Below are 72,089 nucleotides of genomic sequence, written 5' to 3' on the forward strand. Positions count from 1 at the left end.
TATACTTGGTTCTTGCATGAGCTCTGTAATGTGATGTTAACCTGACCCAGTGTTTAACATATATGCTTCTCTTCATTCTGGATTTAAAGGTAACTTATATTAAAAAATATTCTCTGAAACATCAGTCTGTGTTGGATTGTGCGTGTGTTTTTGTTGATGCAGGATCTGCCTATAAAGCCCATGCTGGCATTGAACTCTCCATCCTCCTCTGACTGCCTCCTTGGTCCTGGATTACAGCTGTGTCCTGTCCATCCAGGATTCATTGGTCTCTTTTGAATCATCAAAAATGAGGCACAAGTATAGAGACATATTTAAATGAGTATCTTAACCAGCACCAACTGTGCCCAAGTTCACTATTGCTCATCCATTTCCTACCACTGCTCTTGTGAGTTCAGAACCCCCTAGAAGGGACACGAAGGAGCCATAAGTTCACCCCAGCCTTTTTGTCATAAAGTTTCTGGTCATCATTCAAGGTCCTAAAACAAAGGCAAGGGGAATTCCATGTTCCCAGCCTTCCTCCATTCTCTATTCCTTGTATGTTACCCTGCCCAGGAAGGATGGAAGAAACTGGAGAAAATGGTGCCATACATTTCCCTTTTCCAATCCTTGAAGAAGTGATTGTGGAAGCCATGGAGCAGGGAGGCAGCATGTGGGAAATGCTGACTCTGGGGTGGAAACCCTGAGCCTAAGGCAAGCTCTGAGATGGACATTCCCATGTGCCAGCCCTGCTCCTAGGGGCACTGAGCCCTGGGAGAGGAGCCTGAGAGGCCTGGGACAGAGCAGGGCTCCTCCTTTAAAGTCTGCACAGGCTGGGATGGAACTCAGTGACAGAAGGTTCCCTGGCATTCACGAGGACCTGGATTGAACCCCATCTCCACTAAATAAATGCCTAAGTGCATAAATAAATAAAGTGAATAAATAAATACAAACTTTAAGACCCATACTGTGCAGAATGTTTTTAAACTCATCTCTTCCCTTCCTGTTCCTTAGCTCTTTCCTGTTGTGACAGTGTCTATCTCTATAGCCTTGCCTGGTCTCCAACAATTGATCCTCTTGCCTCAGCCTCCCCAAATGCTAGGATTACAGCTCAGCCACCATGCCCAATCCTAGCCTTGTTTTTAAACTTTAATTGCAAGTCAGGTGTAGAGCCCAGTGGCATCACCAGTGACTGCAATCAGAGCATTGCAGTGGCTAAGGAAGTAGATTGGAGATAGAGCTTCAGGTCAGTCTGGGCTGCATAGAGAAAACAAATTTCCCAAATTATAAAGGAATGAATGAGTGAACAAAAGAACAAACAAACAAACAAACAAATAATTTAGTGAGGAGTGCTGGGCACCAGTGGTTCATGCCTGTAATCCTAGTTACTCAGGAGGCAGAGATGAGGAGGATCACAGTTCGAAGCTAGCCCAGGCAAATAGTTTTTGAGACCCTATCTCAAAGAAAAGACCCTTTTTCACAGAGAAAAAGGGCTGGTTGAGTGGCTTAAGGTGTGGTCCCCGAGTTCAAGCCGCCGTACCGCATAATACACACAAATTTAACATGTCAAATCACTAGAGCACCTGGTCTTATACTATAATTTAAGGGACTAAGAGCTAATATTTAAATTGTCAAGTAATAAATGTGCAGTCAAGTTGATGGTGCTATTTTAGAAAGCAAGACATAATTTTATTGTTTGAGAAGTTTACAAATGAAAGCCAGGCATGGTGCAAGGACTGTAATACCAGCCCTAATGACACAGAAACAAGAGAGAACCATGATCTTAATGCCAGCTGGGGCTATACAGCTACACACAGTCTCAAAAAATAAAAAAAAAAAACCAACAAATTTTAAAAATGACCTGAATCAGAGCACACATAAGATATCTAGGATGAAGACAAAGCTGAGTCTGGTATCAAACCAAAATCTCAGGATGGAACCATGGCTAAAGGTAGAGCTCCTGCCAGCAAGTTAGAGGCCCTGAGTTCAAACTCCAGTAATGCCAAAAGAGAACAAAAGTCTTAAACCTGTTCATCTGAAGAGGCAGAAATTACAGGATTCTCAGTGGCACCCTGGTGCAAGGCCACAGCTGACCCTGGCTAGGGAGGGTCTGGGTGTCCTTATGGAGGTGAGTGATTTACCAGATGTGGACGAGGTGCCCAGGTCTCTCTGAATCCCTGCAGAGCCAGGCAGTGACTCCAGGCTCCAGGACTCTGCTTCTCTTCCTTTGGCTTCTCTGAAGCTTTCTTGACCTTTCTATAAGCACTTCCCCTTTCTCAACAACTTCCTGTCCAATCAGAAAGCAGCATCTGGTCAGATTCTTGTAGCACCACACAGTTAATTCTGACTAGTTGTTCAACTTTCTCCAGATTAATTGATTGAATCAGATGTCCCTCACTGAAAGGGAAAGACTCAGTAATGGTATGAAGGTCAAGGACCCACTCACTGATCCACTGCACTCCAGTGGTGATGGTTTTCTGCTGTCATAATCCTGAGTGTGAGACAGGAAAGCATTCAGTCTGTGCCTGATATTAGAAAAGGCAAAACCTGAAAATATCATAATTTAGGGACATTTTTCCATGTCAACTTTGGAATATGTTCCAGAGTTAAAACAGCTGGGCAAGGTTCACAAATTAGAAATTAAAACATGTTACAAGAGCTGGGCATAGTGACCCATGCCTGTAATCCCAGCACTCTGCAGACATAGGGAGGAAGAATGCAAAATCAGGATCAGCCTGACCTACACAGACAATTCCAGGCCAGCCTGGGCTGCAGAGTGAAATCCTGTCTCAAAAAGAAAGAAAATAAGGGCCTAGGGCTCAGTGATAGAGTGGTTCCCTAACATGGCAGAGACGCTGAGTTGAATTACGGCACCAGAAAAACAAAACAGCAGAAAAAAAATTGCAAACTCATTCAGGTACTGGGGCAAGGGTCTGATGGCTGAGCACTTGTCTAGCAATCGTGTAGCCCTGAGTTCAAACCCCAGTCCCTACAAAAAGAAAAACCATATTGAAAAGCAAGTCTTATGTGATGAGATATGTAATATGTAATATTCATACAGGATTTATTATGTATTTATTTATATTTGTTTGATTCTTCACTGTTTTTTATGGCAGTATAGGGAATTGTACCCAGGACCTCAGCCTTGCTAGGCAAGAATTCTACAACTAAGTTATACTCTTTCTCCTTTTACATTTTAGGTTTTTTAATATGAAGTTCCGTACATTTGTAGGGACATTTTTATGAATTTAATTCAATTTGAGAAAACATGAATAACAAAACATGGTAAAAACAGGTTAAAGAAGGCTTAACATATTCTGTTTTTTGAATGGAAGCAGCTGCTGATGCAAGGAAAGGCACACCCCTGTGGTGGGTCAAGGGCAGCCAGGCCCTTATCAGAGCAGGTCATGACCTAGGTCCACTTCTCTCAGGTGCAAATAGTTTCAAAGAGTTCCCTAGGCCCTGGATTGTGCTCTTCCTTGCACCAGGTCATCAGCCTTGGGGGACTCCAGCAGTCACAGCTGTCTGAGCAGGTCACTGTCCAAGCCAGAGGCCTCCTTGGGTCTGAGGGGGGCCAAGCACCCTGTAAAAGTGGCATTCCTGGAGGTGTGCAGGGTGGTAAGGTGGGGCAAGGACGTCCAGGAAGTAGGAAACTGTTCACCATGTCCATCTGTTGGAGCAGGGACAGGGGTCCCTGTCCTCCCTATACTGGCCTGCCAGGGCAGGACTTGTGGACACAGGACCTCCTTCTCCTGCCTGCAGCAGAAACTGGAAGCCCTGCTCCTGAACAGGGTCTCCTGCTGGCCCCTGCCTCCAGCTGTTCCATGCTGCTGATGTGCATGGTGCCATGGAGTACCCCGAGCTCCATGTACATGTCCGGGGGTCATGCAGCGGGACGAATGCACCAATCTGCAGCAGGAATACACACGGTCTGAAATCATCTGTGCCACACACAAACATGCAGGTGACCTGGGCAGTTGGAGCAGTAGTGCTGAGGTGTCTGGACATGCAGAGTGCTCTGGTGCCAATCTGGACAACCAGATTCTTCAGCTTAGTCAGTTTCTCCATGAAATCAGGCAGCTGCGGTGTCCATTGCTGTGGTCTCTGCTGCTGGGAAGGTGACACTCTTCTGGAGGGTGACATGCTGGGTAAGGGAGCAGGGCTGTCTGAGGCCAGGTTTGGCTGTGTCCCTGTGTGCCACAATCAGCTCTGTCCCATCTTCCATCCACTGAGGACCCCTCCTTTCCACAGATTCTGGTCCCCTGTAGCTGCCTTGACTGTCCCTAGCCTCAGAGAGGACCTCAGGCCCCACAAGTACCCACTCACTGGATAAGAACCTGGTCAACCTCTGTAGCCACACACAGGCAACTGCCCAGGAGGCTCGGCCATGGCCCATCCCTGTGTTCATTTGACTATTTATTCATTTACGATTTACTTCATGTTTCCTAAATGTTTGTGATTCAGGTAGGGCTGGCTATTGTCACTGACAAAGGTCTTAGGAGTCATTTCATAATGGGTCAGTTTGTATATTCTTACAGGAGTGGATCTAACCACTGTCAAGGTCAGGGCTAAAACTTTTAGGAGAGGCAACCTGTCAATTTTTCTTGTAGATAATTTTGATGTGGGGATAATTTTTGTCCACTAAACTTTTCAAACAATTGAATATGACAAGGTTAGGCACTTGGTTTATAAAATCTTTATTTAACTCCTTGATAACAATTTGCCCCGTGAGTCTCATGATGCTGGATCCTAACAGAAAGATGGAACCACATGTCTGAATCATTTTTATTACTGTTGGCCAAGCCTTTCTGGAAAGGCTCCTCCATCCTGGAAGAGACAAATGACCCAAGAGTGGATGAAGTCCTTCCAGGGAAAAAAATTAGTGAAATCAACTGCATATGGTGAAACTGTCCAGCAGGAGGCAGAAATGCACAGCTTGAAAGATTCTCTCTGGGCTCCTGAGACTGACAAACACTATTTGCTGTTTTAGAACCAGGGTCCCTGCAGAGTATGGGTGCCAGCTATACAGACTATCTGCAAATTTGCATTTTTGTAGCTATGAACTGATTACAAAGGTTTGCCATGAAGTAAACAAGCAGTGTCTGTCCTGTGCCAGGCTCTCTGTTCAGATGTGGGCTACAGAGTGATAGGCACACAGTCTGTGTCCTTTAAGGGAGAATCTCTTAACAGGAGAGATTACCAAGGAAGTAAACCACACGCTCATCACACCACTCAGAAAACCATCTCCCTAGAATTTCGTCAGATAGGTAAATCTATGACTCTATGTGTAACTGCAAAACTTGAAAAGGACCAAGCTTTCCTCCAGTGGCTGAATGCATAAGTAAACTGAAGTCCATCCAGACAATGGAATATTATCAGGCCTTGAAAAGATGTGGGTTTCCTTAAGTACATATGACTAAGAAACAAAGTTTGAAAATGCTGTATAAGGTGGGGCATTCTACAAACAGCAGAAGTATGGAAACAGTAAAAGTCCATTGATTGCCACAAATGGTGGAGGGCATGGTTGGCCAGAGCACAGGGGTTTTTAGAGCAGTGACAAGGCTCGTTAGGACCCTGTAAGAGTGGGGACAAGTCATTCTTCAGTTGTCAAACCCATAGAATACACAGCACCGAGAGTGAGGCCTGGTGTAGTGTGGAGTTTGGTGACAATGCTGTGTCAGTTTGGCTTGTTACCATAACATCTGTAGCACTCTGGTGCAATGCAGGTGCTGATCTTGGGGAAGGCTGGGCCTATGTGTGGCAGGGAGGTGGTGGGAACTCTGTGCATTCTTCCTGGTGTCACTGTGATCCTACGACAGCTCTGAAGATCCTGTCCATGTCAAGACTTGCAGCATTTGTTTTTACCTCTGTCATTACACTATTCTCAATAATTCTTACAAAGAAACAATTGTTCACTGATCTTTAAAATCTGTTTTAAAAGTCTTTTTTGTTTTTAAACAGCAATGCAGCTACATTATTTTCACTTTATATTACATCTTTGAGTACTAAGCTTCTTTTAGATATTAACAGTCTACTCACATAAATTATAACATAAAAACTCATATCCAAACAGCATTTACCTAATAGCAGATTTTTTTGGCGGTAGTAGGGTTGAACTCAGCACCTTATACTTCCTAGGTAGGTGCTTTACCACCTGAGCCACATCCCCGGCTCTAACAGCAGATATTAACAGCCACCCTATACAGTCCTACTGGTAACAGTAACCTATCTCATGTGGTCGTACCTATGGTGGGCAGAACCTGACTCTTGGAAATTTCTCTGAAGCTCCCTAGAGATGTGTCAGTGGTGTGCCCTCTCCTCCTCCCCCCATATGGCTGTCAAAGCCCTACCTTTTGGGTGAATTCTGATTCATTAGACTGCAGGTAAAAGGGACATCCCCTGGAGTGCCTGTGGCCCTGCTGTTCTCTCAGTTATCAGGAACAGAGGATGAATTGAAAGATGGGGAATGCGTGGATGTCTCTTAGGAAGATAAAGAAGGAAGAACCCGGCTGGTGGAGTGGCTCAGGTGGTAGAACCCCTGGCTAGCAAATGTGAGGCCTTGAGATAAAAGCACAATGCAGCAATGAAAAGGAAGAGTGAATTTTAAAAAGGGGAAAAGGTATTTATTGAGCTCTTACTGTATGCATCATCTCATAGCTCCTATTAGTGTTCCATGAGCTGAGTGTGCCTTTACCCTCATGGACAGGCAAGTTTGCTGCTTGCCTCAGGTCCCCTGCCAGACCATCAGCACCTAAACTAAATTCTGAGCAGGGGGTAGTCACCCAGCTATTCATTCTTAAGGACCAATCACCACAAGAACTTACTCATCTTGTGATGACATGTGGATTTCACCAGAATCCACTTTAGTCTCTCTTGATAGAAGAACAGGGCTGTATTATCAAGGTCTCTCATTGATGTGACCTAGCCCTTGAAAAGGACGCAGCATTTTAATACAGGATTCAAATATTTATAATGTATAACATGCCTATACGATGTAAATTTCACCAAAGGGAATGTGGTTGTCTTTTCTGACCACAACTACTTTAGTTCAACCCACCAGGATGGCAGGCAGTTGGAGAGGCCGAGAAATATGAATCATACACAATGTGGAGTCCCCTCCAGTACCAGGTGGGAGTGGGACAATCCTTTCCATGTGTAGTGAAGGCTTTTGGCCACATAGCCAAAGATCCAGAACTGAAGATCCTGGATCCACCTGTGAGGACTGGCCAGGGACTTGGCATCTAGTTCGTAGTGCTAGAAGGGGCTTTGCGCCAGTGGCTGGCATTCATTTTGTACCTCACACATTCCAGGCCTTTTGTGTGCACCTGGTGAAAGTTACCAACATGGAGTCACTTATGTCAATCCCTGTCAAAATGGAGAGAGGAAGATATGAAGGTGAGGTGACCCACATACACAAGGGATTCTTCAAAACCACGGGATTCCAGGTGAGCTGCTTGCACAAGGGTGTTTACCTAGCAACAGCTGTCTTCCCATGATTGATTCCAACTCCAGTCACAAGCTTTTGTGACATGTGGTCTTTCTTTCAAAATAGTGTATGAGGACTTCTTTTTGTTTTTTGGGTTTTTTTTTTTTGTCTTTTCTTTTTTGGTGCTGAGATCGAACCCAGGGCCTCATGCATGCTAGGCAAGCGCTGTACTACCGAGCTACATCCCAGCCCTTCTTTTTGTTTAATACATCCCACTTCCCCTTGGATGAACCTGTAATGTGACATAGCAAGCATATTCCAGAGTACTTTCCTGCAACTCCCAACTCAACTTGACCTTGGAAAGTCAGTCACTGATAGACATTCTTGGCGGGGCACTTGTGAAGGAGATCACAAGAAGGGAGGAAGGACAAACAGAGTGTGAGAGGGGTGATCAAATGGTCCCATTTCATTGGATGCTGGGCTGTCCTGGGGCCACACTTCATTGAGCAGACAGAGATTTCTGTGGTTTACACTGGACACCAGGCAAAGTGATCATGGAAGACACCAGCTTGGGAAACTAAGGTGAATTGGACAACCAGATGCTCCTGCTTCTCTGGGACACTGAGGCAGGCATGTGGATGTGGAGGGAAATAGATTGAGGAGATATTTCATCTGGCCCAGGTAAGGAGCAAAGGCAGCCAGTGTGGACAGCTGCCTGGAGCAGTGCACTTGCACTTTCTGCAAATCCAACACTTGAAATTTCTACCTCCTGTGGGTGAAACAGGAGCCTCAGACTTCAGGCAAGGATACAACTTTCTACCTGTTTTTTTTTTTTTCTTTTTCTTTTTTGATGCACGGTCACACACTCAGGTTCACTTCAAATGTACAATACTCATTCCTCATCCTCCAGAGTGCCATGGGATCCATGTGTTTCCCAGGACACCAGGCCTTTCCTGTGCCTCTTCATCTACAGCAACTGATTCCTTCTTCCTCTATCTCACTTTTCTCCATCCACGACTATTTCACATAACCTGATCCCCTCTTCTGGTTTCTATGGGAGGAGGCAGGTACAACCTCCTCAGCCATCTCTGCCTCCATCCTAAGCATTTTGTATACCACTGAAGTCCTGTCCCATATGGGCCCAGCAATGACCCAGTGCTTTCTATTCCTCCAGGCTGGTGCCATTGTCCCGTCCTGCAGGACACATCAGTGTGGGTAGCGGACCTAGAAGGGGAAGAATGAAGGGACAAGAGACACGAAGGAGACAGCAAGACAGGAGTTCTGATCAAGCTGCAAAATTTTATTGTTCACACAGGGGTATTTATGTGCTGAGGGAGTGAGGGGTACGACGAGGTGCAGGCTGGTTGGCTGGTTCTGCTATAGGACTTCTGATAGGGTGAACGTTCGCGCCGGTGGCAAGGTAAACTCCCGGAAGAGAAGCAGGGACGGCGCCATCTTGTGCTGGAGGTGGAGAAGTTGGGACAAACAACCGTGGGCAAGGTCAAGACAGAATGGCTCACAAAGGGAGCCTTGTCTCCGACATGCCATTAGAAGCCTCTGGTCTTCCCTCAGTGCTCAACTCTCCCTGTCCACAGCTGTATCCCCCTGGATTCCCAGGGCCCCTCCTTCTAGGCTGCCTGGGTTGCACTCACCTGGGGCAAACTCACTGGCCAAGCAGCCCATTCAGCTCATCCAGTGTGACCTGTGAGGTCTACAGGTCTCATGTCTTCATCAGGGTCCCCAGGGTGAGGCAGGGGAAGGGCCAGGCCTGCACCATGGTCTTCATGGCCTCAGTGTGTCTCCTGGTGAAGGCCTCCATGAACAGAGGAGGGATAGCTGTGTGGGCAGTGTCTCCAGAACAGAGATGGCCAGGGCCTTGTTCCTCAGCAGGCTCTGCCCTGCCAGCTGCAGGAGTGTGGGTGGGGCCTTGATGCTCATTCTGAAGGATCTTCAGGGAAAGGAGCCTGGGAAGTATCAGGAAGAGGCAGCCTGTCAACCCACCCCTATGGAACCCCCAGTGCTCATATCTAAGCCTCCCAGTAGCTGGGATTAAAAGGGTGGCCAAATGTTTCAGCTTCTCTGTTTTCCAAACCTGTGAATGAAGTCACACTGCACCTGTTCCCCATTATGTGTTGGAGGTGCTAATCTGTTTCTCCCACTTGGATTGAGGATTTGGAGCTAAGGACCTTGGTTTGTCTGTGAAAAGTAACAAGGCTTCTGCCCATTATTCTAGGACTGTCTTTCCTCACATGCCCCTCCATCTGTCTCACTGTTTTCAGGGTCTGTTTTACATCAGTGCCATCCCCACTCTCTCAGCCCTGTCAGAGCTCACCTACCACAGCTGTTCCTTCTAGACTGTGAAGAAGAAATTGAAGGATCCCATTTTTCCAGGTCCAGCTAGGATCTTGTGCCCAGCCTATTCACCATGGGTGTGCACTGTCTGCCCCTGGTGCTCCTCCACTGTGCACAGAGGTCACCAGGGGCACCAAGTCTCAATGCTTTGGGCTTTAGTACTGCTGGTGGACAATGGTGGGATGGAGCAGAGAAGACTGAAAAGCCCAGGGAGGAGGGTGGAGAGTCACAGAGGAAAACAATCATCCTTCCTGTCTTCTTCTCCTAATATCCTGCTGGATGTGTTGGGAAGCTAGGGAGCTATGTAGACCTGACTATCATAGGCTCCCCAGGCATCAGGTCCTGGAGATGTGTTGGTATGTGGCTCGCAAGGTCTGAGTATCATATGATTAATTCCAGCACTGCATGTAGGCAAAGCCTGGCACTGCCAGATAAAGTCCGTTCTGTCTTGGGCTGGGTACTTGTTAGGTGGCATGGCCCCAAATCCTATAATGTCCCTTAAGTTCGGGACCCAGTTATGTCCAACTCACTATACTTTGTATCTTTTTAAATTTTTTTGGTGTTATTGGTGCTTGAACTCAGGGTCCTATGCTTTCTGGGCAGGTGCTGTCCCCATCCCAACCTCACTACACTTTGAATGGAAACCAAATACACAAGTTGAAGATAATGATGCATATTTGTCAAATTTCAAAGACTACAGGAAAGGAATTCCAATTCTCCTTTCAATCTCTGCCTTCTATGTTGCTAGCTATTTTGGTCTCCAATTCTGTCAAAAAAACATTTAAAACTATTGTGAAAGTCATGTAACAATAATATAGAGCATTTGGACATTAGAGAAGAAAACAGTCACTCTGAGATGTACATTCCCATATGTACGTGATCACATCTGGGAAACTAACACTCTGGGGTGGTTATGGGGAAGAAATAAATCAGAACACAAATCTGCTTTAAACTTGTTGTATAGAATGTGAGTAACCTTTTGGTCAAAAGGAATATCAAACTTATAAACTCATAAAGCCACAAAGTCTATGATCAATCATTTTAAGGCCACCCAAAAAATTAAAGTGTGAAGAGATAAATTTCCAATCACATGTTCTATTTTTAGGTGTTTGATTAAGAATTCGTAAGGGGATTAGGAATTAAGCTCAGTGGTTAATTGAGTGCCTAGCAAGCATAAATCCTGGATTCTGCCCATAGCACTGAAGAAAAGGATGAAAGAAAACAAGAAATGGTAAAGGACTGGGAATTCAGGTCCACAGTGGAACATTTGCCTGGAATGCACAAGGCTGCAGCATAAATGAAAATTAAATGCCAAACACAACAAGGGGATTGGACTTCGATCACATGATAAAGCAAGAGCACACTTGGGAGGTATGAGGATAGGTAAGACACCCAAAAAACTAGATAGCATTTGTTGCCCTCAACATAGAGAAACTAATGCAGATACTTTAAAGCGACAGAGGCCAATAGGAGGGAACCAGGAACTAGAGAAAAGGTTAGTTTGAGAAGAATTAATTTAGAAGGTAACACACATGCACAGGAAAGCAATGCGAGTCAACTCCCTGTATAGCTGTCCTTATCTCATCTAGGAAAAACCCTTTGTCCTTACTATTATTGCTTATACTCTCTCTTCAACAAAATTAAAGATAAGGGCAAAATAGTTTCTGCCTGGTAGCGAGGGTGTGGCGGGGAGAGGGAGGGGGTGGGGAGGTAAGGGAGGGGGCAGGGGAAAGGGTGGAGAAATGACCCAAACATTGAAGGCACATATAAATAAAAGAAAAGAAATTAAATACCATAAAGTGAAGCAGAAATCAAAGTGATTAGGATGAAAGCCAACACTTCATTTTGAGGCAAAATCACAGCCTTCCATCTGTTCATCTGGGCTGCACAAAAAGGAAAGTTTCCCCTGACATCCTGGCTGCCTGTCACTATTTGAGACTGGCTGAGGGTAGGTAGGATGGGTGTCCTTACCGAGGTTGGTGACTCACAGATTGTGGGTGAGGTTGGCAAGGGCTCAGGCCTCTCAGCAGCCCAGGCAGTGACCTCTGCTCAGGGTTTTGTCAATAATTTTAATTGATTTTTCTACTCATATCTCACCTTTCAACTATTAGATTCCAATCAGAAAGCAATATCTGATTAAATTCCTGAAACAAAGTTTTTAGCTTTTTCCTAGGGACAGTAAATTAAATATCTGAGGTGGTTTTTTTTTGGTTTTTTGATTTATACTACTGGAGGGAACTCAGTGCCTACCATTCACTAGACAAGCGCTTAACCACTTGAGCCTCACCCAGTCCAGATGTCCATTTTTTTTTTTGACAGGACTGAGGTTTGATACTACGGGCTTCCTTTGCAAATCAAGCACTTTACAGCTTGAGCCACACCTTCAGTCCATTTTGCTTTTATTATTTTGGAGATGGAGATCTCATAAGCTATTTGCCCAGGCTGGCTTAGGACTATGATTCTCCTGATCTCAGCCTCCCAAGAAGCTAGGATTATAGGCATGAGCCACTGGTTCCCAGCTGAAAGGAGGTTCTAAATTGAGTCTGAGATCAAGGTACGATATTGGCTTTTTTTCTAGGAAGCCTAAGAGCCATGTACAGCTAGGAAAGATTGGCATCCAGTTCAAATTAACTATGAGATGGGAAGAGACATGTTTCCTGGTCCACATATGAATGACCAACAGAATGTGTCTCTGAGTCTTCTCCTTTTTGCCTGTGGGCTATGGCAGTGATAGACTTGAGTGAATAAGGGACAGGCTACTCTGATTTAGAGATTAGAGTTTTGAGTTGAGTTGAAAGCCAGGTAATGTAAATTTGTGTTCTTCCCACTTCAGTATTTTCTTCATCATGGCTGAGTTAAAAACAGCAGCAAATCCTAAAACCAAACCAATCTTTACCTCTCAGTGGCTTATAGATATTTATCTGTTCTGACCTTGCTACTGATTTAATATTCATGACTCAGCAAACTTTGCTGTGGGTCAAGGAGTGTTTACGTTGCTTCTATAAATTTGGAGAGATTCCTTTTTACTCCTTCAAAATGGGTCCTAGTTTGATTTTTTTCCAGGACACATATCAGATCTGGAATCTATTTTGTAACTGTCCTATCATCCCTTCCTTTTCTTTTTGTCCAGATGTCCATTTTTGAAAGTAAAGAATAAAGGATGGGGTAAAAGTCAAGGACTCCTTTACTGATTTTTTCCACATGTTGACTGAGTTCTACCATATGTAACCCTGTCATAGGTCTTAATTCGAAATAAGGAAGGGTTTATGTGTCCTCGACATTAGAAAGAAAAATAAATCTGAAAATATCATTTTTGGGTGATTTTTGGCTCATCAAAATTACACAAAATTTCCAGAGTAACATCAACTTTATGAAGACAGTCCTGTCCTTCTCAAAGAAATAGATATCTCAATGTACCCAAGAACACTGGGAGCTATGCTAGGAACAGTAGGTCCTGAGCCCCTCAGGGAGGCAGAGGGGCAGAGCTGAGGTGAGATGGTGCCAAGATATAGGCTAAGGCCTCTTTGAAGGGGATCTGGAGAAAATCGCACTGAGGGGTCTCTGCAGTGACCATGTCATTGGGCTGAGTGATTTTAATGGGATCTGTGAAACACCCTGGACAGTGTAAGACTTGTGGGCATTCTTGAGGGACCAAGGGGTGAGGAATGGAAGACTTTGTCTCAATGGAGGTAGAATTTGAAAGGAGAGACACGCACAAGACTGCAAAGTCTGTTAAACTCACCTTGAGGTATGGGCATGGAGGGAAATGTACACTTTGGTTTACCCAGGAGGTCAAGGGTGTTTCACATGGGATTAGCTCAGCCAACTGACTTGAGAAGATGAAGTCAAAGAATGGGTGCAGGGGCCCAAGGGCAGCCTTGACTTCCAGAAATGGGGAATCAGACATTTCAAAGTCTGAAAGCCACTGAGGGTGTAAGATGTAGCTCCTCCAGAGTTGGGGAAAACCCTATGTCCTGAGATCAGTGCCCACAGCCATGATGTGAAAGGGGGATTGGGTGGGCATTTCACGTGCAGTACTCAGCCTTAAAGACCACTTCATCCGTTCTGGAGTGTGTGCTCAACAATCCTGATCTCCCACTTGATTCTGGTGTAAAATGTTGTAGAGAAAAATTTTCAGCTGCCCTTTTCTTTTTCTTGTTGTGATGGGAATGGAACCCAGAGATTCTTGTATTAGGAGTCCAAGCTCAAGCACTGAGCCATACCTTCAGACATGCCCATGGTTGACAGTGTTTAAGACAGGATCTGTCTCTATAAACCAGGCTGTCCTGGAACTCAGAAAAGGGAAGGGAATTAGGAATAGCTTGAGGGCCAAAGACACATTCATTAATTTATTTCACGTTATTGGTGATGATTTACATTTGGGTGACCCTCATAGTACTAAGTTATGCAGGGAAGTATCTGCTCTGCTCCTGACAGTTTGGGGACACAGCTCAGTGGTTGATCCCTGGTCTCGTCTGCACTAGGCCCATATTTCAAGGCAAAGATTCCATTTTATAACATGGACAAAGGCACTTGGCCAACTTCAGATCCTGAAAAAATGCATCTGCACCAAGCTTGGCACCTTTAGTCTCCGCTAATTGTGAGAGTGGGGCAGATCATTGTGTGTGTTACATTCCCAGAACTGCACTGCATATATATGTATATATGTATATATATGAATGCCCTATATGTACATGTATATGTACATATAGGACCTTCATAATAGTCTGTCATTGACAATGACCTTCAACTTGAATGATTTCTGAGCTAACTCTTACAAGCACAGAAAGGTTTGAATTTTATCGTAAGATTTCCAAATTTTAGAAAAAACTTGAAGTACTTTGGGTTATGGTGTAGCTCTCTGGTATGGCAAGGGCTTAACATGGGAGATATCCTTGATTTGATTTTCAGTACTAAACAAACAATAAACAAAAAGCTTGTGGCATTTTATATTTCAAAGAAAAATTAACTACATAAGTCTTTCATATAATCTGTGGTTGAATTCTATTGATCATGAGGCTGCTCTATTAAAAGCAAGGATTGCTCTCCTGTGGCCCAGACATAGCAAAGGAACAGGACATGGGTCCTCCCCTAGGCTCTCATCCTGGACCACAGCTCACAAGGACCTGCAGGACCCCACCCCAATTTGGAAACCCACAGCAGAAGAAAGCCACCCCAACATCGTCAGGGAGCTCATTGTGTTTTTAACCAGTAGAGAATCTACCCTTGGGAAGGGTGAGAGGCATAATTCTCTCTGCTCAATCTCTCTACAGCCCAGAAACTTGCTATGCCCGTTTTATCACTCTCAGTTCTTGTTGCATGAGCTCTAGAATGTGGAGGGAAATAAGACCCAGTGTTTAACATGTGCCTGTTTCCCTTATTCCTGATTTAAAGATAATTCACATTAAAAATCTTCCAGAATATTAGCCTGTGTGGGTTTGTGTGCATGTCTGTGTTTTCCTTGAATCAGGGTCTCCCTACCTTGCCCATGCCAGCCTTGAACTCGGCATTCTCCTGTCTCTGCATCCTGAGAGCTGGGAATGCAGGTGCAGCTCGCCAACCAGGCTGAATAGATCTCTCTTACCATCAAACTGAGGCACAACAAATACACAGGCACATTAAAATAAGAATGTAAATAGTTTAAAAACTATTAAATTTCACATAATTAAGTTTCTGAAAAGGGAGTCCTGCAGGATCTTATCTCTGTTGTTTCATTCTGTTTTCTTTTGACAGTCTTGGGGCTTGAACTCAGAGACTCACAATAGTTAGGCAGATGCTCTACCACTCCTACCATGCTTCCAGTGTTTTCTGTTCTTCTTATATTTTAGAAAGGGCATTTTAGTTTTTACTGTGGGCTCCTCATATGGGCATCCTCCAGATCCTCTTCTCACCAGGCCCCATTATAGGCCTGCTTTCTGCTCAGATCAGCATTTTAATTGTAGGAAATGCAGCAAGTAGACATGCTATTGTATTGCACTAGGAAGAGAAGGGTTTTTCTTTCTTGCAGTGCTGAGGATGGAACTCAGGGCCTCCAGCACGCTGGGCAAGTGCTCTGCCACTAGCCACAAGTCAGCTTAATTTACATGATTGGAAAACCACCATTGCTTTAAGAACAGCACAACTATGGAAACTTTTACCCCTTTCCCCTTAATCCTACTTTAAAAGTAACTAGAGAAAGAATACACCAAATACATTGCATGCCTCAGGCTTGGGTGTCTGAGCCTCAATCCTTTAATTCCTACAGAGGAACCTGGAATGGGTTCCTTCTCCCTACCCCACCTCAGACAGAAAGAACTCTGCAATCAAAGATCTAATTTGTTTATTTACTTGCTTGTTGTTGTTGTTTGTTCATATGCTTTGCTTATGTTGTTGTTGGTACTCAGAATTGAAGCCAGAGTCTCCTACACACCCAGTCCCTCTTTGTTTTTTGATGAGGTGTTCTCTGTGTCTCTTAGGTTGCTGTGGAGAGTCTGGGGCTCAAGTGATCCTCCTACCCCAGCCTCTAGAGTTCTGGGACTCCAGGCCTAAACTGCTGCACCTGCTTCTCAGCTCTTGTTCCTCCCTCTCTCCCTCCCTCCTCCCTTTCTACCTCCTTCCCTTCACAGATCTTGTTGTCCTCCCTCCTTCCCCCTTTCCTCTCTACCTCCTTCCCTTCCTCCATTCGTCCCTCCCTCCATCTCTTCCTTCCTTCTTTCCTTCCTTCCTTCCTTTCTTCTTTTCCCCCTTTTCTTTCTTATCAACAATATCTCACTGTCTCACAAGCTAGCCCAGGAAAGCCTTTTCTCATTGTCCTCCTGATTCAAGCTCCTAAATGCAGGTTTTACAGGAAGGGCAAAGCCATCCTGCCCTACTATTCTCAGTGTCTTTTCCTTTGTTGTTTCTGGTGGCATTGGGCATTGAACTCAGGGCCTCCAGCATGCTAGACCTCAGTGTTTCTTATTGTGTAAGATCAATGAACTCTGCTTCACCCATAGGAAGACTTACTTTATTTTAGATAAAATGAAGTTTTTTCTATATTATAAAATCACAAATACAGTCAAGTGAGATTTTAAGACTTGTTTTTTGATTGAAATATAACTTTTTGAATCAGAAGACACTAGAAGGAAAGAGGTTCTCTGTCAGGAAAGCAAATCTGTCAGAGCAAGTATTTGAGGAAACAGGAAAACAGCAAAATATTAGACTGATTGTGGCTTCAAGAATTTTGTATTGTTTGTTTGTTGTTTAGAAATGGGTCTTGTCAAACTGGGTGTGGTGTCTCAGGCCTGTAATCACAGCTACTCAGGAATCTGAGGCAGGAGGATTAGGAGTTTGAAGCCAGCCTGGAGGGATGGCTCAAAGGTAGAACATATACCTATCAGGCAGGAGGTCCTGGATTTGATTCTCTGTGGGGTCAGGGGGAGAAAGAGATAGGTCTGGCCAACTTTCCCAACCTGGTCTCAAACACTCGATCCTCTGGTTTCAGACTCTGCAGTAGCTGGGTTTGAACACAGGGGGTGCGAACACACCCGTCTAAAGTTTCCTTTTCTTCATTTACCTTCTTAGAAAGCTCAAGTTGCACAGTCAGCTGTGGATGGCTGGTTATGATTGGTGTGGGGTTAGTTTTTTTTCAGTGTAACATGTTTAGAAGAAATGACCCAAGTTGAGCTTGGCATCTGTTTGCAGTGTAAGCAGAGTTCAGACGATTTTTCAGGCCTCAATTCTGTTGCTGGAAATTTTTAATTCCGTGTCCACTTTCCTTTTGCTTCATGTCACAAAGGATTGTGTTAAGATTTATAATTAGATATAATTTATAAAAAATGCTATCTTGATACACTGATCAAAGTTTCCCCCAAACTTTTCTTTAAACTCCATTACAGCTGTGATGTAGCCAGTGAGGCCTCATCGTCCTCTCTGGGACCACTGCTCTCCTCTATGGAGGCAAGTTCTTCCTGCTCTTCATAAAATTCCCTTACCTTATAACCTTTCCTGTTACTTTCACCATGTTTTTTGACTTGTTGAGAATCCTTTCTCATGGGAACTCAATAAGCAAGGCCCCTAAAATAAAACTCTAGGGAAATACTCAGGAGGCTGAGGCAGGAGGATCTCATTGTTGAGGCCATTCAGCAGTCCACACAGCAAGACACTGCATCCAAAACAAAACAAAATTCAATTACCCATTCATGTCATTGGAATTAGATTCACAGACAATGGAACTAATACATGTTTCCTAAGGATAACTAAGAACATTTATAAAGTGGGTATCTTGGAGCAGGAGGGAAATCAAGACTCCAATGATAGGGGATGGTGTTGCAGCAGGTGTTAGGAAAATCTGGAGCAAGTAGAACCAACTGTTTACATACAAGTAAAGCTGGATGTGAGCACCTACATTATTTTATATACTGAGCGTATTCTTCTGTGCACTTGGAATGTTTCCTTAAAATGACACTGAGCCTATGTAAGGGACCAGACACAGAGACAGGGAATGCCGAGACCTCTGAGGAGAAGCTGTGTGTGCAGGAGAAGAATGACATGGAGGTGAAGGAGGTTTCTTTTCACTCTCTTTGCTTTTCTTTTAAATGGACGAATGTGGAGAGTCTGTTCATACTGATGAAATAACCTGTCAGAGAAGGGGGAACTGAAGGTTCAGCACAGATGGAGCAGAGAACAAGGAGAAAACTTTGAGAAGTTAAAGAGAAGCTTCAGCGTGTCAAGATCCTTAGGACCACGGGTTCAGTAACAGCAACAAATCAGAAGAAGCTAGATGTCCACAAACAGACACAGCGCTCACCTGAGTCCTCAGCTATGGGATGCTCTGTGCCAGCCAATGAGAATGAGGACAGACCTTCAATCCTTCCACTTCAGTGGGAAAAGCACCATGACCCATTCCACAGTAAGACACCCTTTCTAGAAGGGTGGATGAAACCAGAGGCCTCCATGTGTATGGACAAATGGAGGGAAAGTCAGAAAAATCTAGAATGAGAGAACTAAACCAAACCCTCTAGAAAGGGGCCTGGGATGAAGGGAAGGCCAGGGAAGGTGTTGCTCTGTGTGCATTGTGGGACTGTTTGACAGTGACAATGTCCTGCATTTCTGGGGAAAACGTATGGAAACAAGTGAGGTTCAGCTCATGAGCCCTTATGATGGCTGGACGTTGACACACGGGCAGTGAGAGCAGCAGCCTGAGTGCTGTGTCTTCCACATGACTTTTAGTCAGCCTGTGTTCTTTCCAGGCTGGCCTTTTAGTGGCTGTCACTGATGGTAGAGGTTCCATGTGACCTGAAGGTCAAGAGCACTTTCTACCACTTGTCAGGTGCCATGCTCAGATGTGAAGACCCAGGGTGGCAAGGACACAACCCTTGCCCTTTTGGTGGTCATTCTGTCTATCAGGTGAGCATGTCAAGAAAATCAATAACAGTTAACCAAGCATTCCTTTCCACTACAATTCTGGAGCTCCTGGGTCTTTGCCAGAGGGATTGGCCCCACCTGGATGGTTATGGCTGCTTTGTTCATTGCCAGCATTTGTAATGCATCATGGCTTCCTTTAGCAGGTGAATGAATAACTGAACCATGGTCCTGCCAGACATTGAAAATCAAATCATGGGTGGGGGACTGTGTGAGGAAGGTGGGTGTGGGGAGGGGTCTTGGGTCCTTATACAAATTACCCAGATATAGAGGCCAGATTCTGCATGACATTCTGCAAAGGCAAAGCCATGGAGAGAGCAGAAAGCCCAGTGGTTGGAAGGCTCTGGTTGTAGTGGGCATGAACAGCCAGAGTACACAGGACTTTGAGCAGAAGAAACTATTCTGTGTGATCCTGCAATGCGGGTTCATTCATTATATGCTCTTCAAAACTTGTTGACTGGACAACAGCAAGAATGACCCTCAAGGTCAACTATGGATTTGCAAGTATGCATTCTTATCTGTCTAAGAACAGTGAAGTTTGTTCCCCTCTGGAAGGGGACACTACTCCTGGGGGAGGCAATGCCTGTATGGAGGAGGAAAAGTGGGAAGTATGGAGCTTCTGCCCAATTTTTCTGTGACTCTAAAACTGTTGTAAATAACCAAGGCAACATTAAAAGATAAGTATGTCTCACACCTATAATTCTAGCTACTCAAGACGCAGAGGTGAGGAGGATTGAGGTTCAAAGTCAGCTCCAGCAAGTAGTTCAAGAGGCCCTATTTTTTTTTCTTCATTAAGTCTTTTTTTTTTTCATTTTTATTTTTTTATTATTCATATGTGCATACAAGGCTTGGGTCATTTCTCCCCCCTGCCCCCACCCCCTCCCTTACCATCCACTCAGCCCCCTCCCTCTCCCCCCCACCCCCTCAATACCTGGCAGAAACTATTTTGCCCTTATCTCTAATTTTGTTGTAGAGAGAGTATAAGCAATAATAGGAAGGAACAAGGGTTTTTGCTGGTTGAAATAAGGATAGCTATACAGGGCATTGGCTCACATTAATTTCCTGTGCGTGTGTGTTACCTTCTAGGTTAATTCTTTTTGATCTACCCTTTTCTCTAGTTCCTGGTCCCCTTCTCCTATTGGCCTCAGTTGCTTTTAAGGTATCTGCTTTAGTTTCTCTGCGTTGAGGGCAACAAATGCTAACTAATTTTTTAGGTGTCTTACCTATCCTCACCCCTCCCTTGTGTGCTCTCGCTTTTATCATGTGCTCATAGTCCAATCCCCTTGTTGTGTTTGCCCTTGATCTAATGACCACATATGAGGGTGAACATATGATTTTTGGTCTTTTGGGCGGCTAACCTCACTCAGAATGATGTTCTCCAATTCCATCCATTTACCAGCGAATGATAACATTTCGTTCTTCTTCATGGCTGCATAAAATTCCATTGTGTATAGATACCATATTTTCTTAATCCATTCATCAGTGGTGGGGCATCTTGGCTGTTTCCATAACTTGACTATGGTGAATAGTGCTGCAATAAACATGGGTGTGCAGGTGCCTCTGGAGTAACCTTGTCACAGTCTTTTGGGTATATCCCCAAGAGTGGTATTGCTGGATCAAATGGTAGATCAATGTTTAGCTTTTTAAGTAGCCTCCAAATTTTTTTCCAGAGTGGTTGTACTAGTTTACATTCCCACCAACAGTGTAAGAGGGTTCCTTTTTCCCCGCATCCTCGACAACACCTGTTGTTGGTGGTGTTGCTGATGATGGCTATTCTAACAGGGGGGAGGTGGAATCTTAGTGTGGTTTTAATTTGCATTTCCTTTATTGCTAGAGATGGTGAGCATTTTTTCATGTGTTTTTTGGCCATTTGAATTTCTTCTTTTGAGAAAGTTTTGTTTAGTTCACTTGCCCATTTCTTTATTGGTTCATTAGTTTTGGGAGAATTTTTTTTTAAGTTCCCTATATATTCTGGTTATCAGTTCTTTTGTCTGATGTGTAGCTGGCAAATATTTTCTCCCACTCTGTGGGTGTTCTCTTCAGTTTAGAGACCATTTCTTTTGATGAACAGAAGCTTTTTTGTTTTATGAAGTCCCACTTATCTATGCTATCTCTTAGTTGCTGAGCTGCTGGGGTTCCATTGAGAAAGTTCTTACTTATACCTACTAACTCCAGAGTATTTCCTACTCTTTCCTGTGTCAACTTTAGAGTTTGGGGTCTGATATTAAGATCCTTGATCCATTTTGAGTTAATATTGGTATAGGGTGATATACATGGATCTAGTTTCAGTTTTTTGCAGACTGCTAACCAGTTTTCCCAGTAGTTTTTGTTGAAGAGGCTGCTATTTCTCCGTGGTATATTTTTAGCTCCTTTGTCAAAGATAAGTTGGTTATAGTTGTGTGGCTTCATATCTGGGTCCTCTGTTCTGTTCCACTGGTCTTCATGTCTGTTTTTGTGCCAATACCATGCTGTTTTTATTGTTATTGCTTTGTAATATAGTTTGAAGTCAGGTATTGTGATACCTCCAGTATTGATCTTTTGACTGAGTATTGCCTTGGCTATTCGTGGCCTCTTGTGTTTCCATATAAATTTCACGGTAGATTTTTCGATCTCTTTAATGAATGTCATTGGAATTTTGATGGGAATTGCATTAAACATGTAGATTACTTTTGGGAGTATAGACATTTTTACTATGTTGATTCTACCAATCCATGAGCATGGGAGATCTCTCCACTTTCTATAGTCTTCCTCTAGCTCTTTCTTCAGAAGTTTATAGTTTTTCTTGTAGAGATCGTTCACATCTTTTGTTAGGTTTACACCTAGGTATTTGATTTTTTTTGAGGCTATTGTAAATGGAATTGTTTCCATATATTATTTTTCAGTTTGTTCATTATTAGTGTACAGAAATGCTAATGATTTTTCTATGTTGATTTTATATCCTGCTACCTTGATGTAGCTATTGATGATGTCTAGAAGCTTCTGAGTAGAGTTTTTTGGGTCTTTAAGGTATAGGATCATGTCATCTGCAAAGAGGGATATTTTGACAGTTTCTTTACCTATTTGTATTCCTTTTATTCCTTCTTCTTGCCTAATTGCTCTGGCTAGGAATTCCAGTACTATGTTGAATAGGAGTGGAGATAGTGGGCATCCTTGTCTGGTTCCTGATTTTAGAGGGAATGGTTTCAGTTTTTCTCCATTAAGTATAATGCTGGCTGTATGTTTGTCATATATAGCTTTTATAATGTTGAGGTACTTTCCTTCTGTTCCTAGTTTTCTTAGAGCTTTTATCATGAAATGGTGTTGGATCTTATGAAAGGCTTTTTCTGCCTCTATTGAGATGATCAAGTGGTTTTTGTCTTTGCTTCTGTTAATGTGGTTTATTACATTTATTGATTTTCATATGTTGAAGCACCCCTGCATTCCTGGGATGAAGCCTACTTGGTCATGGTGAATAATCTTTTTGATGTGTTGCTGAATTCGGTTTGCCATTATTTTGTTGAGGATTTTTGCATCAATGTTCGTTAAGGAGATTGGCCTATAGTTCTCCTTTTTGGAGGTGTCTTTACCTGGTTTTGGAATAAGTGTAATACTGGCTTCCTAAAATGTTTCAGGCAGTTTTCCTTCCTTTTCTATTTCGTGGAACAGTTTAAGGAGGGTTGGTATCAGTTCTTCTTTAAAGGTCTGATAGAATTCAGCAGAGAATCCATCAGGTCCTGGACTTTTCTTTTAGGGAGACTCTTGATTGCTGCTTCAATTTCATTTTGTGTTATAGATCTATTCAGGTGATTAATTTCCTCTTGGTTCAGTTTTGGATGGTCATATGTATCTAGAAATCTGTCCATTTCTTTAAGATTTTCAAATTTATTTGAATATAGGTTCTCAAAGTAGTCTCTGATGATTTCCTGGACTTCCATGGTGTTTGTGGTTATCTCCCCTTTTGCATTCCTGATTCTACTAATTTGGGTTTTTTCTCTCCTCATTTTAGTCAGGTTTGTCAGGGGTCTATCGATCTTGTTTATTTTTTCAAAGAACAAACTTTTTGTTTCATTAATTCTTTGAATGGTTTTTTTGGTTTCTATTTCATTGATTTCAGCTCTTATTTTTATTATTTCTCTCCTTCTATTTGTTTTGGGATTTGCTTGTTCTTGTTTTTCTAGGAGTTTGAGATGTATCATTAGGTCATTGATTTGGGATCCTTCAGTCTTTTTAATATATGCACTCATGGCTATAAACTTTCCTCTCAGGACTGCCTTAGCTGTGTCCCATAGGTTCCGGTACGTTGTGTTTTCATTGTCATTGACTTCCAGGAACTTTTTAATTTCCTCTTTTATTTCATTGATGATCCATTCTTCATTAAGTAATGAGTTATTTAGTTTCCAGCTGTTTGCATATTTTTTGTCTTTACTTTTGTTGTTGAGTTCTACTTTTACTGCATTGTGATCAGATAGTATGCACAGTATAATTTCTATTTTCTTATATTTGCTGAGACTTGCTTTGTGCCCTAGGATATGATCTATTTTGGAGAAGGTTCCATGGGCTGCTGAGAAGAATGTATATTGTGTAGAAGTTGGATGAAATGTTCTGTAGACATCAACTAGGTCCATTTGATCTATTGCATATTTTAGATCTTGGATTTCTTTATTGATTTTTTGTTTGGATGACCTATCTATTGATGATAATGGGGTGTTAAAGTCTCCCACAACCACTGTGTTGGAGTTAATATACGCTTTTAGGTCTTTCAGGGTATGTTTGATGAAATTGGGTGCGTTGACATTGGGTGCATACAGGTTGATAATTATTATTTCCTTTTGGTCTATTTCCCCTTTTATTAGTATGGAATGTCCTTCTTTATCTCATTTGATCAATGTAGGTTTGAAGTCTACTTTGTCAGAGATAAGTATTGCTACTCCTGCCTGTTTTTGGGGGCCATTGGCTTGGTAAATCTTCTTCCAGCCTTTCATCCTTAGCCTATGCTTATTTCTGTCGGCGAGATGGGTCTCCTGTAAGCCACAAATTGTTGGATCTTCCTTTTTAATCCATTTCATCAAGCTGTGCCTTTTGATGGGTGAATTAAGTCTGTTAACATTGAGTGTTAGTCCTGATAGGTATGTGGTGATTCCTGTCATTTAGTTGTCTTAGTTGTTTGAAGGTTTGATTGTGGGTACCTAAGTTGAGGTTACTCTCTACTGTCTTGCTTTTTCTTTTCCTGTGGTTTGGTGCTGCCTGTCTTTTCATGGTTAAGTTGGGTTTCACTTTCTGTGTGTAGAATCCCTTGAAGAATCCTTTGTAGTTGTGGCTTTGTGGTCACATATTGTTTTAGTTTCTGCTTATCATGGAAGACTTTTATTGCTCCATCTATTTTGAATGATAGTTTTTCTGGGTAGAGTATCCTGGTGTTGAAGTTATTTTCATTCAGTGCCTGGAATATCTCACCCCACGCTCTTCTTGCTTTTAATGTTTCTGTTGAGAAGTCTGCTGTGATTTTGATGGGTTTACCTTTGTATGTTACTTGTTTTTTTCTCTCTTACAGCCTTCAATATTCTTTCCTTAGTTTCTGAACTTGTTGTTCTAATGATGATATTTCGTGGGGTAGTTCTATTTTGATCTGGTCTGTTTGGTGTCCTGGAGGCCTCTTGCATCTGTATGGGAATATCTTTCTCTAGATTTGGGAAATTTTCCATTATTATTTTGTTGAATAGATTATGCATTCCCTTCGCTTGCACCTCTTCTCCTTCTTCAATGCCCATGATTCTCAAGTTTGGTCTTTTGATGGAGTCGGTGAGTTCTTGCATTTTCTTTAAAATGTTTAATTAATAGTTCTTTGGTTTTTTTCTTTAATTACCATTTCATCTTCAAGTTCTGAGATTCTGTCTTCTGTTTGTTCTATTCTGCTGGATTGGCGTTCCGTATTGTTTTGCAGTTCTGTTTCGTTCTTTTTTCTGAGGTTTTCTATATCCTGGCTATTTTCCTCTTCAATGTTGTCTATTTTTGTCCTGAGTTCATTTATCTGTTTATTCATTGTGTTCTCTGTTTCACTTTGGTGCTTATACAGTGCTTATACAGTGCTTCTATGGTTTCCTTTATTTCTTCTTTTGTTTTTTCAAATTCTCTATTTTTGTTGTCTTGGAATTTCTTGAGTGTCTCCTGTACATTTTGGTTGACCCTATCCAGTATCATCTCTATAAAATTCTCATTGAGTTCCTGTAGTATGTCTTCTTTTAAATTATTCTTGTGGGCTTCATTGGGTCCTTTGGCATAGTTTATCTTCATTTTGTTGGAGTCTGGATCTGAGTACCTGTTTTCTTCATTCCCCTCTGGTTCCTATACTAATTTTTTGCTGTGGGGAGACTGGTTTCCCTGTTTTTTCTGTCTTCCTGTCATTGTCTTTGGTGTTGTTACTGTCCCTGTACTGTATGCAATTAAGTATTTTCTAGCTTGTAATAATAACAATGGTAATATTTAGAATGGAAGGGTGAGCTGAGATGGAAAGCAAGAAGTTAAAGAAATGGGAAAAACAAATACACAGACTGGAGGGAGAAAACAGAACAAGGTGTCAGACAAGAAGATTTCAAAGGTATAAACAGGGAGCTTTAGTGTACTAATCGACAGTAAGCTGAACAGACATTAGAGAGACAGAGAGAGGATTGAAAATCAAAAAAAAAAAGGTAAGAAAAATAAAAAATAAGTATATGAAAGAAAAATCTATTTATAAAAATGTATTAAAATAAAATGAAAAAATAGAAAATTAAAAAAAAACCAAAAAACCTCCAAGTCCAAATGCAGTGAAGTCTCAGTCTCCAGTCCTGGAGATGGTGCCTCAGATGTTGTTCTGTAGTTGTCTCATCAAAGGGGATGCATAAAGTAGAACAAAACTACACACACCCACACAAAAAAAACCCCACCAACTGTCCCAAGTTCAAATGTAATACAGTTTCAGTAAGTTTTTCAGCTTGCAGGTGTAATTCAGTTGTTCTCTCATCAAAGGTAGGGAGACAAAGAAAAAAAAAAAGAGTCTGGAGACAGTTCTGAGAATGGTATCTGCAACTGTGGCTTGCCTGCCCGCTGCTGTCAGCCTGCAGTTGCTGGCGGTGTTATTTATGCAGATCTCTGGGGTGAGCTTAGCACTCACCTGGCCCCGCAGGCTTTGTTTGTTCAGAGTTCTCCTGTGCGGGGGCCTCTGCTACAAGCTTTCCCCTTTCCAAGCACTGGGAAAGGTGACACTGCACCTGCGTTCTCAGGCCTACGTGTTTATTTACAGTGCATGTGGGAGGTGGGTCTTCCCCCCTCTCCTGTGCAGTTCTCCTCCCACCTCCGCTTTCACAAGCTTTCCTGCTCCTGATTACTGGGCGGTGTTGCTGCTCCTGCCAGCTGCCATGTTTGTTTACAGCTCATGTGGGAAGTGGGTCTTCCCTCCTCTCCTGTGGAGTTTTCCTCCCTCCACCACTCTCACAAGCTTCCCCACTCCTGGTTGCTGGGTGTGCGTCCCTGCTCCCGCCAGAGCCTCTCCGGCCTGCCCGGCTTGTTTATTTACAGTCCCAGGAAGGGTTCTCTTCCCCCAATCTTCAGCACTCAGTGCGCCCCACCCTCTTTCCTGTGTGTCTTATTTGTTCTTATTGCTTATTACTCCGTTTCTCTTTTTTCCCCGGGTGGAGGTCAGTCTGTCCCAGGGGCTATGCTGCTCTGGCCCAGGCTTGTCTGTGGGAGTACCTCGGTACTGCGAAGCTCACCTGGTTCACGTCTTCCCAAGCAGTCTGGGCACTGGCGACTGGCGGCCTGGGGGCCCTCCTGGTTTCTCCGGTTAACATGAAGTGGAGATTCTCTGCGTCAGCTGGAGGTGTGGAGGGGTCAAAGTTATGCCTTTTCTCAGTGATTATGCCTGCAAAATGTGTCTTCAGCGTCTCTCCAAGATTTCACTATAGGTTGCTCACTTTCTGCTTCCTCCCTCTAGCTGCCATCTTGGAATCTGTCATATATAGCTTTTATAATGTTGAGGTACTTTCCTTCTGTTCCTAGTTTTCTTAGACCTTTTATCATGAAATGGTGTTGGATCTTATCAAAGGCTTTTTCTGCATCTATTGAGATGATCAAGTGGCTTTTGTCTTTGCTTCTGTTAATGAGGTTTATTACGTTTATTGATTTTCATATGTTGAACCACCCCTGCATTCCTGGGATGAAGCCTACTTGGTCATGGTGAATAATCTTTTTGATGTGTTGCTGAATTCGGTTTGCCATTATTTTGTTGAGGATTTTTGCATCAATGTTCATTAAGGAGATTGGCCTATAGTTCTCCTTTTTGGAGGTGTCTTTGCCTGGTTTTGGGATAAGTGGAATACTGGCTTCATAAAATGTGTTAGGCTGTTTTCCTTCCCTTTCTATTTCGTGGAACAGTTTAAGGAGGGTTGGTGTCAGTTCTTCTTTAAGAGGCCCTATCTTGAAAATACAGAATGCACAAAGGGCTGGTGGAGTGGCTCAAGTGGTATAGTGCCTGCCTGGCAAGCATGAGACCCTGAGTTCAAATCCAAGTACTGCCAAAAAAAATTAAGTGTGCCAATTTAATCCCTGTAATTTTATTCTTCTAAATATTTATTAAGTAAGTAATATTAACATTCATTAATGTTTACATTTATTTTTAACTTTGCTAATTTATTTTGAGAAAGGCTTTCACAGTGTCCTGTTTTCAAACTTAAAATCTTAGCACCACATCTTTCTGAGTCTGGGATTACAGGCATGTATACCACACACAGCTTAATTTTCATTTATTACTCAGTCCTGGGGAAGGAAGCCAGGGTCTCATACTTGCACAGCAAGGTCTCTACCATTGAACTACACCCCTGAGCAAACTTTTTCTCTTAAACCAGCAAATCAAGTTAAACACTGCTTTCATATACTATTGCATTCTGTGAAAGATTTAAATTTCATTGATAATTTTTAAAGTGAGTTACATCCTTATTATCTCTTAAAATCACAACACAGGAAACTTTACTCCCATTTCTACATGGCAAACAGGGAATATTTCTCCCTTTTCCCCCCCATTTCACCTTACTTCATCTTGGTATACTAAATTAAATCTTTGCTAAAATTTCAAAATTAATGGTCAACAGTCTATCATAACAGGAGTTTTGTAATGACCACAGGAAACTGGTGTTAGAAAACACTCAGAGCCTCTGTCCAGAGCCTCCAGCAGAGGGTGCAGGAAGCCTACTGCTTGGATCTTTTCTGATCACTGGAAGTGAAACGTTTTATATTTTTTTGGTACTGGGGATTGGACTCAGTGCTTCCCACTTGCTATGCAGATGTTCTACCACATTAGCCACACATCACTGAATCCAGCTTTGTGCGTCCACCTCTCACCCGTGCTACCTGCTGAATCTCTGCTATTGGATGAATCCTGATTAAATAGAGATCCCATGTAGAGGATGAGTCCTATTTTGTGCCTGACTTCCTGCTTTTGTCTCTGTTACCAAGAATGGAGGGTGAATTAAAGAATGGGGTAGCTTTGGTTCCTGCTAGGAGGGAAAAACAGTGAAAAGAAGCATTTCCATGATGCCACCCCCCCTGCTTCAGATGGATCGCAGGGCTTTGCTCTACCACATGAACCATCATTTCTTGATAGAGTTTCACTAACTTCTGTAAAGTAAACCATTAGCACAGGGAGGAATATTTGTCACCATACTGGAGGATTTGTCTGCTGGAGCCCAGGAAATAGTTGGGAGACCCAAGAACATGACCTCTGAAATGTAGCTTACCCCAATTCTCTTTTTATGCACTTTGTCTTTCCCTTTCCCAGCCCTAATGTATGTGCCTTTGGTCCACCATACCCAGCATCATATATCCCAATCCCCTGTATTCCCAAATGGACTCTGTCCTTTAGAGTGGGTTTGAGGATCTCACTTCAGCTGACAGCCTTGTGTGCATTAAAAACTGACCAGCCACACATATGGATGTCACAGATGCCCAGAGAGAAGGAAAAATGGAAGGCAGTGATCAGCGTGGCTCCAATTGTTGATGCCATGAGTTCTTGGTCTTCAGCCTCACTGATGAGACAGCTTAGTGCCTTCAGTTCTCTATAGTCACAGGACTTTTCTCCCTTCACACTGGACACCAGGATAACACACCAGGCAGGTAAAGACTGTTTGCATGAGGTTCTGACCATTTTTATATAGATGATTGTGCAGAGGTAATGCCCTCATACACCTCTCCAGCCTGAAGACACATATGCATGTCCTGATTTGTATTTCTGACTGCATATGACTCATGGCAAAAGGACCCATTGCTGCCTGTGTCATCCTTTTCCCTCTAATATGAACCCCCTCCATCACCTTCATTTCCCCCCAAACCTATTGAACAGTGGGCTGAAACCACATGTTCATTGTTCCCATGACCAGACACCTAGGCCTTGACTTTCACTTAATAGTGGCCAGGGGAAAGATTTGGATATTTGCAGTCAACTAGGCATGCATCCATCTAGTAGCTTAGATGGTGCTCCATGTTATAGACCCATTGGTTGCCACATAGATGGCGGTGCTCAATACAGAACAGCACCCTCTTTGGCATCCTCATGGCCCTCAGTGTATCCATGAGCTCAGTACAATGTTGGGTAAGGCTCCCTGTAAGCACAAAACCCAGGCCATCATAGGTCTTCAGAGGGGCAGGGTGCAGCTCCTGGTTCAACTGGCTCAGCTTGGCCGTATGGCGCCACAGGTCCTTCAGGACAGACATGGAAATGCAATTCCCAAGGAAGCTGAAAATGATGATCTGGGAGCAGTGGCTCAGAGCAGGAAGGAGGACAGTGAGCTGCAGGACACTAATCCCATAGACTTCCAAATCCAGGGTCTTCAGCACGTCTGAGACTCTCTCTAGCAGAACTTGGAGGGTGCAGGACCCACATGGCTCAGCGTGACTCCTTTCAGACTCAGGAGTTTGAGCTGGTGGATGCTTGGGCACTGGGACAGATGTTTCAAGTCTGAGTCTTCATGCTAGCATTGAGTTATTGACAATGACTCCAAGGGGCTCCTCAGGCACCTGAGGACAGACCAAGCAGTTATTTCCGGCTAATGGATTGTAGCGTGGATGAGGGTCAGGAAGGATTGATGTTGGAGAGCTGGACCTTTTCCATTCATACCCAAGGTTGACCTGTCCATCTGAACATGATTGATACCAAGGATGCTGAATGTTAAAGAGTGTGTTCTCAGGCTAGGTGCCAATGGCTCACCATTGTAATCCCAGCTACTCCACAGGCAGAGATCAGGAGGGTTACATTTCAAAACCACTGTTGGGCAAATAGTTCCCAAGACCCAAATTTGAAAAATCCCATCAATAAAATGGCTAGGAGAGTGGCTTAAGTTGTAATAGCAAGTGCCAAGCAAGCATGAGGGCCTGAGTTCAAACACCAGTGCCTACAAAAAAAAGGTGTGTTCTCTAGTCACCCCATCCGGACTGAGATCTTTTACCATCACTGTCCTGACCATTTGGACATGGTCAATACCAAGGATGCTGCATGTCAACAAGTGTCCTCTATAGTCACTCCACTCTAGGCTGGGGCCTTTCACCAACTGTCCAACCTACAGAGAACACTTTCCTCACTGTTAAACACAATGCCCCAAAACTGGCCAATGGAGGCCTATAAGAAGGACAAACCAAGGCAAGATCTGGAAACCTCACTCATCCTTGCTTCCCCAGCACAGCATCATTCCCCTTGCTTCACTCCTGCTCCTCACCCAAACCCCAGTGCCACACACTTCCCACCACTCCCTCCCTTGCCTGAGTGCAACACCACCATTCAGAGAAGGGACTTAGAGACAGGCTCCTTCCTGCTGACTCAGCTGCAGAGCTCAGAACTCCCATGGTGACCTGTAGGTGTAAGGTGCTTCCCTCTTTTAATGCCCCCTTCTCCTTCTTATTCTCACCACTTGAGGTTAGAACACCTCCTAGGAAAGGATTCATTACACACCCTCCCTATACCTGACCTTCCAAGCATGGTTCCTCTATTCAGTTCATCCACCTTGAAGCGTCCCCATTGACTTTGATGAGCTAAGGGTATGCATATTACCGGATAGACTAGAAAAGGTTAACACTTACACATCTAATGCACACATCACACTGGCATCTTCAATGGCTGGAAAACAGCACATGTCACCCATGTCTAAAGTAACAAGGAAAGTCTTGACTCTATGCCTCCTAGACTGCTCAATACATCCTCACCTGAGCAACTGGGATAGGTGGCCATGGAGGAAATAAGTCCCATTCATACAGAGCTGTTGGAGGCAGCTGAGTTTGCAAACTCAAAAGACCAGGAGGTGACAATCTGCTCATTCTGCCTGGAGAAATGCATGACAACACACAGGTACAAGAGATGTAGAGTTTGTGTGGGTTTCTCATCTGGCCCAGGTAAGAACCAAACACACCTAAAGTACACAGGGTTCAGGGACAATGCACAACTTTCTTCATGCAGTCCAGCTCCAACAGGCACAGGACCCTGCTGTAGGCCATGTCATGGAGCAGCAGGAGCACAGTCCCCGAATCTGCATCTACAGATACAACACAGCTGTATTACACTTCTCATTTGCAGGACCCACTCACACAGGTGTATTTCAGGTCATGAGGGTTATCAAGCTCCAGGTTAAGGTCAACTATCAGTCTGCTTAACCCCATCCTCAGAGGGACCTCCACTGCTTGATTGCTGCTCTTGGCCTGTGACATGCAGTCCCCAGCCATGTTTGCTGAACACATGTTCCAGAAGTTCTGGTATGCAGTCTGCAGGTACAGCACCTGCAGTTTCTACCTCCTGAGGACAAACAGCGAGAGTCTGAGAATCTCGTCAGGGTTCCAACATCCACCTGTACTTCTATTCCCCATCCTCCATCCTGGGCACCACTGTATCCTTTTCAATTTCTTCTCCATCTTAATTTTATTTATTTCATTCCTTCTGTTTTTATTTCTATCTTTCTACTCTTATTTCTTGACCTGCTGAGCCTCCATCTCAGGGCTCATGCTTGCTAGGCAATGATTCTTTACCCAGACTTCATGAACAGAAATCTTGCTTCCTTTACTCCACCCCCTTCCCATTGGAGCAAGTTTGGTTCCCACTTTTAACACCTGTGGGAGGACACAGGCACAGCTGCTTCTGCCATCCTAGCATCTGTCCAATGTGTTCCTCCACCCCTCAGAAGGCCTTTCCTTCATGGAGTTTAGAGATGGCCCTGGACTTTCTAATGTCTTCCTTGCTTCATCAGATGTCATTTCATCTTCTATGTCCCCAACTCAGTTTTCCATAGACCACAGCACCTTCCATTGAGTATTCCCTGAGTCACACTCACTTGTGGTGAACCTCTGGCCAAGCAGCATGTCAATTGCATCCATCATGACCTATAAAGTCTCCAGGTCCTAAGGTTTAATTAGGGATCCCAAGGGGAGGCAGAGGAAGGGCCAGGATTGCATCATGGTATTCACAATCTTAGCACATCTCCTAGCTAAGGACTCCATGAACAGAGGAGGGAATAGGCAAGTTTCTCCAGAGCAGAGTAGGCCAGAGCTTCATTCCATAGCAGGCTCTGCCCTGCCAGCTGCAGGAGGGTAGGTGGGGCCTTGATGCTCATTCTGAAGGATCTGTAATGAGAGGCTCTTGGCAATCATCCAGGAAGATGCCTGCTTCAGACCAAGGCCAAGAAAATTCTTACTCACCATTAAAGGACCCAACTCAGGACACCAGTCTTTGTTCTGCAGTGATGAAGAGATCTCAGTTTACACCCTTGCCACTCAGCACCTGAGGGCCACAGAGCTACAGCTGGAAGTAGGATGAGTGTCTCACCAGCACCAACATAAGCACAAGTTCACTGTTGCCCATGCATGTCCTACCACTGCTCCTGTGAGTTCAGGCCCTCCTGGAAGGGACACCAAGGAGCCAAAGTTCACCCTAGTCTTTTGTCATAAAGTTTCTGGTCATCACTCAAGGTCCTAAAACAAAGGCAAGGGAAGTTCCATGTGCTTGAGCTCCCTACATTCCCTTTTCCTTCTATGTCTTCCTGCTTGAAGCAGTAAGGAGACTAGAAAATGGTGCCATTTGTTTTCAATCCTTGAATAAGTGATTATGAAAGCAATAGACCAGCATGAAGCAAAATGTGGAAAACTCTGACAGTGACATGAGCCTAAGGTGAGCTCTGAGACAGAGATGCCCATGTACCAGCCCTTCTCCTAGGAGCACTGAGCCCTGGGAGAGGAGCCTGAGTCAGAACAAGGCTCCACCTTCAAAGTCTGCAAAGACTGGGGTGGAGCTCAGTGACAGAGGGTTCTCTCACTTACAGGAGATGCTGGCTTGGATCCCCATCTACACTACATAAATAAATAAATAAATTGAATGAATGGAATACATAAGACACTGGCATAAAATACTGTAAAAAATACCTTAAAACTTTCTTCATTTATTTCCTTATTGTTTGTTCTTTTTCCTGTTGTGACAGTGTCTTTCCCTACAATTGCAGTTGGCTTCCAACAATTGATCCTCCTGCCTCAGCCTCCCAATAGCTGGGATTACAGCTGAGCCACCATGCCCATTCTCACCTTTGTTTTTAAACTTTAATTTCAAGGGAGGTATAGATCCTGGGGGGATACCCATGTCTGCAATCAGAGCAGGAACAATTTAGAGCTACAAGATGGCGGGGGCTGAGTAGTGAAAGCAAGACTCCCAAAAAATTAAATGAGTGAAAAAAAATCAATGATTAAATAAATAAATAATGAGAATATAATATGTAAAATCACAAGAGCATTTAGTCATATACAACAATTTAAGGGGGTACAAAGTGATATTTAAATCATTGAGTAATGAAAGTCTACTCAAATTGATGGTGGTGTTTTAGAAAACAAAACAAATCCTCTTGGTTGAGAAGTTTACAAATGAAAACCAGGCATGGTGAGGCAGGACTGTAATTCTAGCCCTAAGGAGACAGAAACAGGAGACAATCATTTCAATGCCAGCTGGAGTTACATAACCAGACACCCTCTCCAAAACCCAAAACACCAAAAAAAAAAAAAAAAAAGGCATGAGTTGCAAAGAATCAAGATAGTTTTGAGCCAGGTGCCTGGGGCTCATGCATATAATCCTAGTTGCTAGGGACTGAGAGATCAGGAGGATTTGGATTCAAAGCCAACTCATGAAAATAGTTTGAGAGACCCTCTCTTGAATATACTCAACATTCATCCAACATTGGTTCATAAACATGACAATAGGACATTCATGTCTTTGTATGACATGTGTGTCCCTGAAACTGAGTTACAATGTTAGTACATTACCACTGGGATTAAAAAAAAAAAAAAACAGCTGGAAGAAAGGCCCAAGCAGTAGACTGCCTGCCTAGCAAGGTATAGGCCCCAAGTTCAATTCCCAGCATTGCCAAAAAAGAAAAAAATAATCATAAACCTATTCATCTGAAGAGGCAGAAATCAAAATATTCTCAGTGGCACCAGGTCTGAGGCAACAACAGAGCCTGACTGAGGGAGGGTGTGGGGTGTCCTTATACAGGTAAGTCACTTACCAGTGTGCAAGATGTGCCCAGGGCTCTCTGATTCCCAGCAGAGCCAGGCAGTGACTCCAGGCTGCAGGACTCTGCTTCTCTTCCTTTGGTTCTTCTATAGCTTTATTGAACTTTCTACAAGTACCTTTTTAAACAACCTCTTGACAATCAGAAAACAGCATCTGATCAGATTCCTGAAGTTCCACCCATTTACTACTGACTGGCTGTTCATCTTTTTCCGGATCAATTGAGTGAGTCAGATGTCCCTCCTTGAAAGGAAAAGATTCAGGAATGATGCAAAGTTCAATGACCCATTCTATCCACTACACCCCATTGGTGGTGCTTTTAGGCTCTGTGACCATCATAATCCTAAGTGTGAGACAGGAAAGTGTTCAGTCTGTTCCTGATGTTACAAAAGCAAAACATGAAAATATCATTGCTTAAGGAAGATTGGCCATGTCAACATTATGAATTTGTTCTGAAGTTTAAATATCTGTGCAGGGTGCAGTGGTGCACACAACTTGAAAGATTGAGGGGGGTCCCCTGAGCCAACACCTTGGAGGCCAGCCTGGGCATCATGCTGACACCCTTCTCAAGTAAATATATGTGTGAAAAACAAAGATAGAAAGAAAAACAAAAATAAATAAATGCATAAATAAACACACAAATAAAGGTATCTAGCAATAGAGAACACAACATTATTTGAATCAACAAAAATACATTTGCACAATTAATTAAAAATATTCAGAGATGATCTTTGTACACAAAGACACTGGTCCACCCCACAGGATCTTATCTTGGACCACAGATCACAAGGGCACTGAAAGGCCCTGCTTCATTTCTAAACACCACAGCAGGGGAAAACACACCCCAACCATATCAGGGGAGGCCATTGTGTAGAACTCTTGCTGCAGTGGATGATGGGAAGGGTGAGAGACATACATTGCTCTAATCACTACTCTCTACAGTCTAGAAAAAATGCAATGCTCACTTTACTACACTCAGTACTTGTTGCATGAACTATAATAATACGACAAAAAAGAGATGAGGAGTTTAATTGTAATTTTTCTCCTGATTCTGGATTTAAAGATAATTCACATTAAAATGCATTTCTGAAACATCACTGTGTGGTTTGCACTTTCTTAATTTTTTCTTTGTTTTTTTAGACAAAGTCTCTTTTGTAGCTCATGATAACCATGAGCCCTGTCCTCCTCTCTGCTTCCCGAGTGCTGGGACTGCACCCCTGTCTCACCAAGCCAGGCTTAACTGCTGGGATTTGGATCATTCACATGTACATGAGTATTTAGATAATTAAAGATGACTATTTTCACCAAGACGGCACTGAAGGGGATAAAGGAAGCTCCTGACCCTCCCAAAGCTATAGCCAAAGCAGAGGCTTTGAAGACCAAGAAGTCTGTGCTCAAAGACATACACAGAACCAAAACAAAAAGATATGCACATCACACACCTTCATGTGGCCCAGGACAATATACCTGTGGAGGCAGAACAAATACCCTGGGAAGAGTGTCCCCAGGACACACAAGCTGGACCACTATGCTATCATCAAGTTCCCCCGATCACTGATTCAGCAATTACATATGTAATCTCAACACTCAGGAGTCAGAAGCAAGAGGATTGGAGTTAAAGTTCACTCCCAATTTTTTTTAAGACAGGGGATCCTGCCTCACAAAAATAGGAAGGTGAGTGGTAGGGGGAGGAGAAAGAAAGAGAAGAAAGACAAGGAAAACTACCATTTCTTTGAGAAAAACAAATTTCTAGGGATGTGAATGTGGCATAAGTACATTGTAGGGAACTCACCTAATAGACATAAAGGATTTTCTAGGACTTGGGTTCCACCCATTTTCCCACCTTTTGTGGTTCTTTCCATTTGTCACCAAGGCAATTGTCATCTGTCATGGAATTGTAGATTTAGCATATAGATTGTTAATGAACTTTTAGGTTGTCTGCAGTTCCCTTGGCAACTTAAGATGTCCTAAGAGGATCAAGCAGTTTTGTCTAGTCCATCAGAACAGGAACTTCTGGACTTCAGGCATCCTGTCCTTGAGATAAACTAGATTAGGGTTGGATAGAAATTCAAATAGGCCAAGAGGCAGTATTAGGTAACAAATCCTCAAACTCCCAGAATCCCAATAAGATGTAAACTATAAGGGAAAGGTGAGATCCACAGTACTTATGGGACTTAAAATTTAGTGATCTGCTCAGAACAGACTTTGATAACGATAAAATTTTATGTAAGTCCTAGGGGAGCCACAGGAAGAAAATTCAGCATGTTCATGAGTTAGAAATTAAAACATATTATAAGAGCCGAGCATGGTGTTCCATGCCTGCATTTCCACCACTCCAGAGGCAGAGGCAGGAGGAATGCCAATTCAGAGTCAGTCTGGGTCACTTAGTGAAACCGGTCTCAAAAAAGGAACACTTATTGTGTTCCTTTGGGCCTAGGACTCAATGATAAAATGCTTGTCTAACATGCTGAGTTGAATTATAGCACCACCAAAACAAAAACAACAAATAAAAAAAGCTCCAAACTCATTGAAGGTGTGGGATTGAGGCTCAAATGGTGGAGTATTTGTCTAGCAACCATGAAACCCAGAATTTAAAGCCCAGCACCAACAAAAAAGAAATAACTACTGAAAAAAAAAACACACCTTTTCACAAGAGAAAGCCAACAAACAATAAAAGGAGAGAAGAAAGACAGGGACAAAAGTTCTACAAGAAAACCAGGGGGAAATGGGCAACAAACATCTTTACCTTATGATAATAATCTTTAATTTAAATGAACTTAATGAATCAGTTAAAAGCTTAAGATGATTGCATTGATTTTTTTTTTAAAGGACTGGATCACCTGCTGTCTAGAAATAACTCACTTCACTTGTAAGGACAAAGGGAAAGGATGAGAGTAGATCTTCCATGCAATGGAAACCAAATGAAAGCAGGATAGCTAACCTCACATCAGATGAAATAGACTTACATTTTTTTAAAAAGGGAGAAAAAGTTTAAGAAGGTCATTATATAATGATAAAGGGGTTAATCAAGATGCAACAATTGTAAATATCTGTGCACCTGGTACAGGAGCACCATACTGAAAAGCAGAGATTGACTACAGCACAATAATAGTAGTGGGCTTCAATACTCCACTTTACCAATGGACAGATCACACTGAGAGAAAATTCAACAAACATCAGCCTGAAAGTACAGTCTATGGACATTGATAGACCATTCCCTCCACAGTTATAGAATACAGCAACAGCACACAGAACAGTCTCCAAAATAAATCATATATTAGATCCTCAAAAAATTCTTGCCAAATTTGAGAAAAGTAAAATCATTTCAAGTACCTTTTCTGACACAATGTCATAACATATAATGTCAATACCAGGACTCCATAATATCAGCATTTTAGTGGGTAACAGGAGGATCCCAAGTTCAAGGCCAGCTTCATGTATCATCAAGTTCCCAGTGAACCTGATACCTTGATCCCTGTCTCCATGCCCTACAAAATAGAAGTCAATACCAATGGGAAATTTAGAGAACTGAAGGCTTGATTGAAGCACTGGAGCTCCTGTCTTGTGAGTGCAAGGGCATGAACTCAAATCCCTATATTTAAAAAAGAAGAGAGAAACAGCAATGGAGAAAGTGGGGAGAGGAAAAAAGACAGGGAGGAAGGAAGGAAGGAAGGAAGGAAGGAAGGAAGGAAGGAAGGAAGGAAGGAAGCTACAGGCCAATATCCTGATGAACACAGATGCAAATCATCAAGCCAATACTAGCAAAGATTATTCAGCACACATCAAGGAGCTCATTCTCTATGCACTAGTGGGATTCACCCAGGGATGCAAGAATAGTTCAATATGTAAAAAATCAAGAAATGTCACATTCTACATCAGAAGAATAAGGCACAAAAACTATACCATTCCTGGAACAGATGTAAAATAATTATCATTTAGCATTCACCCAGGATTTATTGATTGATTTATTGATTACTTTTATGGAAGTACTGGGGACTGTATTCAAGGCCTTAAGCTTGCTAGGCAAGGATTTACCAATTTATCCACTCACCAGTCCATTCACTTTTGAGGTTTTTTTAGATAGAGTCCCTTGCTTTTGTGGGTGCATTTTTTTTGTTTTGTTTTGTTTTGTTTTTTTTTGTGTAAACTTGGGTTTGATCTCAGAGCCTGCACCTTGAGCCACTCCACCAGCCATTTTTTTAATGTGGATTTTTTGGATACATAGTCTCTCAAAGTATTTGCCCTGGCTGACTTTAAACTGCTGTTCTCCTGATCTCTTCCTCTTGAGTAGCTAGGACTGTAGGTGTGAGCCACCAGCACCCAGCTTTGCAGGAATATTTTTATGAATTTAATGCAATTTGAGAAAACATATTAATAATACATCATTATAAAATACCTTAAGAAGCTTAACATCTTTTACTTTGTCAAAATTTAATTTATTCTTGCAGTTTGTTTTTATGAACAGATTTGTGAGAAAGGAATCCTAAAAAGAGCTTCAAAGAAATAGAACTCCACAGGCTGAAGCAATGGTGTTAATGCACCTGGAGAGGAGGGGGAGTGGCTCTGTCTACCAAAAGAAAAAAATAAAACTAGTTGCAAGTAGTAGAACCGCTCATTGCAAGACTTTGGAGTTGGCCCTGGCTAATCCCTGTTTTGATTCCAAAACGTCTAAAAGAATGGTAACTCTCAATTATCCAGCCTAAGTTACCTATGCCTTCCATCTTGCTACAGAAAACCAGCCCTGATGAAGCAAGCACTAGCTATGCTGTTTGAGTAGGGGGCGAGATAAGGCTACCAACAGCATAGCCGGAATCCCAGCTCTGGACAGTGGGGATCCTGGGAGACTGAACACATCATGGACTGTACATAGGAGTTTAGAAGGAATCAGGGTATGGAATTCAGCAGCTGGCTTGGAGTATTTTGTATTCAGTCTTCTAGAATCATGAGCACTTCAGCACCTCTGAACCTTCTGCTTAGAGAACTCAGAAGATTACAGAACCCTGTCTCCTCTTAAGGTACAGTAGGACAATGAAAAATTTACCTGAGGGTAATACAGTCTTCCTTTAAAGGTGAGTCTACACCAAACCCTGCTCAGTGGACAGATCTGAAGTCTTATCATTATGATCAGATCTAAGACATCAGCACTCACTGAGACAGCAGGTGCTGAATTACTTATTCACCACTGCTGGCATCAGCTCATTGTGGCCACCATGCAAGGGAGGAAGAAAGGGAGTCTTGTCATCCACCTCCACAGTTCTGTGTTGAGGGTGAGCCTGGAACTGTGAAAAGGGGACTTGGTTTTCATAGGGAATAGCCATGAAGGACAGACAATTCATGTTAAAAGTATCTCAGCTCTTGAAACCTAGTTTTTACCAATGATTTGAATTAAACAATCAACTACAACCACCAGGTTATACTCAGCAAATAAGTTAAAACTACATGATCAGAAAAATCAATGGTAGGATTAAAAAACCACTCAGTATATTTTGTATAGAATGGGGAAAGAGGAACAACATTGCTATTATGGCTTTAGGATGAGAGCACTTCAGAAGATCCACACTGCCCCCACACAAACATGGGGTGGCAGTGACAGCACCAGCAAACAACATAGTCTACTGCCCATCCTGACACATTCCCCTGTCTGTTGGTTGCTGTCCTGTGGTCCAGGCTTCCCAAAGCCTCAGTAGAAACAGCCGCTGATCCAAGGAAAGGCTGAGGCACAGAGAGTCCTCTAGTTGGTTCAAGGAGGCCAGGCCCTTATTAGGGCAGTATATGTCCCAGGTCCATTGCTTCCAGGAGCTGGTGGCTTCAAAGAGGACCTTGGGATCTGAATAGGGCTCTTCCTTGCCTTAGAAGTCATCAGTTGTGGATGTGTCCAGGAGCCACACTTCTCTGGGCAGGTGACTGGCAGAGCCAGAGTACACCATGGGCTTGTAATAGTGGCATTCTCAAAGGGGGACAGGGCATAGGGTGGGTGCAGGATGCCCAGGAAGACAGTGAGCTATTCATCTTGTCCATCTGTTGCAGGTTGTCCAGGTGTGGCTAGAGGACACAGGGGGCTTCTTGTCCTCCATTTAGTGGGTTTGTGAGCACAGTATTACTCTGCACAGGACCTTCTGTTCCTGGTTCTGCAGCAGAGGCTGGATGATATTCTCCTGTGGAAGGTCCCTTGTCTGCTGTTACCTACCTCCAGCTGGTCCATGCAGCTGATGTGCATGGTGCCATGGAACACCTTGAGCACTGTGTGCATGCATGGGAGGTCATGTAGCAGGACGCACACGCTGCTCTGCATCAGGAACAAAACCAGGCTGAAGCCATCTCTGGCACACACACTTGTAGGTGACCATGGCAGGTGGGGCGGCCGTAGCTGAGACATGGCCATGCATGGGGAGATTCAGAGGACCATGCCATGGATCTGGGCCACCAGGCTCCTCAGCTTGCTCAGGTCCTCTGTAAAATCTGGTGGCATCATGACTGCTCAGCCACAGGCCATGCTGCAGTGGGCATTGCTATAGTCCCTGATGCCTGGGAAGGTGACACTGGATTGGTCTATCACCTGGTGGGTCAGGGGAGCAGGACTGTAACACTTAGCACTCTGGAGCAGGTTGATCCTGGGGAAGGCTTGGTCTGTGTGTGGCAGTCAGTTCATGGTAACTTTTTACTTCATCTTAGTGCCATTGTGACACAACTGTGGCTCTGAAAGTCACATCCGTGACCAAAAGTAAGTGTAGTATCTGGTGTCAGCTCTTATATTGTACTATTCTCAGTATTTTTTAAAAAAGAAATAATTCTCTTTCATTGATCTTCAAAATCTGGTTTTAAAATCATGTTTGTTTTTAAACAGCAACTAGTAACATTATTTTTGCATTGTATACAGTCTTTGAGTTCTAAGCTACCTTCAGATATTGAAAATCTACTTATATAAATACCTCATAACTTCCTAAGCAGGTGCTCTATCACCTTAGTCACACCCCCAGCCCTAACAGCAGATATCAACTGCCAACATATAGAGTCCTCCTGGTGACAGTAACCTATTCCGTGTGGTCTGACCTATGTTGAGCAGATCCTGACACTTGGAAGGTTCTCTGAAGCTCACTAGAGAGGCATCAGTGGTGTGCCCCGAGCTCCTTCCCAAGCTGACTATCAAAGCTCTGCCTTTTGGATGAATCCTGACTGACTGAACTACAGATAAGAGGGACATCCCATGGTGTGCCTCCTCCCACGTACCTGGAACAGAGGAGGGATTGAAGGATGGGGATGGGTGGATGTCTCCTAAGAGGATACAGAGGAAAGCACCATGCTGGTGGAGTGGCTCAGGTGCTAGAGCCCCTGACTCACAAGTGTGAGACTCTGAGTTCAAAACCCAGTAGGGCAACAAAAAGAATGATTTTTTAAAAAGGAAAAAAACAGCATTTATTGAGCTCTTACTGCATGCATCTTCAATTGCTCCTACTAGTGTCGCATGAGCTAACTGTGCATTATTATCCTCATGAACAGGCAGGTTTGGCTGTTGCCTCAGTAACCCTACCACCCCACCAGCCCATAAATCCAAGCAGCTGTTATTCTTTAGGAGACAATTTTTCCTTCTCTTCACAAACTTTCCTATTACATTCACCATGTTTCATGTCTTACTGGATAGGTCGTCTCATGGCAACATAAGAACTGAGTACCCCAAATAAAACTCCAGGGAACAACTCAGGAGGCTGAGGCAGGAGGATCTCAAGATTAAGGTAATTCAGTAGTCCACAGGAAGACCCTGTTTCAAAAACAATACAGAAGGAAGAAATTCAGTTATCCATTCATGACAGTTTAATTAGATTCATGGACAATTGCACTAACACATCTTTCATAAGAATATGTGACAAAATTTAAAATACAGGTATCTTGGGACAGGCATGAAGATCAGGTTTCAATGATAAGGTGTCATGTTGTAGTGTTAGGAAAGTCTGGAGCAAGTAAGACCAACTGTTTATGTACAAGGAAAGCTGGTGTGCACCCATGTGATTTCATATTAGTGATGCATTCTGTGCACTTGGAATAGTTCCTTAAAATGACACTGAGCCTTTGTAAGGGACCAGACACAGAGACAAGGAATGCCGAGACCTCTGAGGAGAAGCTGTGTGTGCAGGAGAAGAATGACATGGAGGTGAAGGAGGTTTCTTTTCACTCTCTTTGCTTCTCTTTTAAATGGAAGACTGTGGAGAGTCTGTTCTTACTGATGAAATAACCTGTCAGAGAAGGGGAACTGAAGGTTCAGCACAGATGGAGCAGAGAACAAGGAGAAAAGTTTGAGAAGTCAAAGAGAAGCTTCAGTGTGTCAAGATCCTTAGGACCACGGGTTCAGTAACAGCAACAAATCAGAAGAAGCTAGAGGTCCACAAACAGACACAGCGCTCACCTGAGTCCTCAGCTATGGGATGCTCTGTGCCAGCCAATGAGAATGAGGACAGACCTTCAATCCTTCCACTTCAGTGGGAAAAGCACCATGCCCATTCCACAGTAAGACACCCTTTCTAGAAGGGTGGATGAAACCAGAGGCCTCCATGTGTAGGGACAAATGGAGAGAAAGGCAGAAAAGTCTGGAATGAGGAAACTAAACCAAACCCTCTAGAGAGGGGTCTGGGATGAAGGGAAGGCCAGGGAAGGCTTTGTTCTGTGTCTGTGGGACTGTTTGACAGTGACAATGTCCTGAATTTCTGGGGAAAATGTATGGAAATAAGTGAGGTTCAGCTCATGAGCCCTTATGAAGGCTGGACGTTGACACACGGCAGTGAGAGCAGCAGCCTGAGTGCTGTGTCTTCCACGTTACTTTTAGCCAGCTGTGTTCTTTCCAAGTTGGCCTTTCAGTGGCTGTCACCGATGGTAGAGGTTCCATGTGACCTGCAGGACATGAGCACTTGCTACCACTTGTCAGGTGCCATGCTCAGAAGTGGGGACCCAGAATGGTGGGAACACTATCCTTGCCATTTCAGTGGCTATTGTGTCTACCAGGTGAGTGTTAAGAAAACCAGTAACAGTTAACCAAGCATTCCTTTCCAGTGCAATTCTGGAGCTCCTAGGTCTTTACCAAAGGGATTGGCCCCACCTGGATGGTTATGGCTGCTCTGTTCATTGCCAGCATTTGGAATGCATCATGGCATCTTTTAGCAGGTGAATGAATAACTGAACCATGGCCCTGCCAGACATTGTAAATCAAGTCATGGGTGGGGGACTGTGTGAGGGAGGTGGGTGTGGGGAGGGGTCTTGGATCTTTATGCAAATTACCCAGTGAAAGAAAGCAATCATAGAGGCTACATACTAGATGAAATTCCACAAAGGCAAAACCATGGAGGCTGAGAAAGTCCAGTGGTTGGCAGGTTCTGGTGGTAGGGGGTGTGAGCAGCCAGAGCACACAGGATTTTGAGCAGAATAAACTATTCTGTATGATCCTGTAATTTGGGTTCACACATTACAAGTTTTTTTTTTCAAAATTCATTGACTGAACAGCAGCAAGAATGAGCCCTGAGGTAAATTATGGATTTGCAAATATGTGTCCTTGTAGGTGTAGAACAGGAAGGTTTATTTCCCTCTGGAAGGGACGCTGCTCCTGGGGGAGGCAGTGTCTGTGTGGAACAGGGGATTTGGGAACTTATCTGTGATTCTAAAACTGGTGTAAGTAACCAAGTCAACATTAAAAAATAAGTGTGACTGGTGGGCTGATACCTGTAATCCAAGCTACTCAGGAGACAGAGGTGAGGAGATTGTTATTTGAAGCCATCCCCAGCAAGTAGTTCAAGAGGCCCTCTCTTGAAGATACACAATACAAAAAAGGACTGGTGGAGTGGCTGAAGTGGTAGGGTGCTTGCCTGGCAAGCATGAGGGACTCAGTTCAAACTCCAGTGCTGCCAAAAATGTTAAGTGTGCCAATTCAAGCTCTATAATTTTATTCTTCTAAGCATTTGTTAAATAAGTAACATTATAATTTATTGATGTCTACATTTTTCTTTCTATATCTTATTTCTTTATTTTTTACTATTTTGAAGAAGGCTTTCACTATATCTTTGAGCCTGGTCTAAAACTTACAATTTTAACAAGGCATATGAAGCACACACAGCTTAATTTTTCAATTATTATTTAGTCTTTTTTTTGACCCAGGACCTCACATATGCAAAGCGAGGACTCTACCATTGGAAACACTCGCAGAGCAAGTGTGTGCTTTCTTGATCCAGAAAATAAAGTTAAACACTATTTTCATATAATATTGCATCCTGTGAAAGATCTAAATCTCTTTTATAATTGTCAAAGTAATTTATGTATTTATTATCTCCTAGAAGCACAACAAAGGAAGCTGTAGTCCCATTTCCACTGTTGAGCAGTGAATGTTTCTTCCTTATTTCCTCAGTTCTAACTACTTAATTTAATTTACTAGACTAAAATAAATTCTTGCTGAAATTTCAAAAGAATCATACTGTTAATGCTCAATAGTCTATCATAACAGTTTTGTAATGACCACAGGAAACCCTGGTGCTGGAAGACACTCAGAGCATCTGACCCAAGTGTCCAGCAGAGGGTGCACAAGGCCCAGAGCGCTGATCACGTCTGGTCAGCGAAGGGGAATCCAGGTGTGTTTTTTCCTTACTGGAGACTGGACTCAGTGCTTCTCATTCGCTATGTTCTGTCACATTAGCCACACACCCAGGAGTCCAGTTCTCTGTCCCCACTGCCAACCCCTGCTGCCTGCTCTGTTCTTTGGATGAATCCAGAGTAAATGGAGGCACCCCTAGAGGCTGAGTCCCATTCGGTGCCTGACTCCCTGCTCTCCTCTCTGTTGCCAAGAATGGAGGGTGAATTGAAGGATGGAGTAGCCTGTTAGGAGGGATAAAGAGGGAAAAGAAACAGTTTTCTGCCCCTCCTCCCCCCGCATCAGATGGAACCCAGGGCCTTGCTATACCACATAAGCCACACCCTCGCCCTTTTAGGATTTTAAAGATTTTCACTTCTTGATAGAGTTTCACTCACTTTTGAAAAGTAAATCATTAGCACAAGGGAGGAATATCTGTCACCACACAGGAGGCCGTATCTGCTGGAGAAAAGGAAATGCTTGGGAGACCCAAGAACATGGCCTTTGAAATGTGGATTAACCCAATTCCCTTTTTATGCATTTTATCTTTCCCTTTCCCCAGCCCCCACAGATGTGCCTATGGTCCACCCTAGCCTGAGCATCCCGGATTCCCATCCTATGTATCACAAATCAACTCTGTCCTTTATATGGGTCTGAGGTGGTCCCTTCAGCTGACAGCCTCGTGTGCATTAAAAACTGACCAGCCACATCACAGATGCCCAGAGAGAAGGAAAAATGGAAGGCAGTGATCAGCGTGGCTCCAATTGTTGATGCCATGAGTTCTGGGTCTTCAGCCTCACTGATGGGACAGCTCAGTGCCTGTGGTTCTCTACAGTCACAGGACTTTACAGACCAGGCAGATAAAGAGTGTTTGCATGAGGTTCTGACCATGTTTATACAGACCATTGGGCAGGGGCAACAGCCCATGCACCTCTTCAGCCTGCAGCTACATCAACACATTCTGATTCATATTTATGACTGCATAAGACACATGTCAAAAGGACTCCTTGCTCCTGTGTCACCTTTCCCCCTCTAATATGAGCACCCCTTCATTACCTTCATTTTCCCAAACCTACTGAACAGTGGGCTGAAATCACATGTTTGTTGTACCCATGATCAGCCTCTTAGGCCTTGGATTTCACATAACAGTGGTCAGGAGAAAGATCTGGATATTTTCACTCAATTGGGCATGATTCCAACAGTACCTTAGATGGTGCTCCATGTCATAGAAACATCGGTTGCCACATTGACGGCAGCGTGCAGTACTGAACAGCACCATCTTGGGTTTCCTAGCAACCCTCAGTGTATCCAAGAGTGCTGTACAATGTTGGGTAAATCTCCCTGTGACCACAGAACCCAGCCCATCATAGCTCTCCAGAGGGGCAGGGTACAGCTCCTGCCTCAACTGCCTCAGCCTGACAGTGTGGTGCAGCAGTTCCTTCAGGACAGACATGGAGACGTGGTTCCCAAACAAGTTGATCCTGCTGAGCTGGGAGCAGTGGCTCAGGGCAGGCAGGAGAGCAGTGAGCTGGGGGGTCCCTAATCCCACAGTCCTCCAAGTCCAGGGTCTTCAGAGTGTCTGTGACTCTCTCTAGCAGAACTTGGAGGGGCTCAGGACCCATGTAGCTCAGCGTGACTCCTCTCAGACTCAGGTGTTTGAGCTGGTGGATGATTGGGCACTGGGACAGAAGTTTCAAGTCTGATTTTTCAAGCTGGCAGTGAGTTATTGACAGCAACTCCAAGGGGGTCTTCAGCTGCCTGAGGACAGAACCAGCAGGTAGTTCTGGCTAATGGATAGTAGGTGGAGGAGGGTCAGGAATGACCTCAGGTCAGAAAGCATTATCTTTTCCAGCAACACTGAAGATGGACCTGACCATCTGAACATGGTTGACTGTGTTCTCAGGCTAGGTGCTCACCACTGCAATCTTAGCTACTCAGAAGGCAAAGATCACGAGGATTGAGTTTCAAAGCCAGCCCTGGGCAAGTAATTCCCAAGACCTTATTTTGAAAAAAACTCCTCACCAAAAAGGTTTGACGATGTAGCTCAAGTGGTAATGGCACATGCTTAACAAGTGTGAGGCCCCGAGTTCAAATCCTAGTGCCTCTAAAAAAGTTGTGTGTTCTCTAGTCACCCCACCTGTGTTGAGGCTTTTCACCATCACTGTGTGACTGCCTCACTGCCCATCTCCACACACCCTTCCTCACTGTCACATACAATGCCCCATCTGTGACTAATGGAGACCTGAAGGAAAGACAAACCCATGCAAGATCTGGAAACCTGGCAGGTGTGGCTCACTCCCCTGCATAGAATCTGTCACTGACTAGTGCATCACTCTTACTCCTCACCCAAACACCAGTGCCATGCATTTCCCATCCCTTCCCTGACTGAGCTCAATGCCACCATACAGAGAAGGGGACGTAGAGACAGGCCCCTTCCTGCTCTCTCAGCTACAAGCTCAGCACTAACATGGTGACCTATGCAGGTGTGCGGGGCTTCCCTCCTTCAGTGCCCCCTTCTCCTTCCTACTTCCAGCACCTCAGCTTACACGTACCTCCTAGGGAAGAATTCATTGCCCACCCTCCCTACACATGTCCCCCATACCTATTTTCCTAGCATGGTGACTCATTCTGATTGTGCACATTACAGCATAGACTAGAAGAATTCAACACTTACACATCTAATGCATACATCACAGTGACATCTCCAGTGGCTGGAAAACAATGTGTCCAATGTGTCCAATGTAGAAAGGAAAGGCTTGACTCTGTGCTGCAGAGACCACCCATCCATCCTCACCTGAGCACCTGGGGCAGGTGGCCACAGAGGAAATAGACCTCATTCATTCAAAGCTGTTGGAGGCAGCTGAGTTTGCCAAACTCAAAAGAGAAGGTGATGACCAGCTGCTCATTCTGTTCTGGAGAAATGCTGGACAACACACAGGTACAACAGATGCAGAGTGTGCGCAGGTTTCTCATCTGGCCCAGGTAAGAAGCAAACACACCCAGGATGCACAGGGACCAGGGACAATGCAGGACCACCTCCTCCATCCAGTCCAGCTCCAATAAGCCCAGGACCCCATGGATGGCCCATGGCCTGGAGCCGCAGGTGCACAGTCCCCAAATCTGCATCTTCCTACAGCGCAGCTGTATTGAACTTTTTCTCTGGAGGACCCACTCAAACAGGTGTATTTGGAGTTCATGCAGTTCACTGAGGTACAGGTTAAGGTCAACTATCAGCCTCAAAGGCTGTTCCATTCCCTTCCAGGGAGGGAATTATTCTATTTGGATCCTGTTGGTGGCCTGTGAGGTGCAGTCTCCAGCCATGTTTCCAGCCCACACCTTCCAGAAGTTCTGGTGCACAGTCAGCAGATCCAACACCTGCAGTTTCCATCTCCTGAGGAGAAACAGGGAGAGTCTGAGAATCTTGTCAGGATTCCAACATCCACCTGTGCTTCTGTTTTGCCCCAGCCCATCCTGGACATTGGTGTGTCCCTTTAAATTTTTTCCTCACCTCTATTTTGCTTCTTTTTCTCCTTCTGTTTTTATTCGTATCTTCCTCCCTCTTTTATTTTTTTTGAAGTGCTGAACTTCAGTCTCAGGGCCCCATGCTCTCTAGGCAAAGGCTTCTCAGCTTGGCTTCATGGGCAGAATTCTCACTTCCTTTTCTCCACCCCCTTCCCATTGGAGCTAATTTGGTTCCCACTTCTAATACCTGTGGGAGGACACAGGTACAGCTCCTTCTGCCATCTACACCCATCCTAATCAGTCCTCCACTCCCAGAAGGCCTTTCCTAGGAGGAGATCAGTGATGGTCCTGGCCCTTCTAATGTCTTTCTTTGCTTCATCAGATGTAGCTGCCACTTCTCTCTATGTCTCCAACTCAGTCTTCCATAGACCATAGCACCCTGCAATTCATATTTCTTTTGTCACACTCAGCTGGGGTGAACCTGCTGGCCAAGCAGCATGGCAGTCCCATCCAGGGCAACCTGGAGGGGGCCCAGGTCTTGAGGCATTGTCAGAGCTTCCAGGGGAAGGGAAGGGAAGAGCCAGACCTGCACCATGGCCTTCATGACATTAGTGCGTCTCCTGGCAAAGGCCTCCATGAATAGAGGAGGGAAGAGCTGCGTGGGCAGTGTCTCCACAGCAGAGATGGCCAGGGCCTCGTTCCTCAGCAGGCTCTGCCTTGCCAGCTGCAGGAGGGTGGGTGGGGTCTTCATGCTCATTCTGAAGGATCTATAATAAAAGGCTTCTGGAAAGAATCCAGGAAGACGCCTGTCAGGCCAAGGACTCATCTCAGGACTAGAGTCATTGCTCTGCAATTGTGGAAGGGACTTCAGTTTACCCTACTTCCCCTTATCACCCGAGGGACACAAAACTACAGCTCTGTGACAGCCAGCAGCAGGACGAGCTTCTCACTAGCACTAACACAGGTACAAGTTTGCTGTTGCCCATGCATTTCCTGAATTGTTCCTGTGAGTTCAGGTGCCCCTGGAAGGGACACCAAGGAGCCATAAAACTCACCCTAGTCTTTTTGTCATAAATCTTCTGGTCATCACTCAAGGTCCTAAAACAAAGGCAAGGGAAATCCCATGTGCCTGGCCTCACTATACTCTCTGCTCCTTCTATGTCTTCCTGCATAAAACAGGAAGGAGAGTAGAAAATGGCACCATTCATTTCTAGTCCTTAAATAAATGATTGTGGAATTCCTGGAGCATGTGGATAATACCAACTGTGAGGTAGAAACACTGAATCTAAGGCAAGCTCTGGGAGGGATAGTCCCACATGCCAGCCCTGCTTCTAGGAGCACTGACTTGTGGGAGTGGAGCCTGGGAGGCCTGAGTCAGAACAGGGCTCCCTCTTTACAGTCTGCACTGACTGAGGTGGAGCTCAGCAACAGAGGGTAGACTGGCTTACATGAGATGTTGGGCTTGATTCCCATCTACATGAAGGAAAGAAAGAAAGAATGAATGAAAGAAAGAAGGAAAAAAGGAAGGAAGAAAGGAACATAGGGAGGAAGGAAGGAAGGAATAAATTGGAACACAAAAGACCCTGGTGCAAAATACTGTACAAAATGCTTTTAAGCTTCATTGCTTTCCTTTTTCTTTCATTCTTTTTTTTTCTGTTGTGACACTGTCTCTTCCTATATCTCCAGTTGGCCTCCAACAATTGATCCTCCTGCCTCAGCCTCCCCAAAGCTGAGATTACAGCTGAACCACCATGCCCAGTCCTAGCTTTCTTTTTAAATTTTAATTGCAAGGGAGGTGTAGATCCTGTGTGGATACCCATGCCTACAATCAGACCAGGATGAATATGAGATAGAAGTCCATGGGAGCTAAGTAGTGAAAACAAGTCTCCAAAAAAATTAAATGAATGAATGAATATTTAATTAAAAAATAAATAAATAAGGAGAATTTAATGTATAAAGTCACAAGAGCATGTAGTCAGATACTGTAATTTAAGTAACTACAAAGTAATATTTAAATTGTTAAGAAATAAAAGTCCAGTCAAACTGTTTTAGAAATCAAAACAAATCCTTCTTGTTTAAGAAGTTTGCAAACAAAAGTGAGGCATGGTGAGGCAGGACTGTAATCCCAGCCCCGAGGAGACAGAAACAGGAGAGAATTGTGATTTCAGTGCCAGCTGGGGCTCTATAGCCAGACACTTTCTCCAAAACCTAAAACACCACAAAAATTTTAAAATGGCATGGGCCTGAGAACACTGAAGATTTTGGAAGGCAGGTGCTTGCAGGTCATACTGTAGCAGGAAGGCAGAGAAGGGGCAGGGAGATGATGAGTGCTACATCATGAGTGAAACAAAGAAAAACGAGTTGGCAAATGTTACTACGAGTGAGACCAGAGCAGGATGACCTCACAGCAGAGGTTAAAACCACCAATAAATAACGTGATTATGCATGGGACAAACTTTACCCCCTCCCTTTTCTGGAGCCTGCTCTAAATGGTATGTAAGGAAAGCCCCCTTTGTTCTCAGGGTTCAGTCTTTGCACTTGAGTCCATTGAGTCATTGCCAGCTTGCTTAATAAACTTGCTTCCTGGAAACGTTGGTACCCACTCTGTCTCTGTCTGAGCCCTCCTGCAACATTTCTGGGATGCTCATTCGGGATTTAGAGGGTGGTGATTTCACCTCCTTGTTGTTGCTGGCTCAGTGTCCCTAGACTGCCAGGAGGGCTGCCCTTGCCAGGCACCACCAGACTGTGTTGATCTGGGGGGAGGGAGCTTCTCTCCTTGTGAGCTGAGGAGGCAAGTTCTGGCTGCACAAAAGGAACCCAGAAAAGCTCAGGAACCAACTTGGGAGGCACACTCATCAGACTGGTAAGAACTAGGGTTTGAATCAGGCCTGCCTCAGGAGACAGAAGGGGAGTCTGATCAACTCCCAAAGACACCCAACTCCCAAAGACACTCAAGTAATGCTCTTTTTTGGAGTGAAACCGTCTTTCAGGTTCAGGGAGCCAGGTGGGAGTACAGTGATGTGTGAGAGTGTGTAAAAGTGCAAGCCTGTGATGTAGCCGGGTTATGAAGTGAGTGTGGGGTTCTGATCCACGGATCCATGGTGAACTCATATGGTCTAGGGTGAGCCCTAACAGGGCCTCTGGTCCAGGGCTTATATGAACTCACTACAGTCAAGAGACACCTACATCCCTGCGAGGGGAGTGGCTGGAGACAGACGAAGTGAGTGGTGTTATTTGTTTTCCCTGTGTGCTAGAGAGGAGGACCCCTTACCTCCTCTCCACAGCCTTCATCCCTCCCATCTTTGTCTCTGTCTTGATGTCTGTCAAACAGGAGGAATAGGAGGAGGTCAGAGTAAGAACACCCCTAGAGTGCATGCTTAAGAACTTTAAGAAGGGATTTAATAGAGATTACAGGGTCAAGCTGACTCCTGACAAGCTTAGGACCTTCTGTGAACTAGATTGGCCTGTTTTTGGTGAAGGATGGCACTCAGAGGGGTTATTAGATAAGGTCATAGTCAAGAGAGTTTTTGAAGTGGTTGTAGGGGAGCCTGGAACCCAGATGGTTCTTTATATTGATTGCTGGCAGGATGCAGTCCTCAGTCAGCCCACATGGCTGAAGCCCCACCTAGAGAAAGCATGTAGGTTCATGGTAGCCAGGATGACAGCAGCTTCCAAGTAGAGGGAAAAATGTAAAAAGCTGGAGAAACCCATATTAGCAGGGGACCCTACCCCCTTATGTGGCAGCATACCCACCTTTGCCACTGTCATCTGCCTCTTTGCCCCCACTCTTGGAGGGGGAAGCAGCATCAGATGTAGAAGCCCCAGCAGCAAATACACCTACAAGGCTGAGTCCAGGAGTCCTTGAGACTGCAACAATCCCACCTTTTTCGGGCCCCATGAACCTCATGACCACTCCAACCCCACCAGTCCTCACTCCACAGCTCCCTGTGAGACTGGCTCCTAGGTTCAACCAGGAACATTTGAACAGTCCCACTATGAGCCAAGCTTGTGCCCCAGAACCCCCTGTCCTACAGATGCCCCTGAGAGAGGTCCAGGGCCAAATATACTATGACCAGTATGGTCAGATACAAGGAGAAAGGCAAACATTCATCTACCAGCCCTTCATCACCACAGACCTCCTCATCTCCAATTACTCTATCTTGGCAAAATCCCTTTATGAAGCCACAAAGGTGGGAGAGCAGGAACCCATGGTATGGGGAGAGGAGCAAAAAAAGGCCTTTAAAGAAATTAAGAGGGCACTCACAAATGCCCCTGCTGTGAGCTTGCCAGATGTGATAAAGCCCTTCTTCCTATATGTGCATGAAAGAGTGGGGACAGCTGTAGAAGTCTTGACACAGCTGCTAGGGTCCTGGCACTGCTTGGTGGCCAAGTTATCAAAGCAACTTGATGCAGTGTCCCCAGGCTGGTCACCCTGCCTGTGTGCACTGGGTGCTACTGCTGTCTTGGAGGCTGAAGCAGACAAGCTTAGTTTGGTACAAGAACACACAGTCTGAGTTTCCCACACTGTTTTGATCTCATGGAATATAAGGGATGGTTTATAAACACCTGCACCGTCAAGTGTCAAACCATGTTATGTGAAAACCTGTGTTTCCAGCTAGAGGTTGTGAAGACTCTAAACCCAGCCACCATATTACCAGCTTATTCAGGCCCCATGGAGCATGACTGTTTAGAGGTTATGGATGAGGTGTTCTCAAGCTGGCCAGACATGACTTACCAGCCTATTAGTCATTTGAATGTTGAGTATTTCACAGATGGCAGCAGCTTTGTCTGGAATGGCACACATTTTGCCAGATATGCAGTAGTGACTCTGGATGCTGTCACTGAAGCACAATCACTGCCAGTGATGAGTTTCCCATCTCAGTTAAAACCAAAAACCTGTTCCTCTCACTAGCTGAGTCCATCACACGAACTCTGAATATAACTTCTTGTTATATTTGTGGGGAATGAATATGGGAGACCATTACTGTGGAAGGCACAAGAGCTAAACCCACAAAAGCCCTTTAATGAAACCACTCTCCCTAGCCTCAGAGAGAGTTTTTGGCTCCTAAAATCCTCTATTATTGGGAATTACTGTATCTTCCATCCAAAAAGCCAATTCTTCACCCTAATAGGGGACTTGATCTACTTGGGACAGAAGTTTACAGTGATGCTGCTCAGGAGACTCAGTAGTGGGGGTCTCACAATCACATGGAGCCCCAACCTCCTCCTCTGGCTAACTTCCCTAAACTTGCAGTAGCCTGGAATAATCTAACCTCAGGCATAGGGTGGCAGGCATCTAAGGGGTATACTGGATCTGTGGGGAATGAGCTTACACATTCCTTCCCAACTACTGGTTTGGATCCTGTGTGTTGGATCCCTCTCAGACAAGGCAAAAAATTAAAAGTCTCCATATACAAAGAGAAGATGAACAGGAAAAAGCGAAATGCCCTACAAATAGAGACCAGAAGGATTTGAATGGCCTCCAGAGCAAATGATTCAGTATTATGGTCCTGCTATATGGTCAGAAGATGGCTCCTGAGGCTGTCGCACCCCAATCTTTATGCTCAGCCATATCATTTGGCTTCAGGCAGTAGCTGAAAGTATAACTAATGAAACAGTTAAAGCCTTCAACATATTAGCCAAACAGTAGACTAAAATATGCAACACCATCTTCCAAAACCGTTTGGCTTTGGACTATTTGTTAGCAAATAGCAAAGTTCAGTCTGAGTAAGTGCTGCTTACAGATTGATGATGAAGGAAAGGTAATTGAACAGATTACCGACAAGATGAAAAAGCTTGCCCATGTCCCTGTGCAGACTTGGAAAGGATGGAGTCCCAATTACCTATTTGAGGACTGGTTCTCAACCCTAGGAGGGTTCAAGACCTTAGTAGGGACAATGTTCCTTGTCTTAGGAGCATGCCAGATATTACCCTACCTAATCTCTCTGGTACTGAGGTCTTTCAGGGCCATTATGGAAGCCCCTATAGAAAGAAAGATATCTGCTCATGTAACAGCACTATGGAAATATAATCCCCAGATCCAGATGATGCTCTTTGACCCCAAAGTGGGTCCAAGCATCAAAGGGGGGACTATGTCAGGAAGACAGGGAGGAGGAAGGTTGATAATGAGTGCTACAGTGAAACAAAGAAAAACCGGAGTTGGGAATGTTACCTGGGGCTAGACCAGAGAAGGGTCACTTGACCCAGAGGTTAAAGCAGCCAATGAAATAGCATGTGATTATGCATGGGACAAACTGTACCCCCTCATTTCTGTAACCTGCTCTAAATGGTATATAAGGAAGACCCCTTTTGTTTTTGGGGTTCAGCCTTTAGACTCAAGTCTGCTGAGCCACTGCCAGCCTGCTTAATAAACTTGCCTTCCAAAATCTTTGGTGTCCACTCTGTCTCTGTCTGAGCCCTCCTGCAACAATACCATTAATTGTAGCTACTAAGGAGGTAGAGATCAGGAGGACTGTGGTTCAAATGCACTAATGCAAATAGTTTGAGTGGCCCTATCTTTAAAATACCCACACAGATCTTTTTTGCATCATAAGTGTGATGATTGTGTGTTCACACATTTGCATGACATGCCCAGCCCTCAAACCTAGTTACAAGGTTGGTACTTTACCATGCTCACATAAAACAGAAACTACCCAACATGAAAAAGAGCTGCAGGAGTTGCCCAAGCAGTAGCGTGCCTGCCTAGCAAGTGTGAGGCCCTGAGTTCAAACCCAGTACCACCAAAAATGTAAAAAATCTTAAAACTGTTCAAATGAGTCAGACTGAGGGAGGATGTGGGATATTCTTCTGCATCTGAGTCACTTACCAGTGTGTCACAGGTGCCCCAGAGCTCTCTGAATCTCAGCAGTGACAGGCAGTTACTCCAGGCTACAGGACTCTTCTTCCCTTCCTTTGGTTCCTCTGAAACCTCCTTTTCAGAAAGCAGCATCTGATGAGATTCCTGAAGCTTCACCCACTCAATCCTGACTGACTGTTCACCTTTTTCCAGAGTAATTGGGTGAGTCAGATGTCGCTCCCTGAATGGGAAAGACTCACAAATGGTGTCAAGGTCTAGGACTCACTCTTGATCCACTGCACCACATTGATGATAGGTTTCTACTCAGTGAGCATCATAATCCTGAGTGTGAGGCAGGAAAGCATTCAATCTATTCCTGATGGTAGAAAATAAAAACCTGGAAATATTGTTTAGTAATATTTGGCCATGTCAACATTAGGAATTTGTTGCACAGTTAAAACAGCTTAGCTGCATGCACTGGTGCACACTACTGGGAAGGTTGAGTAGGGAGGTTCCATTTGAGCCAATGCCTTGGATACCAGCCTGGACATCATGCTGGAAAACATCTCAAATAAAGAAATGAATGAATAGGAAAGAAAGAAGGAAGGAAGGAAGGAAGAGAGAGAGAAAGGGAGAAAAAAAGAGAGAGAAGAAAGAAATATAAAAGTAAATAAATGCAGAAATGCAGAAATAAACACACAAAAAAGTATCCAGCAATAGAGAAGTCAATGTTATTTGAATCAACAGAAAATGTATTTAAGATGATCTCCATGCATCAGGACACTGGTCTTCCCCAGAGGTTCTCTTGGACCACAGATCACAAGGACAATGCAGTTCCCTGCCCCATTTCTAAACATCACAGCTTATGAAAACTCACCTCAACAATATCAAAGGAGGCATTGTGTAGAATTCTTGATGCAGTGATGATGGGAAATGTGAGGGACATACATTGCTCCACTCAATACTCTCTATAGCTCAGAAAGGTACAATGCTTAGTTTACTATACTCAGCTCTTATTGCATGAGCTATATAATATGAACTAAACTAGACCCAGTGTTTAAAGCATATCTGTTTCTCTTGATTCTGGATTCAGAGATAATTCACAATAAAAAGTATTTCTGAAACATCAGTGTATTTTTGCACTGTCTTGTTTCTTTGCTTAGACAAGGTCTCCTATGTAGCTCATGATGTCCTTGAACTCTGTCCTCCTCTCTCTGCCTCCAAAGTGCTGAGATTGCACCCTTGTCCCACCAAGTCAGGTTTAACTGGTATGTTTGGAATCAGAGACACTTAAATGAGTATTTTAATAATTAAGGTTGACTCTTTTCACCAAGATGGCACTGAAAGGGAAAAAGAAATCCTCTGCCCATGCGAAAGCTGAAGCCAAAGCAAAGGTTTGAAGGTGAAGAAGTCTGTGCAGAAAAACATTGACAGAGCCAAAATAAGAAGGTATGCACATCACACACTTTCATGCAGCCAAGATGCTGTAGCTCTGGAGGCAGCACAAATACCCTAGGAGGAGTGTCCCCAAGACACACAAGCTTTTCTGTCACATCATCACGTTTTCCCTCACAAATGAATCAACCATGAAGAGGATAGAATAAAACACCACATTTGTGTTCACTGTGGATGTGAAGGCCAACAAGTGCCAGAGCACAGGCTATGAAGAAGCTTTAGTACATTGATATGGTCAAAATCCTGATCAGGTCAGATGGGAGGAAGAAGGCATATGTTCACTGACTCCTGATTATGATGCTTTGGATGTCTCCAACAAAATTGGCATCATCTAAACGGAGTCCAGCTGAATAAATCTAAATATGCTTATTTTCACCATAAAAATGAATAAAGCTGTTCTAAAGTGATTTTATAAGTCTGAGAAGGGAGTGTTTCAACCTTTTAATTCTGTTTGAAACACCAAGTGATCAGGGTAGGAGAATTTTTTTACTTGCAGCATGATGATGGAACTTGGGTTCAAGCAATCCAGGAAGTGTTCTACTTCTGTGCTCCATCCCCAGCCTGAGAATCACTTTTACATTATTAGAAAATTCATTGCCACAGAGTATGGTGGCAAACACTATATGGAGGCAGAGACAAGAGGATTTGGTATTAAAATTCAATCTGTGATTCATAGGAGATCCTTCTTCAGAAAAAGAGTGGGAATCTAGAGGAGAGGGAGACAGAGAGAGAAGTAAAGCAAGGAAAACTACCATTTATATGAGAAAAACAAGTCTATAAGACTGGGAACCTGACTCAAGTAAGTGGTAGAGCACCTGCCTAACACACCCAATGGGTAGGGATTTTCAGGGAGTTTGGTCCCACTTATTTTCCCTCCTTTTGTGGTTCTTTCCACTTGACACCATGACAATTGTCATGTGTCATGGAACTATAGATTTAGCTTTCAGGTTGTTAATAACGAACTTTTAGATTGTCTGTAGGTCCCTCTGGCAACTTAAGAAGTCCTAAGAAGATCAAACACTTTCATTTAACCCATCAGAACAGGAACTTCTGAACTTCAGGCACCCTGTCCTCAAGATAAACTAGATTAGGGTTGTATGAAAATTCAGTTAGATCAACTAGGCGGTATTAGGTAACTGATCCTCAAAGCTCAAAGAATCCTAATTAGACCTAAATTGTAAGGGGAAGGTGAGGCCTAGAGTACTTACAGGACCCAAAGTGTAGTGATGTGCTCAGAAAAGACTTTGATAAGATAAATTTCATGTAAGCCCTAGAAGGGTCACAAGAAGAAAATTCAGCATGTCTACAAATTAGAAATTAAAACATCCTAAAAGAGGTGGGAACACATGCCTGTATTCCCAGAAACCAGAGGCAGAGGTAAGAGGAATGCAAATTCAGATTCAGCCTGGGAGACACTGAAAATTTCAAGCCAGTCTGGGTTACATAGTGAAATCCTATTTTAAGGAAGGAACACAATAAGGGCCTAGGGCTGAGTGATAAAGTGCTTTCCCAACATGCTGGAGACACTGAGCTGAAGTACAGAACCACCAAAACAAAAACAAAGAATTAAAAAAGATCTTCCAAACTCCTTCAAGGTTTAAGTTCAATGCTGAAGGAGTGGAGTACTTTCCTAGCATGCATGAAGACTTTATTTCAAAGTGTAGTACCATCAGAATAGAAAAAAAAAATTCTGAAAGTACAAGTCTTTTCACAAGAGAAAACCAGCAAACCATATAAACAAAGAAGAAAGAAAAATTTCTACAAGAAAACTAGAGGAAAAATAGGCAAGAAAAGTCTCTACCTTTCATTAATAACCTTAAATTTAAAGGAATTTAATTACCCACTGAAAGACTTATGATGATTGGATTGATTTTTTTAAAGAGGAAGGAAAAAAAAAGACTGGATCACCTGCTGTCTAGAAAGAACTCACTTACCCTGTAAGGGCATGCTCAGACAATGGGAAGGGATGGTACTATATTTTCCATGCAGTGGAAACCAAATGAGAGCAGGATGGCTAACCTTACATCAGATGAAGTAGACTTTAGATTTAAAAATAAAGAGAAAGGTTAAGAAGGTAAGCTATAATGATAAAGGGGTTAATCAAGACCGAAGATTCAACAATTGCAAATATCTGTGCACCACAGATATCTGAGCACCACAGATATCTGAGCACCACAATGTAGAAGGGAGATCTTACTAAATCTAAAAGCAGAGATAGACTACAGCACAATAATAGTAGTGGTCTTCAACATCCCACTTTACCAATGGACAGATCACCCTGAGGGAAAATCAACAATCATCAAACTGAAACTACCCTCTAGACCTAATAGACAGTAATAGAACATTCTCCCCACAGCTGCAGAACTCACGTTCTTCTGAACAGCACATGGAACATTCTCCAAAACAAATCATATGTTAGATCCCAAAACAAATCTTCACAAATAAACAATAGTAAAATCATTTCAAGTACTTTTTCTGACCACAATGGCATAACATGAGATGTCCATAGCAGGAACTCCATAATGTCAGCATTTTAGAATGGGAAACAGGAGCAGCCCAAGTTCAAGGTCAGCTTTGTGCTTCATCAAATTCCTGATCATCCTTATCCCCTGACCCTGTCTCCATGCCCCGCAAAGTAGAAGTTAGTAGTGATGGGAAACTTAGAGGACTGAAGGCTTGGCTCAGGCAGCAGAGCTCATGCCTAGTGAATGTGAGGCCCTAAGCGCAAACCCTTATACTTAAAAAAGGAGTGACAGAGAGAGAAAGGGGGAGTGGAGAGAAGAAAAAAGACAGGAAGGAAGGAAGGGAGGAAGGACGGAAGCAGGGAAGGAACATACAGGCCAATATCCCTGATGAACATAGATCTAAAATCCTCAAGACAATATGAGCAAAGAATCCAGCACACATCAAGGAGATTATTCTCTATGATCTAGTGAGATCCATCCCAGGGATGCAAGGATAGTTCAAGACCTGCAAGTCAAGAAATGTAACACTCTAAATCAGAAGAATACAAAAATATACCATTTCCGGTACAGATGCAAAAATAAGTAACATTTAACATTCATCCAGAATTTATTTGTTTATTTATTTATTTATTTATTTATTTATTGTGGCAGTGGAGATTTGAACTCAGGCCCTACACCTTGAGACACTCCATCAGCCCTTTTTTGTGATGTGTGTTTTTGAGATAGGGTCAGATGATCTATTTGCCTGGGTTGGTTTTGAACCATGATTCTCCTGATCTCCTGAGTAGCTAGGATTACAGGCGTGAGCCACAGGTGTCCTGTACTTGCTTTATTTATTTATTTATTTATTTTGGCAGTACTGGGGATTATACTCAGATCCTCAAGCTTGCTACACAAGGACTCGAGCAATTGAGACACTTCCCAGTCCATTTGATTTTGATGTGTTTTTATTTAGGGTCCTTTGCTTTGACAGGTGCATTTTTTTTTTAATTGTAGTACTGGGGTTTGAACTCAGGGCCTACACCTTGAGCCACTCCTGCAGCCCTTTTTTTTTTTTACAATGTTTTTCTTTTGAGATAGCAACTCTCTATTTGCCCAGGCTGGCTTCCAACTCCACCCTCCTGATCTAGGCCTACTGAGAAGCCAGTCTCTACTGTCTACCTTTCAGGGACATTTGTATAAATTTAATGCAATTTGAGGAAACATTAAACTACATCATGATAAAAATACCTTAAAGAAGCTTAACATCTTTTAATTTTTCAAGATTTAATTTAATTTTTGCAGTTTGTTTTTATGAACAGTTCTGTGAGAAATGAATCCTAAAAGGAGCAACAATGGGAAACAGAGCTCCATGGCCTGAAGTGTGGTGTTATTGCAGCTGAAGAGGAGGGGGTGTTCTCAGTCTACTAAAGGGAAAAATAAAACTGTTTACAGACAGCACAGCTGCTCATTGCAACACTTGGGAGTTGGCCCCGTTTAATCCCAGTTTTGGTTCCAAAATGTCTAGAAGGATGGTAATTCTCATTTCTCCAACCTAAGCCACCTGTGCCTTCCATCTTCCTACAGAAAACCAGCCCTGATGAAGCAAGCGCTAGCTCTGCTGTTTGAGGAGGGGCTGAGACAAGGCCAGCAGCAGTACAGCTGGAATCCCAGCTCTGGACTGTGGGGATCCTGGGAGACTGAACAGCTCATGGATTGTCCTTTCCTCTACTTTACAGAAGGAGATTGGAAGCTGGGGAGGGGGGGGTGTTGTATTCAGTTGTCTGGAAGTGTGAGCACTTCAACACCTTTGAATTGTCTGCTCACAGAACATAGAAGATTACAGAACCCTGTCTCCTCTCAAGGTACATTAGGATAAGGGAAAATTTACCTGAGGTTAATACAGTCTTTGTATTAAGGTGAGTCTACACCAAACACTGCTCAGTGGACAGATCTGAAGTCTTATCACTATGATCAGATCTAAGCCACGAGCACTCACTGAGACAGAAAGGTGCTGAATTGCTTAGTAGTCACTGCCTGTGTCAGCCCATTGTAGCCACCATGCAAGGGAGGAAGAAAAGGAGTCTTGTCATCCACCTGCACAGTTCTGTGTTGAAGGTGAGCCCAGGACTATGAAAAGGGGACTTGGTTTTCCTGGGGAAGTAGCCATGCAGGACAGACAATTCATGTTAAAAGTAGCTCATCTCTTGAAGCCTAGTGTTTACCAATGATTTGAACTAAACAAACAATTCAAACCACCAGGTCATACTTTTTATTGACCTGGTTAAAATGATATGGGTAGAAAAATCAAGGGCAGAAGTAGAAAACCACTCACTATATTTTGTGCAGAATGGGGAAAGTGGGAGAACATTGTCATTATGACTTTAGCAAGAACACTTCAGAAGGTCCACACTGCCCCCCTATCAAAGCTGGGATGGTACTGACAGCACCAGCACAGAACTAAGGCTCCTACCCATCCTGACACATTCCCAGTCCGAAGGAAGCTGCTTATCCAAGGAAAGGCTGGTGGCAGGGAGAGCCCTGTGGTGGATCAGGGGGTAGCCCATCCTGATTAGAGCAGGAAATGTCCTAGATCCTCTGCTCCCAGGAGCTAGTGGCTTCAAAGAGGACCTTGGGACCTGGGTAGGGCTCTTCCTGTCTCCAGAAGTCATCAGTCATGGGGGTGTCCAGGGGCCACACTTCTCTGGACAACTCCCTAGCAGATCCAGAGGACACCGTGTGTCATAGGCGATCCAGCACTCTGTAATAGTGGCATTCTCAGAGGGGGGCAGGCTCATAGGGTGGGTCCAGGATGGCAAGCAAGACAGCAAGTCATTCACCACGTCCATCTGTTGCAGGTTGTCCAAGTGTGGCTAGAGGACACAGGCGTCCTTGTCCTCTCTATACTGGGCCTGTGAGCAGAGGATTTCTCTGCACAGGACCTCCTACTGCTGGTCCTGCAGCTCAGGCCCCTGCTGAAGGGCCCTGTCCACTACCCACCACCTGCCTTCAGCTGGTCCATGCAGCTGATATGCACAATGCACTAGAGCTCCCTGAACACTGTATACATGTCTGTGTGGTCTTACGGGGGACGCACGTACCTGCAGAAGGCACGCACCCTGGTTGAAGCCATCTGTGCTGCACACACATGTAGGTGACCCATGGCAGGTGGGGTGGCAGTAGCTGAGACCTGGCCATGCATGGGGAGATGCAGAGCACCATGCAATGGATCTGGGCCACCAGGCTCCTCAGCTTTCTCAGGTTCTCTGTAAACTCAGGTGGCATCAGCATTTCTCAGCCCCAGGCCATGTTGTGGTGGGCATTGCTGTGGGTCCCTGCTTCCTGGGAAGGTGACATTGGACCTGCCAACAAAACAGTGGATCAAGGGAGCATGCAGGAGCAGGTGTCAATCCTGGGGAAGGCTTGGCTTGTGTGGGGCAGTGAGTTCATGGGAATTCTTTGCTTTCTTCTTAGTGTCATTGGGATACTATTACAGCTCTGAAAATCACATCCATGACCAAAAGTAAGTACAGTATCTGGTGTCAGCTCTAATATGATACTATTCTCAGTATTTTTATTTTTATTTTTTTTTCTTTTATAATTCATATGTGCATACAAGGCTTGGGTCATTTCTTCCCTCTGCCCCCACCCCCTCCCTTACCATCCACTCCGCCCCCTCCCTCTCCCTCTCACCCCCTCAATACCCAGCGAAACTATTTTGCCCTTATTTCTAATTTTGCCGAAGAGAGACTATAAGCAATAATAGGAAGGAACAAGGGTTTTTGCTGGTTGAGATAAGGATAGCTATACAGGGCATTGACTCACATTGATTTCCTGTGCGTGTGTGTTACCTTCTAGGTTAATTCTTTTGATCTAACCTTTTCTCTAGTTCCTGATCCCCTTTTCCTATTGGCCTCAGTTGCTTTTAAGGTATCTGCTTTAGTTTCTCTGTGTTGAGGGCAACAAATGCTAGCTAATTTTTTAGGTGCCTTACCTATCCTCACCCCTCCCTTGTGTGCTCTTGCTTTTATCATGTGCTCAAAGTCCAATCCCATTGTTGTGTTTGCCCTTGATCTAATGACCATGTATGAGGGAGAACATACAATTTTTGGTCTTTTGGGCCAGGCTAACCTCACTCAGAATGATGTTCTCCAATTCCATCCATTTACCAGCAAATGATAACATTTTGTTCTTCTTCGTGGCTGCATAAAATTCCATTGTGTATAGATAGCACATTTTCTTAATACATTCATCAGTGGTGGGGCCTCTTGGCTGTTTCCATAACTTGGCTATTGTGAATAGTGCTGCAATAAACATGGGTGTACAGGTGCCTCTGGAGTAACCTGTGTCACAGTCGTTTGGGTATATCCCCAAAGGTGGTATTGCTGGATCAAATGGTAGATCAATGTTTAGCTTTTTAAGTAGCCTCCAAATTTTTTTCCAGAGTGGTTGTACTAGTTTACATTCTCACCAACAGTGTAAGAGGGTTCCTTTTTCCCCGCATCCCCTCCAACACCTGTTGTTAGTGGTGTTGCTGATAATGGCTATTCTAACAGGGGTGAGGTGGAATCTTAGCGTGGTTTTAATTTGCATTTCCTTTATTGCTAGAGATGATGAGCATTTTTTCATGTGTTTTTTGGCCATTTGAATTTCTTCTTTTGAGAAAGTTCTGTTTAGTTCACTTGCCCATTTCTTTATTGGTTCATTAGTTTTGGGAGAATTTAGTTTTTTAAGTTCCCTATATATTCTGGTTGTCAGTCCTTTGTCTGATGTATGGTTGGCAAATATTTTCTCCCACTCTGTGAGTGTTCTCTTCAGTTTAGAGACCATTTCTCTTGATGAACAGAAGCTTTTTAGTTTTATGAGGTCCCATTTATCTATGCTATCTCTTAGTTGCTGTGCTGCTGGGGTTTTGATGAGAAAGTCTTACCTATACTACTAATTCCAGAGTATATCCTACTCTTTCCTGTATCAACTTTAGAGTTTGGGGTCTGATATTAAGATCCTTGATCCATTTAGAGTTAATATTAGGATAGGGTGATATACATGGATCTAGTTTCAGTTTTTTGCAGACTGCTAACCAGTTTTCCCAGCAGTTTTTGTTGAAGAGGCTGCTATTTCTCCGTCGTATATTTTTAGCTCCTTTGTCAAAGACAAGTTGGTTATAGTTGTGTGGCTTCATATCTGGGTCCTCTGTTCTGTTCCACTGGTCTTCATGTCTGTTTTTGTGCCAGTACCATGCTGTTTTTATTGTTACTGCTTTGTAATATAGTTTGAAGTCAGGTATCGTGATACCTCCAGCATTGTTCTTTTGACTGAGTATTGCCTTGGCTATTTGTGGCTTCCTGTGTTTCCACATAAATTTCACGGTAGATTTTTCGATCTCTTTAATGAATGTCATTGGAATTTTGATGGGAATTGCGTTAAACATGTAGATTACTTTGGGGAGTATCAACATTTTTACTATGTTGATTCTACCAATCCATGAGCATGGGAGATCTCTCCACTTTCTATAGTCTTCCTCAGTCTCTTTCTTCAGAAGTGTATAGTTTTCCTTGTAGAGGTCTTTCACATCTTTTGTTAGGTTTACACCTAGGTATTTGATTTTTTTTGAGGCTATTGTAAATGGAATTGTTTTCATACATTCTTTTTCAGTTTGCTCATTATTAGTGTATAGAAATGCTAATGATTTTTCTATGTTGATTTTATATCCTGCTACCTTGCTATAGCTATTGATGATGTCTAGAAGCTTCTGAGTAGAGTTTTTTGGGTCTTTAAGGTATAGGATCATGTCGTCTGCAAATAGGGATATTTTGACAGTTTCTTTACCTATTTGTTTTCCTTTTATTCCTTCTTCTTGCCTAATTGCTCTGGCTAGGAATTCCACTACTATGTTGAATAGGAGTGGAGATAGTGGGCATCCTTGTCTGGTTCCTGATTTTAGAGGGAATGGTTTCAGTTTTTCTCCATTAAGTATAATGCTGGCTGTAGGTTTGTCATATATAGCTTTTATAATGTTGAGGAACTTTCCTTCTATTCCTAGTTTTCTTAGAGCTTTTATCATGAAATGGTGTTGGATCTTATCAAAGGCTTTTTCTGCATCTATTGAGATGATCAAGTGGCTTTTGTCTTTACTTCTGTTAATGTGGTTTATTACATTTATTGATTTTCATATGTTAAACCACCCCTGCATCACTGGGATGAAGCCTACTTGGTCGTGGTAAATAATCTTTTTGCTGTGTTGTTGAATTCAGTTTGCCATTATTTTGTTGAGGATTTTTGCGCCAATGTTCGTTAAGGAGATTGGCCTATAGTTCTCCTTTTTGGAGATGTCTTTGCCTGGTTTGGGGATAAGTGTAATACTGGCTTCATAAAATGTTTCAGGCAGTTTTCCTTCCCTTTCTATTTCGTGGAACAGTTTAAGGAGGGTTGGTATCAGTTCTTCTTTAAAGGTCTGATAGAATTCAGCAGAGAATCCATCAGGTCCTGGACTTTTCTTTTAGGGAGACTCTTGATTGCTGCTTCAATTTCATTTTGTGTTATAGATCTATTCAGGTGATTAATTTCCTCTTGGTTCAGTTTTGGATGGTCATATGTATCTAGAAATCTGTCCATTTCTTTAAGATTTTCAAATTTATTTGAATATAGTTTCTCAAAGTAGTCTCTGATGATTTCCTGGACTTCCATGTGTTTGTTGTTATCTCCCCTTTTGCATTCCTGATTCTACTAATTTGGGTTTTTCTCTCCTCATTTTAGTCATGTTTGCCAGGTGTCTATCAATCTTGTTTATTTTTTCAAAGAACAAACTTTTTGTTTCATTAATTCTTTGTATGGTTTTTTTGGTTTCTATTTCATTGATTTCAGCTCTTATTTTTATTATTTCTCTCCTTCTATTTGTTTTGGGATTTGCTTGTTCTTTTTTTTCTAGGAGTTTGAGATGTATCATTAGGTCATTGATTTGGGATCTTTCAGTCTTTTTAATATATGCACTCATGGCTATAAACTTTCCTCTCAGGACTGCCTTAGCTGTGTCCCATAGGTTCCGGTACGTTGTCTTTTCATTGTCATTGACTTCCAGGAACTTTTTAATTTCCTCTTTTATTTCATTGATGATCCATTCTTCATTAAGTAATGAGTTATTTAGTTTCCAGCTGTTTGCATATTTTTTGTCTTTACTTTTGTTGTTGAGTTCTGCTTTTACTGCATTGTGATCAGATAGTATGCATGGTCTAATTTCTATTTTCTTATATTTGCTGAGACTTGCTTTGTGCCCTAGGATATGATCTATTTTGGAAAAGGTTCCATGGGCTGCTGAGAAGAATGTATATTGTGTAGAGGTTGGATGAAATGTTCTGTAGACATCAACTAGGTCCATTTGATCTATTGCATATTTTAGATCTTGGATTTCTTTATTGATTTTTTTGTTTGGATGACCTATCTATTGATGATAATGGGGTGTTAAAGTCTCCCACAACTACTGTGTTGGCGTTTATATATGCTTTTAGGTCTTTCAGGGTATGTTTGATGAAATTGGGTGCGTTGACATTGGGTGCATACAGGTTGATAATTATTATTTCCTTTTGGTCTATTTCCCCTTTTATTAGTATGGAATGTCCTTCTTTATCTCATTTGATCAATGTAGGTTTGAAGTCTACTTTGTCAGAGATAAGTATTGCTACTCCTGCCTGTTTTGGGGGGCCACTGGCTTGGTAAATCTTCTTCCAGCCTTTCATCCTTAGCCTATGCTTATTTCTGTCAGTGAGATGAGTCTCCTGTAAGCAACAAATTGTTGGATCTTCTTTTTTAATCCATTTTGTCAAACGGTGCCTTTTGATGGGTGAATTAAGTCCATTAACATTGAGCGTTAGTACTGATAGGCATATGGTGATTCCTGTCATTTAGTTGTCTTAGTTGTTTGAAGGTTTGATTGTGGGTACCTAAGTTGAGGTTACTCTCTACTGTCTTGCTTTTTCTTTTCCTGTGGTTTAGTGCTGCCTGTCTTTTCATGGTTAAGTTGGGTGTCACTTTCTGTGTGCACAATCCCTTGAAGAATCCTTTGTAGTTGTGGCTTTGTGGTCACATATTGTTTTAGTTTCTGCTTATCATGGAAGACTTTTATTGCTCCATCTATTTTGAATGATAGTTTTGCTGGGTAGAGTATCTTGAAGTTGAAGTTATTTTCATTCACTGCCCGGAAGATCTCACCTCATGCTCTTCTTGATTTTAATGTTTCTGTTGAGAAGTCTGCTGTGATTTTGATGGGTTTACCTTTGTATGTTACTTGTTTTTTCTCTCTTACAGCCTTCAATATTCTTTCCTTAGTTCTGAACTTGTTGTTTTAATGATGATATGTCATGGGGTAGTTCTATTTTGATCTGGTCTGTTTGGTGTCCTGGAGGCCTCTTGCATCTGTATGGGACTATCTTTCTCTAGATTTGGGAAATTTTCCATTATTATTTTGTTAAATATATTATGTATTCCCTTCACTTGCACCTCTTCTCCTTCTTCTATGCCCATGATTCTCAAGTTTGGTCTTTTGATGGAGTCGGTAAGTTCTTGCATTTTCTTTTCACAGGTCTTGAGTTGTTTAATTAATAGTTCTTCAGTTTTTCCTTTAATTACCATTTCATCTTCAAGTTCTGAGATTCTGTCTTCTGTTTGTTCTATTCTGCTGAATTGGCCTTCTGTTTTGTTTTGCAATTCTGTTTTGTTCTTTTTTCTGAGGTTTTCCATATATGGGCTGTTTTCCTCTTTAAGGTTGTCTATTTTTGTCCTGAATTCATTTATCTGTTTATTCATCTTGTTCTCTCTTTCACTTTGGTGTTTATACAGTGCTTCTATGGTTTCCTTTATTTCTTCTTTTGTTTTTTCAAATTCTCTATTTTTGTTGCCTTGGAATTTCTTGAGTGTCTCTGTACATTTTGGTTAACCCTATCCAGTATCATCTCTATAAAATTCTCATTGAGTTCCTGTAGTATGTCTTGTTTTAAATTATTCTTGTGGGCTTCATTGGGTCCTTTGGCATAGTTTATCTTCATTTTGTTGGAGTCTGGATCTGAGTACCTGTTTTCTTCATTCCCTCTGGTTCCTGTACTAATTTTTTGCTGTGGGGAAACTGGTTTCCCTGTTTTTTCTGTCTTCCCGTCATTGTCTTTGGTGTTGTTACTGTCTCTGTACTGTGTGCAATTAAGTATTTTCTATCTTGTAATAATAACAATGGTAATATTTAGAATGGAGGGGTGAGCTGAGATGGAAAGCAAGAAGGTAGAGAAATGGGAAAAACAAATACACAGACTGGAGGGAGAAAACAGAACAAGGTGTCAGACAAGAAGATTTCAAAGGTATAAACAGGGAGCTTTAGTGTACTTATTGACAGTAAGCTGAACAGACATTAGAGAGACAGAGAGAGGATTGAAAATCAAAAATAAAAAAAATAAAGGTAAGAATAAAAATAAAAAATAAGTAAATGAAAGAAAAATCTATTTATAAAAATGTATTAAGATAAAATGAAAACAGAAAATTTTAAAAAACCAAAAAACCAAAAAATCAAAAAACCTCCAAGTTCAAATGCAGTGAAGTCTCAGTCTCCAGTCCTGGAGATGGTGCCTCAGATGTTGTTCTGTAGCTGTCTCATCAAAGGGGATGCATAAAGTAGAACAAAACTACACACACCCACACAAAAAAAACCTCACCAACTGTCCCAAGTTCAAATGCAATACAGTTTCAGTAAGTTTTTCAGCTTGCAGGTGTAATTTGGTTGTTCTCTCATCAAAGGTAGGGAGAAAAAGAAAAAAAAGAGTCTGGAGACAGTTCTGAGAACGGTATCTGCGGCTGTGGCTTGCCTGCACACTGCTGTCAGCCTGCTGTTGCTGGCGGCGTTATTTATGCAGATCTCTGGGGTGAGCTTAGCACTCACCTGGCCCTGCAGGCTTTGTTTACTCAGAGTTCTCCTGTGTGTGAGCCTCTGCTACAAGCTTTCCGCTTTCCAAGCACTGGGAAAGGTGACACTGCACCCACGTTCTCAGGCCTGCGTGTTTATTTACAGTTCATGTGGGAGGTGGGTCTTCCCCCGTCTCCTGTGCAGTTCTCCTCCCACCTCCGCTTTCACAAGCTTTCCTGCTCCTGCTTACTGGGCGGTGCTGCTGCTCCTGCCAGCTGCATGTTTGTTTACAGCTCACGTGGGAAGTGGGTCTTCCCTCCTCTCCTGTGGAGTTTTCCTCCCTCCACCACTCTCACAAGCTCTCCCACTCTTGGTTGCTGGGCGCGCGCTCCCGCTTCCGGCCCGCCTGGCTTATTTATTTACAGTCCTGGGAAGGATTCCCTTCCCCCAATCTTTGGTGCTCAGTGCACCCCACCCTCTTTCCTGCATGTCTTATTTGTTCTTATTGCTTATTACTCAGTTTCTCTTTTGTTTCCCCAGGTGGAGGTCAGTCTGTCCAGGGGGCTATGCTGCTCTGGCCCAGGCTTGTCTGTGGGAGTACCGCAGTACCACGAAGCTCACCTGGTTCACGTCTTCCCAAGCCGTCTGGGTGCCAGCGACTGGCGGCCTGGGGCCCTCCTTGTTTCTCCATTTAACGTGAAGTCCTCAGTATTTTTAAAAATAAGTATTTTTCTTTCAATGATTCTCAAAATCTGCTTTTAAAATCTTCTTTGTTTTTAAACAGCAACTCAGGAACTTTATTTTCACATGATATAGTTCTGAGTACTAACCCTATGTATATAATTTACAACACAAAAACTAAATTCAAACAGCATTTACCTAATAGCAGATTTTTTTCTGGCAGTATTGGGGTTTGAACTCAGCACCTTATAGCTGCTAGGCAGCCACACCCTCCAGCCCTAATGGCAGATTTTAACAACTACCATATTGAGTCCTTCTAGTAGCAGTAAATTTTTCCAGGTTGTCCTACCTATGGTGAGCAGATCCTGTCACTTGGAAATTTTTCTTTTATTCATATGTACATACAATGTTTGGGTCATTTCTCCCCCTTTCCCCCCTTAACCACCCCACCCTCTCCCTCTCTCCACCATCCCCTCCCTACCAGGTAGAAACTATTTTGCCCTTATGTCTAATTTTGTTGTAGAGAGAGTATAAGCAATAATAGGAAGGAACAAGGGTTTTTGCTACTTGAGATAAGGATAGCTATACAGGGAGTTGGCTCACATTAATTTCCTGTGCATGTGTATTACCTTCTAAATTAATTCTTCTCAAACTAACCTTTTCTTTAGTTCCTGGTCCCCTTCTCCTATTGGCCTCTGTCACTTTAAAGTATCTGCATTAGTTTCTCTGTGTTGAGGGCAACAAATGCTATCTAGTTTTTTAGGTGTCTTACCTATCCTCACCCCTCCCTTGTGTGTTCTCGCTTTATCTTGTGATCAAAGTCCAATCCCCTTGTTGTGTTTGCCCTTGATCTAATGTCTGCATATGAGGGAGAACATATGATTTTTGGTCTTTTGGGCCAGGCTAACCTCACTCAGAATAATGTTCTCCAGTTCCATCCATTTACCTGTAAATGATAACATTTCCTTCTTCTTCATGGCTACATAAAATTCCATTGTGTATAAATTCCACATTTTCCTAATCCATTCATCAGTAGTGGGGCATCTTGGCTGTTTCCATAACTTGGCTACTGTAACTAGTGCTGCAATAAACATGGGTGTGCAGGTGCCTCTGGAGTAACCTGTGTCACAGTCTTTTGGGTTTATCCCCAAGAGTGGTATTGCTGGATCATATGGTAGATCTATGTTTAGATTTTTAAGGAGTCTCCAAATTTTTTCCAGAGTGGTTGTACTAGTTTACATTCCCACCAGCAGTGTAAGAGGGTTCCTTTTTCCCCGCATCCCCTCCAACACCTGTTGTTAGTGGTGTTGCTAATGATGGCTATTCTAACAGGGGTGAGGTGGAATCTTAGTGTGGTTTTAATTTGCATTTCCTTTATTGCTAAGGATGATGAGCATTTTTTATGTGTTTTTTTGTCCATTTGAATTTCTTCTTTTGAGAAAGTTCTGTTTAGTTCACTTGCCCATTTCTTTATTGGTTCATTAGTTTTGGGAAAATTTAGTTTTTTAAGTTCCCTATATACTCTGGTTATCAGTCCTTTGTCTGATGTGTAGCTGGCAAATATTTTCTCCCACTCTGTGGGTGTTCTCTTCAGTTTAGAGACCATTTCTTTTGATGAACAGAAGCTTTTTCATTTTATGAAGTCCCATTTATCTATGCTATCTCTTAGTTGCTGAGCTGCTGGGGTTCCATTGAGAAAGTTCTTGACTATACCTATTAGTTCCAAAGTATTTTAAATTTTTCTGATGCATCAGTGTTGTGCCCCCAACTCCTCTCCCATGTGGTTGTCAAAGGTCTGCTGTTTGGATGAACCCTGATTCATTGCATTTCAGGTAAAAGGGACATCCCATCACGTGCTTGTAGTCCTCCTCTCTTCACTTATCCAGAACAGAGGATGAACTCAAGGATGGGAATGTCTCCTAGGAAGGTACAGGATGAAGAACTATGCTGGTGGAGTGGCTCAGGTGGTAGAGCCCCTGACTAGCAAGCATGAGGCCCTGAGCTAAAACCCAATACAGCAACAAAAAATGAATAAAAAAAACAACAACAACACAGCATTTATTGAGCTCTTACTGCATGCATCATCTCATTACTCTTACCAGTG

At 43.2% G+C, this 72,089-nt stretch overlaps 1 protein-coding gene and 2 non-coding genes across 3 annotated transcripts; 2 read left to right on the top strand and 1 right to left on the bottom strand.

Annotated features, from left to right (window-relative positions):
- Positions 1 to 9,122: 9,122 nt before the first annotated feature.
- LOC109701980 (PRAME family member 12-like) lies at positions 9,123 to 49,486 on the bottom strand. Its single transcript, XM_074079625.1, is given in 6 exon segments — positions 9,123 to 9,366; positions 46,473 to 46,801; positions 46,803 to 47,025; positions 48,062 to 48,426; positions 48,598 to 48,658; positions 49,215 to 49,486. Coding segments are annotated over 6 exon segments (1,494 nt in total).
- LOC141425402 (small nucleolar RNA U13) lies at positions 34,327 to 34,430 on the top strand. Its single transcript, XR_012450447.1, has one exon. It is a non-coding gene; the product is annotated as a small nucleolar RNA U13 (small nucleolar RNA).
- A 5,778-nt stretch (positions 49,487 to 55,264) lies between the features above and the next one.
- LOC141425398 (small nucleolar RNA U13) lies at positions 55,265 to 55,367 on the top strand. The gene has a single exon (XR_012450444.1). It is a non-coding gene; the product is annotated as a small nucleolar RNA U13 (small nucleolar RNA).
- The last annotated feature ends 16,722 nt before the right edge of the window (positions 55,368 to 72,089 follow it).

The sequence above is a fragment of the Castor canadensis genome, chromosome 7 (genome assembly GCF_047511655.1).
Source record: "Castor canadensis chromosome 7, mCasCan1.hap1v2, whole genome shotgun sequence".
Lineage (NCBI taxonomy): Eukaryota > Metazoa > Chordata > Mammalia > Rodentia > Castoridae > Castor > Castor canadensis.